At 38.8% G+C, this 72,089-nt stretch overlaps 2 protein-coding genes and 2 long non-coding RNA genes across 6 annotated transcripts; 1 reads left to right on the forward strand and 3 right to left on the reverse strand.

Moving 5' to 3' along the window:
• The first annotated feature begins 37,674 nt into the window (after positions 1-37,674).
• Positions 37,675-39,577, forward strand: LOC136244682 (uncharacterized). Its single transcript, XR_010695519.1, has 5 exons — positions 37,675-37,852; positions 37,981-38,657; positions 38,712-38,945; positions 39,061-39,299; positions 39,355-39,577. It is a non-coding gene; the product is annotated as an uncharacterized lncRNA (long non-coding RNA).
• LOC136244680 (uncharacterized) lies at positions 37,685-39,293 on the reverse strand. Of its 3 annotated transcripts, none has more exons than XR_010695517.1 (5): positions 39,067-39,293; positions 38,466-39,003; positions 38,230-38,416; positions 37,948-38,176; positions 37,685-37,885 (listed from the first exon to the last, which is right to left on the reverse strand). XR_010695517.1 is itself a non-coding variant. In XM_066036224.1 (3 exons), exons 1-3 carry the CDS (start codon positions 39,141-39,143, stop codon positions 38,369-38,371), a joined length of 663 nt encoding a protein of 220 aa, XP_065892296.1. In that variant the 5' UTR covers positions 39,144-39,293; the 3' UTR covers positions 38,226-38,368. The 3 variants fall into 3 exon arrangements, 1 of the variants encoding a protein (XP_065892296.1); XR_010695518.1 differs by having other exon boundaries at positions 37,686-37,845; XM_066036224.1 differs by lacking the exons at positions 37,685-37,885; positions 37,948-38,176 and having other exon boundaries at positions 38,226-38,416.
• Positions 39,578-40,338: 761 nt separating the features above from the next.
• LOC136243933 (E3 SUMO-protein ligase ZBED1-like) lies at positions 40,339-41,253 on the reverse strand. Its single transcript, XM_066035475.1, has one exon. It carries the CDS (start codon positions 41,251-41,253, stop codon positions 40,339-40,341), a length of 915 nt encoding a protein of 304 aa, XP_065891547.1.
• A 12,462-nt stretch (positions 41,254-53,715) lies between these two features.
• On the reverse strand, positions 53,716-54,702 carry LOC136244998 (uncharacterized). Its single transcript, XR_010695686.1, has 4 exons — positions 54,630-54,702; positions 54,520-54,575; positions 54,316-54,468; positions 53,716-54,255 (listed from the first exon to the last, which is right to left on the reverse strand). It is a non-coding gene; the product is annotated as an uncharacterized lncRNA (long non-coding RNA).
• Positions 54,703-72,089: the final 17,387 nt, after the last annotated feature.

Genomic DNA, 72,089 nt, shown 5'->3' on the forward strand with positions numbered 1-72,089 from the left:
ATGTGTTGTCAAAAAATGTATACACTCATAACTGAAATGGGTAATCCCATACCTCATATGAGTTCCATCTTCCTCTCACCTTGTAGCATGAGTACACTATAGAATAAAGTGCCTGGCTGCCTGCTGGTGAGCAAAACAATGTAAGAGCAAGATTGGTCAGACTTCTAGCCATGTAAAGTACTGTTGCCCCGAATTTACATTATTTTGTAGATATGAATGTCTAAAGTAACATTTCCAAATTTCAATAGGATAGCATATAAGAAGTCCATCCAGCAGGACACTAATGGATGAATGTCATAATAACAAAGTTGCTCCTAGCAACCTGAATGTCTATATATGGGACACTAATGGATGAATGTCATAATAACAAAGTTGCTCCTAGCAACCTGAATGTCTATAGTAATGTCTCCAAATTTTAAAAGGATAGCATATAGTTATAACTATAATATATGTAGGTCATGAGATATAATACATTTGTAGTTCTTTCATACATTTATCTATGGGAAGAGGCAACAGCTGCCCCCTTCTGGGCAACACATGGATAATTTGTGGGATTGAGATTTTGAAATCTGTGGTTTCCCCTTACATTGTCTATGTGATTGTCCAGAAGGGGCAACTGTTGACCCCCACATAGACAATGTATGGGGAAAACTGCAAACTTTAAAATGTCATATATTGTGTCTGACTGGTTGGATCCGTGTAGCAATTTTGTTTTCCTATGTGGCAGTGCTTAACTGCTAACTGCTGTCTCAAGTTCATTCCATACCACTACTTGTGGTAATATCTCACCTAAAGTGAAGAAACTTACTTCAACAACTTTCTGTATGTTGATATGGACAAATAATGCTAGGTGATGATGACAACTTTCCCTGTAGTTGTACTTTTTCATTGTATAAGTATTGTTTGATCGGGTATACTGGCTGTGCCTTTACCTGTATTTAATCATAATCATAATTGTAGCTGCAGTTATTCTTTCTGCAATACACATTATTATGTAATGCATCACGTTAGCTAGAACCAAGAAAGCATTTAATCAAACAGAGCAGTCACTTGTTTTAATGGTAGAATTTGTCATGAGATGTTATCAAAAACGACTAACGTCATATAACATGCTATATAAACACATATAGCTAAATTCAGATGTTTAAATAAAGTCTGTAAATTAACACACACAATAGCACATAGTGTAAAAGAACTATAGCTAGTTAAGAGTGTCAGCCTTGTTTGCAACTGTTATTGCATCCATTATCCAGCTATTTTTATTGGTCAAAACAGCCTTCATAAAATTGTAGGTAGTTACTGTATTCAGTTGAAATCTCAAGGTTAAATCCACATGTATGTGCAATAGGGCGACGAGCGTAACCAGAAAGGCTGTTAAATGTAATCTGGATCTTCCTTGTAGGACACACACTACTTCCAGTAACAAATCAAAGGAAATCACCAACATCTTCAGTGGATGCGTTTCCGATAAACTGCTGTAAACATTCAAAAACTTTTTTTTCTCGTGGATTCAACAGAACAGGCTCTTCAATAAGGCTCAGGACTTTGCTAGGTGAAGCAGTGAGGCATTGAAAAATGGTGTAGAGGTCATCAGCAGAATACTTGGACCAAAACTGTACTTCCTGTTTTGGTATACCAGCATTAACACAAGAAATTGCAGCCAGAGGCTTGTGTAGAAATTCATACTCAGCAGCGCCAATCAGTAACTGTCTCAAAGTGTCTGGTTTAGGAACCTTCCTTGACCCAAATCGGTCAAGTATAGCAATCAGCTGGGTTTGCAAGTCAATTGAAAATGCACTAGATTTTATACCTAAGCACCTCTTTACAGTGTTTTGCTCCACAGTTGTTAGATAATCAATAAATGAACCAAAAAGGATACCTCTAGGTAGTTTAACACTGACACCCACAAGGCTAGCATACAAAGTTGGAAAGGCAAGCCGTGTTGGTAATACACCACAAAATATATAGCCATGTGACAAAATAGTTCCAATGAGATGCAAAGCTGTCATGTCTGTTTGAGCATTCACCGAGGGCACTAACAAATTCGAGCCTTCAGGGTAGTGATGCAACACTTCTTCATTCCCAAACAAAGCAAAAACATCTTGTAAGATGGTACTTCTGTTGACATCATGTGGTTTAAAAAATAACTTGGTGTTCAGTGATTGAATAAATTCTTTCCGATCTTTCTCAGCTAATGGAGAAATATATAGATAACTAAAGTGTTACATCATTTTAAAAAGTAACCTTGCAATAGAATGGAGTTCAGGTCAACACCGCCGTCTTGTGTAGATATGTCAAGTATTGATCTGTACTCCTGCAGAAAAATGATGCATTAATATACCAGTTCTTAAAATGTAAACAGTACTAATTAAAAGCTGGATGCTGTGGATACCCATAAAAATGTATTTCATATATAGTTTTAAAATTCCTTACTATACCAGTGCAACAGTTTGTTACATACCTAATTTGGCTAGCTGTTTTTCTACAGATGGCATCACGTTTTCACGACTGACAGATAGGGGCAGAATGGAACCTTCGTACAATGCTTACATCTTAGAGAGGTACTCCAATCCATCACTGTATGCTGGTTATCCAAGTCGACGAGAGCGAAGTTATCTTAGCTTCCGCATTGCAGTAGCCAATCAGCTAATCGGACCTTATCGTTTCCGGCAACGAGCTGGTTGTCAGCAGAGTTGGGGAGCATAGTGAAACACGACTGAACTTGAATCTTGGTCACTGGCCTATACAACAGACAAAGAAACTTGAATGTGCAGTGTGCAACATGACAAGGAACAAGCAACATCTATCTAGAAGTGAACTGAGGCATGAAACTCGTTTTAAATGTTCTTACTGTAATGTACATTTATGTGTAAGTGACGATAGGGAATGTTTCAAACTTTATCACACAAAGGTAGAATACTGGAACACTAGCTAGCCCAACTGTAGTAACTAGTACGCAGCACTTTATTGTTTTGCATATAAGTTTTGTAACAAATGCTAATTACTTGTATACTAATCTATATTAGCCAGTAAACAATAACCAATACAAATACGTCCATTCACTCATGTAAACATCATGATACCATTGATCTGCTTCGATAGACTCGTTTGTTTCATACTTACCACTAAGAAATCGCTCCGTCATTGATCGTTCCTTTGCTGCTATGACCTCTATCATCACTGAATTTGTGAAACGTGGCGACGCCATTGTTATTGCATGAGTATTTACGTACAGCAATCGTATCAAAAATCTATGGCTGAATACGCTTACCTGAAACATCGCCTTCCGCTCTCAGGGAAATGAAGCGCTTCACCCGTCGGTGTATACAACGCAGTTGTGATGAAGTAAGGTTTGTTGTTAGCTGTCTAAAGTTAGAATAACTGTGTCAAGTATGGTTTTACCGTTTGCATATAAAAATACGAAGTTATAAAATATTGTAATATATATGTGGTTGCTGCCATGGCAACAAATTGCATATAGTTGTATTCCTTGGTCCATGGGGAACATAGTGATATATGGTTTCCAAGGGGTTTAACTGTTTGTTTGCTTAGAAAAGAGGCTTGTCTTGAGTGATGCTTTTTTTAAAATTCCCTCCAGGAATCCAGCTGTTAATGGGTTAAGAGCATGAAAATGCAAGAACAAAAGGGAGACGATTCTTGTGGGATGTTTTCTTTGGCAGTGGCAACTACACTATGCAATGAACAAAAGCCATCGACAATTTAATGGAATCAGCAATTGACGTGGCAACATTTGTTGCATTGCTTTGAAGAAGGAAAAATGACCTGATTTCCATTGGGTAGTGAATTTTATTTTCCAAACAATAAGGAAGTAGTTAAAACAACTGTCATCGAAAATATACACTGTATCTGTAGACAAACGTACAAGCAGAAGAACAAAATGAAACAGTGCAGTAAATGCTGCAGATGGTTTCACGTTGACTGTTTGCATATTCCTGTTAACATTTTGGTAAAAGAAAGAAGCAGGACTTGCTCAATTTGTCCTATCCAAGTAATTTAATATCTTTGCAGTTAAGTAACCAATTATTGTTAGCATTGTGATTTAATCAAATGCTAACAGTTTGTTCTAAATGTTGTGGATATGCATGTGCAGGTATGTAATTTATACTAATTTTTAACATTGATGGCAGAAACTAAGTTGTGGCTATACAATTACCAATTTATCCAAATTTTATATCACTCTGTTCCAGGGTTGAAGAGTTACAATTACATAGGAAGAACGATTATTAACTAATGAGAGGTGGATGTATATAGTGCTAAAGCAGATGGTTTGTGTTACTAACACACGTTGTGTAGCATGATACGTCACAAAATCAAACAATAATTGATGCAAAGATTGCAAAATCTATGACTATCAAACTTGATAGTGATGAGACAAGCCACCTACTGTAAAAGCAGAAATTAGAGCAATCTTTGGGATTCACATACAAGGTCAAATTGAAGGATGTCAGAGGTGGCAGAAGCTAAGTCTTTGCAACATGCTAGAGCTCATGACCTAAAGTGCCAACAAAAGTATAAGTCTGTCAGAAGACAGTGGAGAAATTAAAAGAAAAAAAAATTAAGTATATGGAGGAACTTACCTTATGATTTGATGTATTACAATACTGCACAGTATATACACTTGTTTTGTAAAATCTGTGTTGAACTGGTAAAACAAGTGCTCTATTTAGTTTGTAAACAGTATTATATGTACACCTCATTGTGTTTAATACATTCTACTGTAAAATCAGGCTTGCAAGAACATGTAGGATTCTTGCACAACCAGTCACAGAATTATGATGTACAGTTTTAATATCCTGAGCTGGATGAAAAAGTTGTGAAATCAAAGGTGCATTGTTGCCAATAAATGACTGCAATAATGTAATTCAATATAAATATCATTGCAGCTATTTCTTGGCTGCCTACCAGATGGGATTCCAAAGGAGGTGCTAGGGACACCTATAGCGGCCTATTAACGGGAGCTAAGAAAGTTTAATGGGTCTAGGAGTTGGCCTATAGTTTTAAATTATGGCAAAAGCGTACTGGTCTCATATGAAATGATTTGATCCAACTCTAACAAGTATCAATAAATAACACTTACTCTAGTTCACAACCAGTCATTTCTGGTGTACTGGAGGGCAGCATTCTTGGCCATTTGTTGTTCGTAATGTATAACAATATCACATCATTTATTCACCACAGTGACCTTCTAAAATTTTCCTAAGTACTTTAAATGTAATAATATGTTACCAGATTTTACAGAACTGATCCAAATTGCACATCAGACAAAATCAAACTAACACCACCAGTGGATAGCTACACTATCGTACTACAAGTTTTGACCCTCAGCACTACTCAAACTACACGAGGCTGGTTTAACAGACGTATTTTCTGGGTGGTGTGGAGTGCTCATATGGCGGTTTCAGGCCTTGTGAAGGACCTGGCTTGGCAAGAATCAGTGGTTTACTGGTGGACAGCCTTATAATGTTAGCCAGACATGTTCTCTGTTGATTTTGCTACATATCAGCCACTAAGGAGCCAGCACAGCCCTGTAATCTCATGTCTGGACTCCAATAGTGGTCTGCCTCCATTTTGAGGTCTATCTCTTGCCCTCCCCGCCACCCCCCAGCCTCCACCCCTTTGTGAGCACTCGTGATACTACTTCACACGTCCAACTGCTCAGATTTTCTATCTTATTTGGCGGGAAACTGTACAATCAGCTACAAGTACTGGAAGTGGCTTGAAAGGTAACAGATTGATGCATCTTTTGTGTAAATTTCATGCGTGTGCTTGCTATCCTTGGAGAGTTATGCTGGCTTCAATTCTTTAAAACCGTTCATCTCGAAACTTCTAATGTGCAATTTGGATCATTTTTCCAAAATCCAGTCACATATTATCTCTGAACTAGATCGGATTGCTTTACTAGAATTGATTACCTGATCTTATACCACTGATATAAGGTTTATCTTTAGGAAAACTGTACATTTATTTTTCAAATGTAAGACTGCCACCTCATACAGCATGTTTGACACTGTTCTTTCATCAAGATAGTCACAAAGACCTTGGCATAATAATATTTGAAGATTTGAGTTATGCTTCATACAATAAACACTATAGCTTTATTGTTGCTTACACCTATTATAAATTGGATTAATTTACCATACAATTAGTTTTCCCCATTGCCCATCTGTTATGGTTAAGCAGTTCATATCTCTAGCTTGATCACAACTATTGTACTGTATTGCATGCAAGTTTGGAGGCTTTAGATGCTAAAAGAAAAACTATACAATATGTATATTGATTTTGTAGCAATATGATTGTTTCAATGAACACACAAAAATATATCAGTCACATAGTGTGCATGAAACCAAAGCAATCATTTTTTTAAAGTTTGTAGTTCGACTCTAAAGGCATGTCCACACGAATTCGAATTAGGAACCGGATGCAAAACGAATTCAGGCAATGCGTATTGAATCCGAATTGAACGTGTCCACACGCATTATCGCGTAATGCGCATTATTGAATTTACTAGTGTGATAAATGGATAATTAAACGGTTGAAAAAACATTCATTTGCGCCAACCAAGAGAACAGTGAGTTTACGGACAGACAGAAAGGAATAGCTCGTAGTAACGCTTATACTTTTGTTTATAACGTACCGGAGGGATTTCTATGAATAGAACACGAAAAACTGCTGATGGTGCATGATGGGTATGAGACCGTTGTTCTTTCAAACTCTAAGAGCTAGATACGATGATAAAACACTGCTTCCATACGTCCCTGCGCTTTTATCACACCGAGCGCTTCTGTATTTCTATCCTGTGTTGTTTACAAAGGTCACGCGCAAAAGTGTCAAGCCCTCACGTGCTGCATTATTATGACGTAGCAAATCCAGATTCCAGGTGCTACATAAACTTTTAAATTTGGACGAAGTATGGCAAGGATAACGTCGCTGGAGCTGGCACGCATGTTAGAAGAAGGCAGCGACTGGAATTATTCGGATGACTAATGTCACCGTGGCGATAGATACGATTCTGATGATGATTTAGTCAACAACAATGGTGCTGAAGATTGTCCACTTGATTTCATCGAGCGATACGAGGTATTTCATTGTGTTTCAAGTTGTAACAGAGCTGGAAACTCTTATTTCTTTGCGCATGTTCTTTACCGTCTGGTCCCGAGGTGATTCAAAGTGAATACAATTTTTTGACAGCGTCGTACTTATCTATCCAGTGAAAGAAACATTTGTACTATGTTTTTATTAGTGTTATGGCAGCCCTTGTTAATCTTAAAATTAGTTTTACAGATGTATGAGGCTGATTTCTAAGACTGGGGACCACCTCCAAGTGATTTTGTGGACAAAACTGTAAAGCCCTTACAGTTAGAGGCTGGAATCATTGAAGGTGACAATGACAGGGAGGTGGAACAGATGGCTAATGTCGATGTATGTGAATAATATGTTCACCTGTATATAGCTACTACTTAATTCGTTAGGTTTGCCAAGAAACCCTACAGGCTGGCGTTATGAGTAGTGAAATACAGCAACTGGTATGTTCCAATTGTTTTGTAAGCACTTGTAAATAAGTTTACTCTTATAGGATGCTGATGTTGACATTGAGAGCATGGAAGTATGTTCCAGTTGTGCTTGTGAACAGTTTTTGATTCAGTTTTTCAATAGCATGCTGATGTTGATGTCCAGGACGTGGCAGGGACAGCCAATGTTGATGTCCAGGATGAGACAGGGACAGCCGATGGTAACAATAGTGCAAGTAATGATAATGGACCTAACGGGGGAACACCATCTATGGGCATTTCTATAGATCTTTCCAGTCTTTTTAGACCACCCACCAGGCCAGCTAATCCACCTTTGCCATCAACCTTTACTTTGGCTGGGAATCTTTACGCAACCTGTGGGAACAAAAAAAACCCTTACCTCCTGAAGCTAGGCTTAAGGCCTTTTTAGGGACATGCATTTTAATGGGATTAACGAGAATGCCTCGAGCTACCCAATACTGGCTCAAAAGTGACATCTTCGGTGTGTTTCCCGCCACCCGCTGCCAATTGAACAGCATCTGAATGGAATGAAACTGGACAGAATTTGGGGCACAGATCTGGAGATACATGCAGCTGTTTCTCTTTGGCAAGTACCAATTCTATGTGTGTACCCAAAACCCCAATGATCCCAAATACTTTTGTATACTTTTCAAGCCAACAGAACGTGCTAAGCTGGTGTGTCCAGATGAGTGTACACAATTGCCACTCCCACCAGGTGTATTTCACTTTGAATTGTTTCATGCTTGGCAGTGTCATTATGATGTTATCATTGAACCAGATGGCACCCTTCCCCTCCAATGCAAGACATACAGGATATTTATGTAGTTTTAAAAACATGAGTCTATATAATCATATCACATGATTCACCCCAATCACGAAAGTGTACTTTGAGGTTTCAATGCGTAAAACCAAACTATTTCCATAGTCACATACTACGTATGCCACTACGCAATTACAAAGAACAAACCTTTAAACCATCCAAACTTGTCCACTGAACGCCATACCATCTTGAACGGTTTCGATTGTGGTCCATACACCATAGGATACCGGAAATTCTAATTCGCGACGATATACGGAATGATGAATCTCTGCGCATAACGAGATTGGTAGTAAAAGCAGGATCGAGATACTCTAATAGAACAGTCGCCCTATTAGAACATTCAGGGTGTAGCTACACATGCATGCATGCAGTTCAAATTACATACAACTTTTTAGTTCATTGTGTAATAACAATGGAATTCATTTATTTGATGGTATTTTAATTTGTTCTTGTAGAAAAAAAGCACAGGAAGATATATTAGCTATCTATAATATTATGCATAAATATTGAAATTTATTTGTATGCATAAATATTGGAATTCATTTATTTGATGGTGTTTCTATTTGTTCTTGTAGAAAAAGCGAAGAAAAGATGTAATATTTATGCAATATTGGAATTCATTTATTTGATGGTGTTTCTATTTGTTCTTGTAGAAAAAGCAAAGAAAAGATGTAATATTTATGCAATATTGGAATTCATTTATTTGATGGTGTTTCTATTTGTTCTTGTAGAAAAAGTGAAGAAAAGATGTAATATCTATGCATTAACATTGGAATTCATTTACTTGATGGTGTTTCTATTTATTCTTGCAGAAAAAAGTACAGAAAAAGATGTGATACAGGTATAGTCAAATTCCAAAATCGGATGCTTTTTGACCTCACATTTTCATCCAAATATGGATGATGCTTCACTAAATCATCCATTTTGGATGATTATTACTCATCTCTCTTATAGTTACATAAGCAAACATCATCCAAAAGTGGATGATTATTGCTTGATTCTCTATATAGTGAGTGCTTATGTAAGCAAATATCATCCAAAAGTGGATGATATTTGCTTGATTCACTATATAGTGAGAGATGTATGCAAGAAGCATCCAAAATCGGATGTTTCTAACCATCCAATATTGGAATGTAAACTTAGCCTTCCAAAATCGGATGTTTCTAACCATCCAATATTGGAATGTAAACTTTGCCTTCCAAAATCGGATGTTTCTTGCCATCCAATATTGGAATGTAATTTCTGTCGTCCAAAATTGGATGTTTCTTGCCATCCAATATTGGAATGTAACTTCAGCCTTCCAAAATTGGATGTTTCTTGCCATCCAATATTGGAATGCAATTTCTGTCGTCCAAAATCGGATGTTTCTTGCCATCCTATATTGGAATGTAATTTCTGCCTTCCAAAATTGGATGTTTCTTGCCATCCAATATTGGAATGTAATTTCTGTCGTCCAAAATTGGATGTTTCTTGCAATCCAATATTGGAATGTAACTTCCGCCTTCCAAAATCGCATGGTTTTTGCCATCCAATATTGAAATATAAGTTTTGCTTTCCAAAAATGGATGTTTCTTACTATCCATTATTGGAATGTAAGTTTTGCTTTCCAAAATTAGATGGTTCTTGCCATCCAATATAGACTATTTCCGAAATGACGTCTTGCAAACTCTATTTAGGGGACTCTTACGTTTTCGAGTACAGCTTCCCACGAAGAATACTTCTAAGGACCTATCATGCGACTTCTAGAGATAATTTCGAAATGAAATCACCAGGTATTGTTAAAGAAATGCTAATTTACCTCTACTCGGAAAAACAGGCGAAAAATTTAAACCCGAGTAAAAAAAATTGTGTTATTGCCTTATAGCTGTACCTGTTAGTTTTAGCTCGATATCTTCTTCCTGTAGTACACTAACAAGTCGACCTCCATTTACGGCCCATAGAAACAGTACTCAAAAACATTGGAGTCCCCCAAATAGAGGTTATTGAAACCTCAATTATTTTAAGTGAGATTGGTAGCATACAGCTGCAGATGATCAGTTTCTGTGGAATTTTCAGTATGTGTAGGGATCACAATAATAAAAGCACTGAAACAAGAAGATAGCAACACAGTGCCACTGAGTGCATTCTACTTCAAAATGGCCCAAAAAGCATCCTATGAGTTTCTCCAACTTTTTGGATTAGAAATTTTTCACCATGAGTAGGGATCACAATAATGAAACAAGAAGATACTGGTAGTAGCACAATGCCACTGAGTGCATACATTTTAGTTCCCATTATAGCCACACACACATGTACACAAAATATGGGCGGAATCGTGCTTAACTTTAGTCATACAATGCTGCTGAATCTATTTATTTTAATGCTTTACAGCACTTAACAAGTGCTGAAGGTCTGTAAGACACCTGGCTCCACAGCCTGGTTAAAGATGTTTTGAAAAAGTACAGAAAGGTGAAAAAGTCCATGATTAGGCCTAGACAGGCAATCAAGATGTCTTTCTCCCTGCTAATTTCATGTATTTACATTCAGAAGAGTGACTTACTATCTTTTAGAACTACATAATGGAATGACGCAATGAGTTTGCAAGTCTGTTTTTGATGCGTATTTTTGGCAAGAATCATGAACCTTGACAATCACTGCCATGAACCTACCGCACTTAATAAACCTACATGAAAAAAGACAATTTTGTGTTTCATATCAAGCTGTTTCTTGCATTAACAAACAATAGAAAGCAACGAAAACAGCAAAATTACTATCCATGACCCTACCACACTTAATGATATTGCTTCTTATTCTACTAGTAGAATATAAACACTTGAGAAATGGTTTTGTGGTGACAAAAACTAAAACGCTCCTCTAAGGAAGGTGTCGATACAGAAAATTAGTGCATGAATATGGTTTCCTTGCTTGAAGAAGACAACCATGTGATTGAAGAGGAGAAGAGAAGCAAAGTGCAGAAGGTGGATATTCTTTGTAACCAGAAAAGGCACATGCTACCGGTGAGCTAACTGTTGTGAAATAAAATGTATTCCATTATTGGATGGCAAGAAACATCCAAATTTGGATGGCAAGGAATGTATTCCAATATTGGATGGCAAGAAACATCCAAATTTGGATGGCAACAAATGTATTCCAATATTGGATGGCAAGAAACATCCAAATTTGGATGGCAACAAATGTATTCCAATATTGGATGGCAAGAAACATCCAAATTCGGATGACCAGAAATGTATTCCAATATTGGATGGCAAGAAACATCCGAATTTGGATGACCAGAAATGTATTCCAATATTGGATGGCTAGAAACATCCAAATTTGGATGGCGACAAATGTATTCCAATATTGGAGGGCAAGAAACATCCAAATTTGGATAGCGACAAATGTATTCCAATATTGGATGGCAAGAAACATCCAAATTTGGATGATTGTTGCATAAATCTCTCACTATATAGAGATATGAGCAATAATCATCCACTTTTGGATGATTTTGTTCCTTTGCAATAATCATCCAATTGTGGATGAAAATGTGAGGTCAATAAACATCCAAAAATGGAAACGAACCATACCTCGATATCCATGCACAGCTACCAAACTGGATGCTGCCAAGCTGTATACATCATGGCTGCACCAAAAGGCTAAAAGCCTGTACAAGGGTGCTTCCTCAACATACACACAAATGTAAAAAAAAAAAGGAATTGACACACACCTACATAAACTACACATTGTACAGATAAAGTAGCATTGTTCGTTATATGATTATATCACCTGTATCGTGATAATGGAATTCAACAAACATCAAGCACAATATTATTTTCAATGTACATAACTAATACTCACTAATAGTGAGAACATGTAATGTAGTTGTAAGTAGGGCTCATCTTTCAAGTGCATTATTATTTTTATACAATATATGGGATACTCATATAATATGATATTCAGGATGCTGTTCAACATTCTACAACCAAATCATTTATAATCATTAAGTGAATGTGGTAGGACTAAACAGTATATCCATCTATGGGCTGCTCACTGGCAGCTCCACCTTAATCAAAGCTGGTGAGGCTTTGCTGAAAACATAAATGCTGTAAATATCATCTGTAGCAGTGTTTGTTTTAGTAAGGAATTTTGGTTTTAGTCATGGCCAGTTTCATCAATAATTTCAGTTTTAGTAATCTTTCCTAATTCCTTTTAGTGATTGATTTAGTTACAGTTTTAGTTTAAAATGTGAAACTTTTTTTGTGTTAATAAAATTATAAACAACTAGTATTATTATAGTTAACTGAAACAACACTAATCCATAGCTATCCAGTGGAAATCCTCAGTCTCCACCACATCTGAAGTTTTTATCAACTCCACGTTGCACTCTTACAGCAAAGTATATATAGTTAGCTCCATTATAATGTAATTTATAGTTAGCTCCATTATAATGTAATTGTCATGGATTTTTTGTCAATACATGTTTTCCTTAAGAACTCAGTATATTTCAGTAATACTGAGCTGTAATACATCTCTACCTTTGTTTCGCCCAGCTCTGACAAAGTGACAAAAAATAGACACAATGCATGATCTTTGCCTTAGCTACATGAGAGATCTCAATCACATTGATGACTCAAAATGTCAGACTACGGCTATAGCTACACAGCATGTTCTTGGTTATAGCTACTGAGGAAAACTGGCACACCATATATAGCTACATAAAATTGAATTCTTTATTATACTTTTGTTTGATTATGATTCTGGTTGAGGCTTAGAAGCCTGTACACCCATTCAATTACATGCTCTTCCAGCTGGGTGACTGCTCAACCTCTAACTGAACATGGTTTTTGTCTGCACAAAGGTGCTTTTCGTGTTGCTTTGTGTCTTTGATATGGCTGGCGACCACCACTGTTGCCTTCCAATTTTGTGTGTGGCAAGCAATTCTCTGTTGAGCATGCTCTTTGTTGCCCATGTGGTAGTCTCCCTACAATTCGTCACAAAGAGCTTCGAGACATCACTGCTTTTGGGAACATGGTCAGAAAGCTTTTGGTGTCAAGGTTTTTAATCCTTTTGCTCCCACACACTGTTCAGTATCTTTACCCCAGTGTTACAGGCATGCAAAATTAGAGAAGAGAAAATATGAAGAAAGGATCAGTGAAGTAGAGCATGGGGCATTTTCTCTTTTAGTGTTTTCATGCATGGGTCCTTTGGCCACAGTGGTGTACAAGAGAATAGCCACTCTGCTGTCAGAAAAAAGTGGGCAATCTTGCAGCAAGACCCTATACTGACTAAGAAGTAAACTGAGTTTTTCCCTACTCCAAGCAGCCATCATTTGTTTGAGAGTTTGTAGATCTTCCTACCACCACTATGACTTCAAAGAGTCTGCAGGTATTTACCTAGTGTGCACAGAGAGTGGATCAGTTCATTTACTTGAATCTTAAGTATTAGTCTCTTTGTATGTTGTTATTTGTAACATAAATGCTAGCTACGCACTGAAACAAAAAAAATTCAATTACATACATACACATACATAAATTAGATGCAATAATCACTATGATAGCTACGTAGAATAGCTAGCTATCATTGTGACCTTTGTAGCCACTATGATAGCTATTCAATAACACTAATTCCCGGCCGGACCGGGCGTACCTAGCTATACTTACCAGGTGGCCGGCCTGGTGAAACCCATTCAGACTTCGAATTAAATGCTTCACTCATTGAACAACACTGGCCAGGCCACTTCGTCAAGGTATCGGAATTCTGATCTAGAGTGGAACAATCTTTAATCGTGACGGATTTCTGCCTTAGTTATTAGTGCATTTTAGCCTTTAAGTTTAGGCGCTTAATCTACACAAGCGCCCTACAAAACCTGAATTTTCCTTCAGAAGTTTGCCAGTTGATAGGTCGATCGACAGTATACGCATCTGTGCACTGACGGTGAAGGTTATCAGCAGAATATCTGAGCAAGGTTATCGAATAAAGCTGAAAGGTTTTGCGTTCATTAAAGCAGTTGCTCGTAGAACTCAACAAGAGTGTTAGTATCGCCCCGCACTTAAGATTCAGTCAGGTAATGAATTTGCTCAACTATTTCCCATTGTGTTCATTAGTATTTTTGTATAGGAGTCGGATTTCACTTCGCGACTGCCCATTTGGCTTGATTACGAGTGCTACCGCCGTACTCAGTGGAGTTTTCTTTGGACCTGAGGATTTACTTTGGGAACTAGTTCAATAACATTGACGTAAGCGGTACTAAATAAGTGGATGGTCAACTTAATAATGCGAGTGGGTATTAAATAGAATGCATGCTCTGACACAGAAATTTAGAACACAGTTAATCTTAAAAGTGCCTGTCATGTTTTATAATTTCAGTCACATGATATGCAGGATTGTTGCTAGCAAATAAGGAGGACTTTGTCAATGGTGTGTTACATAGGTAGATCTACACCCATAGTTGAAATCTTTTCAACCAAAATTTTGTGACTATAAGCCTTTTTCAATCTGACCAGTGATTTAACGATGGTATTTCAACACTATTTGATTGTGGGCTGGAAATTTTTACCCTTGGCCTTTTGACTTGGCATGAAATTTGGTGATCTTGATCTTTGACTTACACTTGACTGTGGTTGTAGATCTACCTACATTAAGTGCCTGTGTGTCACCTCTTTGTTAGCAGTATCCTTGGTAGTAGTAATATAATTTGCAAATTTTCGGCAATTTTATTATGCAACTGATTCCTTAATCATGTATGAACTTCCAGTTTGACTATTTAACAGAGCAGTACTTTGTCTTTTAGTGCACCAAATTTAATTATCTTGCGTGAATAATCATCTTGTTATAAGGAAATTTGCAATGCCTATTGTGTACCAATTATTGGCAATTTAATTTCATGATGCCATGTTGGTTGTTTGTAAAAAAAATTATAAGAGGTGCAGTCCTAGGATAACTCCATTACACTGAAGTTTAACAAAGATGAGGCCAACCATTTGAGAGATATTCAGGCTACACGCAAAAGCATATTGGTTTCCAATATAAAATTATTTTTACAGAATTCCATGGTTAACAACCAGCAATAAGAAATGCTTTAGTATAACAGCCCATTGTGGTACTGAGCAGCCTCCATAGCCACATACTTTACAGATGTTGATAATTGGTACCTGCTGATAATTGGCGACTTATGCTAGCTGGTGTGGCAATGTTTGCCAAAAGTAGTAGCAATCTCTAAAGCTAAGGGATGCTGATTGATTGGTTTACTCTATTTAATGCATGTGTCTGTCGGTATCTGAGCATGTGTAGTTGAATGGTTTGCTCTATTTAATGCATGTGTCTGTTCATTTGTAGTTCAGTGTAGTGTGTGTGCGCGTGTGATTCCATGTACATGTGTCTGTGTGTTCTACTGTCTGTGTGTTCTACTGCGTGGGGTGTGCGTGCGCACGTGTGTGTGACTCTGTATGTGTACGTGTGTGTGCATGTGTGTGTGACTCTGTATGTGTGCTTGTGTGTGTGTGACTCTGTATGTGTGTGTGACTCTGTATGTGTGTGTGTGTGACTCTGTATGTGTGTGTGTGTGTGTGTGTGACTCTGTATGTGTGCGTGTGTATGCATTTGCGTGTGCATGGATGAGTAGGTATGTGTAACGTGTGGGTGTGTGCGTGAGTGTGGGTGTATGTGTGCGTGTGTGTGACTCTGTGTTTTGTGTGTGTTATGTCTGTGTGTGTGCGCGCATGGATCAGTAGGTGTGTGTGTGTGTGTGTCCCTGTGACTGTGTGTACCCGTGTCTGTGTGTGTGTGACTCTGTATGTGTGTGCGTGTGTGTGTGTGTGACTCTGTATGTGTGTGTATATGCTTTTGCGTGTGCATAGATGAGTAGGTGTGTGTAGCATGTGGGTGTGTGCATGAAAGAGTGTGTGTGCGTGTGTGTGTTTGTGACTCTATGTTTGTGATTCTGTGTTAGCAACTCTGTGTGTGTGTGTGTGTTATGTCTGTGTGTGTATGCGTGTGCGCGCATGGATCAGTATGTGTGTGTCCCTGTGACTGTGTGTATCCGTGACTGTGTGTGTCCGTTTGTGTGTGTGACTCTGTATGTGCGTGTGTGTATGTGTGACTCTGTATGTGTGCGTGCGTGTGTGTGTAACTCTGTATGTGTGTGTGTATGTGTGTAACTCTGTATGTGTGTGTGTGTGTGTGCATTTGCGTGTGCATTGATGAGTAGGTGTGTGTAGCGTGTGCGTGTGTATGTGTACGTGTGTGTGTGTTTGTGACTCTGTGTTTGTGACTCCATGTTTGTGACTCTGTGTTTGTGATTCTGTGTTAGCAACTCTGTGTTTGTGATTTTGTGTGTGTGTTATGTCTGTGTGAGTATGCGTGTGCGTGCATGGATCAGTAGATGTGTGTGTGTGTCCCTGTGACTGTGTGTATCCGTGACTGTGTGTATCCGTGACTGTGTGTATCCGTGACTGTGTGTCCATGACTGTATGTGTCCGTGACTGTGCGTGTGCGTGATGGGGTGTGTGTGTTACTATGTGTGCATGATGGGGTGTGCACGTGACCATGTGTGTAAGTGACAAGTGACCGCGTGCGTGCCTGACTCTGTTTGTGTGCGTGATTGTGCGTGTGTGTGATGGTGTGTGTGTGCATGACTGTGTGTGTATGCATTTGAGCGCACATGTATTAGTAAGTGTATGTAAGCGTTTGTATGCGCATGGATGAGTAGATGTGTGGGTGAGTGCGTGTGTGTGGGTGAGTGTGTGTCTGCGTTTGTGGGTGCATGTGTGTGTGGATAGATGCATGCGTGTGTAGATGTGTGGATGCAAGTTGCGTACATACGTGGATGTGTGTGCAATTGTATGCATACGTGGGTGGCACGTGTATGCAATGTGTGTGTGTGTTTATGCGTTTGTGACTCTGTGTGACGTGGGTGTGTGTGCATGCATTAGTGTGTGTTTGTGGGTGCATGCTTGTATGCATGCGTGTATGGATGGGTGCGTGTGACGTGCATGCATACGTGGATGTGTGTGCATGTGCAAGCAATGCGTGTGTGTGCATTTATGTGCATCCATATCTTTTTGTATATATATGTACATATGTACATGGATAATATCTACATGTATGCGTGTGTGCATATATACATGCATACATGCATTGATACCTATTTACCTACGTATAATCCCATTGTTGAGTGCATTATATCAGTATTTATATTTCATTTTATAAGAAATCAGAATGGTGAGTAAACTTCGAAAACTTAGACAGAATAGACAACAGCAGCATATCAAGAAAGAGGACAAAAAAAAAACATGAAGATATTGACAACCAATCAGAACAAAGTGAAGCAGACAATGCTGTAAAATCATTGGAGAAAAGGAAGCAAAAAGTTAATTTGCAAAGACGTTTAAGGTATCTGTGTTCTCCCAGCCAGCGAAGATCAAAGTCAGATGACTACCAGAGTGATAAGTCTCCTTTAAAGGAGCATATGCGACAATTTTATTCTGCCAACAGAGAATTAATAACCGAAAAGCGTAAAGAAGAGTACTCTAAAGATCCTATGTTAAAGTGTATAAAAGTACAGGAAGCATATGCATCTCAACCCTCTCCTAAACAGAGAAGAATGCATGAATATTACATTTTGAATCCCTCGCCTGTGAAGAAAAAGATGCGCAAAAGTTATAGTTAAATCCCTCACCTGTGAAGAAAAGGATGCGTAAAAGTTACAGTTCAAATCCCTCACCTGTGAAGAAAAGGATGCGCAAAGGTTACAGTTCAAACCCCTCACCTGTGAAGAAAAGGATGCGCAAAGGTTACACTTCAAATCCCCCACCTGTGAAGAAAAGGATGCGCAAAAGTTACAATTCAAATCCCTCACCTGTGAAGAAAAGGATGCGTAACAATTATGCCTTGCATCCTTCACCAGTGAAGCAAAGGCTATGCAATGCTTATAGTAGTAACCCATTTGCTAGAAGATGTAAAGTGCGTAGTGCGTATCAAAGGTACCCAAAGCCTGTTATCAAGAGAGTATTGGCAAAGTACCACCTTAATCCATTTGCAGTGAGACGTCAGGCATTATCAATGTATCATGCTAACATTGATCATAGTCGATGCATCAGACGTGAGAAATATGCTGAAGATCAACTGCCAGCTAAGAAGAGAGCATGAAAGGCACCGAAGTGAGATTTTGCACAAAGCAGCAGAGAGAAAATATGTTTCTTTTATTGCTCTAGGTGTGTGCAAAAAGTATAATCGTATTTTCAAGCGTAAAGGTAATCATCGTGGTACTGCTTCTGAGTATGTGGAAAAGCTAGTTCGAACAATGGGTATAAGGAACAGAGCAGTAAATGTGGTTAAGGCACAATTGCTAGTTAAATGTGGTATGCAGCAGCTTCCTACTAAAGCTCAAGGAAATCAATCCCCTGTATGCTTTAATTCAGCTTCGTGGAGTTCCAGAAGAACTAGATATCGGTAACCGAATTGATGAAGGTTCTTATAGGGAACCACTTTCAACATCTGGAGAGACTATGGTAGAAGAAATTGCTGAACATGAGGAGCAATCTTACTATGAGCAGTATACCATTAATCCATTGCATGCCCCAAGGGAAAACAAGAAGGCCACAGCGCTATACCAAATGCTTAAAGTAAATGAAGCCCCTATTGATAGTCGTATGAAAAACTTGGATATGTTGTGTTTTCCAGATTTATACCCATATGGAATTGGTAGACAGAGGTGTCAACGAGAGGTGCCATTAAGCGCAGCAGAGTATGTGAAGTGCATTTTACAATCACGTGATCCAAGATTCAGGATTAACCAACAGCTTATCTTTTACTTGAATAATCAAACAATACTGCGACAAATAGCAAGTGGTATTTACCATAAGCTAAAAGTGATTAGGCCAAGTGAAAGGCTGACAGTTGCCCACTGTCTAGAAATGTGGTCATCTGAAGAGCTGGAAGGAAACCTAATGACAATATTTGCACGCATACGCAATACTGAACAATTTTGGACCAGACATCATTATGGTCCTCCTACATGGTTCATTACTTTAAACCCTGGTGAATGGTTATGGGAAGATCTTTGTACTTACTTAAAAATTGTAAACCTTAGTTTTGCTGACATGTCTATAGCTGAGATGATTGCCACTGACCCAGTGTCCAGTTGTAGATTTATTGACAATAAATACAAGGCAATTTATGAATTCATTCTAAGTGACAGCCAGCCTTTGGGTCCTGTTTATGCTCTTGGTGCAAACCGTGAATACCAAGGGAGAGGATTGCAACACAGTCATGCTGAGGCATGGGTAGAAGGAGCACCAATAATTGGTGAAAGTACAGAAGAAGAAATATGTGAATTTGTAACCAAGTATGTCACCTGTCACATCCCTGACAGTACACTCAGTCCAACACTATATGAACGAGTGATTACATTTCAGCAACATAAGTGCAATGATTATTGTTTACGCAGTAAGAAGACTAATGCAGGAGTAAAAAAAGTGTGTAGGTTTGGCTATCCCAGGCCTCAGCGTGAAAATTTTGTACTTCGAAATGTGGTAGATGCTGTTGCTGGAAGAAAATCCTTAAAGACTAATTCTCGTCTTTATGATCTACCACGCACTGCCAATGAAATGCGTATCAATGATTATAATACCAGTCATTCTACTTGCATAGCAGGGAAACATGGATATTCAATTTATTGGTGAGAATTCATCTGTTCTTAACTGGTATTGTACCAAGTATTGCACTAAACCAGAAAAAGCCATGCCCTTCAAGAATTTGATGACATAAATAAATCTACCAAATCCATCACAAGTAAGTTATGGAATTTTGCAATGAAATTCACGAGAGTGTGGTATGCGACACACTTCTTGGAATACCACTTTTTGTTACCGCAAAATTATTTCTAGACAAAAGTAGATTACTAGCATGTTTTCTGGAATGCATTCCTGACAGTAGCGTTGCTTGAGCTATCTTCGGAATTTTGTAGACAGGTGTATGAACCCAATAGGGATGAGGAGCTTTGGTGCTCACTTATTAGGTGCAACAGATTAAAGTTAGTTGCTCAACTATTGTTTTCCTGACAATGAAACCTGCAGTTGGAAAGCTGACAATCAGGCACAGGCCCCAAGTATAACATAACTATATCACTGTCTGTCTGGTACCACAACTTGAAATTGTGGCCACAGTGCAATATTTTATTCCACAGTGTATTATTATAGAATAATTTATTTAAAAGTACTAAAAAGACTTCATTAAAATGTTCTTCGTGCTTGATCACTTCTGCAGAGACAAAAAAAAAGAGTGACATGGTACTATAATGTAAGTTAGCACACAACAATATCAAATTATGGACACATATTCAAAGTGGCTTGGTCTGACTTATCCTATACACAGATATGCAAGGCTTAAAGGCTAAAGACCTATAATGGTTCATGGTTTTGTTATACTTGGCATGTTGGTCAAAGATCCAAGTTGTAACTATACACAAACTTTACTATTATTTATAAGAGAAACTACTGTAATGTGTTGGAAAACTATTAAAACTTACAGTACATAAGAACATGCCATGCATACACTAATTACACACGATTTCTTTTTTCTAGGTCCACTCTGAACCCCAAGTGTTCCCACCATACCCTATATAGGGACTTGTAATGTAACAATACTCATGGAAATTGCAAATGCTGATTCTTGTACTCTAGATTCTCTGAAGGCTTAAATGTACTGAGTTTTAGTTTAGTCTTAGTGTCTTTACAACTTGCTAATAAATAAAGTTAGGAACTTCATACCAGTCTTGTAGTAATTTGAAATAGTAGGTTGGAAATGTACCTAATTCTGCCAGACACATAACTTAGACCTGACATACAGGAGACACAACATGAATGCTGTTTGGTAACTGCACCAAAAGTAAAATTTTAGTGTGATCTTGGAGTGCAACCCCTAAAACTAAACGGTAGGACATGATGTTACAATTATTAACTTGCATACTAGCTACTTGCATCAAAGTAAATAGCGTTAACAATAACAAGATTCCACAATTCTCCTAACAAGTAACAATAAAAACACAGGCACCTGAAATTAACATCAGCATTATTCCGAATAATGCACTATTGTAAAATTCACAGTAATAATCGCTGGGGCTTAGTGAATCACCATTTCCAAAAATAAACACAGCACTAAATCACTTGGTAAAAGCTGAAATCCAGTAAAATGCAATGTATGGACAGTTCATGAAATTATTGTTTTGCCCCTGCCAATAGCTGCAAAATTTTGCCAATGATTTTAAGGCCTTAAAGTTGGTGCTAAAAATATAAGCGATGCTATACCATTCTGCAACTTTTCCATTAAAAATGCTGAAAACTTTTTCACTGAACAGGGAGAGCCATCCCCGATAGAATTCCTAGGGTAACACAATGAATTAAAAATTCTAACTGCTTCAAGCATGAGTGACACTAAGACATGTCTTCCAAATTTGGGTCACAAATGTCTCCCCTCCGTGTTCAAGGGAAAATTTTTCCCATGTTTGTTTTGTCATAGATGGTGAACATTCCCTAGCCCTCCAGTGTCCGATTAAAACAAATATAGCACCTTCAGGTCCTTCGGCTGCTGCTGCTGCTACTGTTATGGTCAATGGATGACCTTGAGTAGTATCCTCTGCAGAATATAAACAGTTGTTCTTTTAAGCCTGAATAATTCATACCTGTAAGGGTGGCGCTGGCGTGGCTGAGTGTCACCACTCTGCTCACTACGACTCCCCACAACGGCTTCATCTAATTTGCCCAATAATTGAGCAAAGTGCTCAGGGGTGAGCGAGACAAATGATGCAGCCGTTGGTGGGGAGGTTGGTACATTAGCAGCCGGAGAATGTCCACTGTAAGTAGCGGTCGTCACAGTCCCTGTGGTGGCCGAAGGGATGACACCGCCGTCATTGTTGCTACAGAAGTTTTTAAGTTGCTTGCGAAAAACGCAACGTGTCATGTGAATTTTCGTAAAATATCACGTGCTAAATATATATCACAAATTGCGCACAATTATTTGAACAAGCTACTCCTAGCTAGATAAATAGATGCCACGATTGATGGATTATGTCATTTGCATTGTCTAATGATCTGAGGTGGAGGGTAGTGTGGTTACACCACTACAAGGAATTAAGCTGCAAAGAAATATCAGACTTGCTATATATTCATATTTCTACAGTTTACAGGATATTGGATCGTTTTCAAGAGAATGGTACTGTAGCGCCAGTATCTCATCAGAGTGGTCCTGCGCCGCTGCTGGGAAGCGTAGAAGAACATGCCATTACAGATGCTTTGATATCAAGGCCAGAAATGTATTTAAGGGAGCTACAGGATGAGCTATTTGAGAGGACAGGCACACAGGCAAGCATAAGTACCATATTTCGAACAATTCAAAGATTGGGATTTTCGAGGAAAAAAATTTGTCAAGTAGTGTTGCGAAGAAACGATTCACTTAGAACTGAGTTTATGGAAGAGATGAACTACCTAACAGCAGACATGATTGTTTGGCTGGATGAAACTGGCTCTGATAGGCGAAGTGAGAACAGAAAGTTTGGCTATCACCTAAGAGGAATCACTCCATGCAGTTACAAGCTATCAGTTCGAGGGAAAAGATTATCCTGTATTGCAACTATGTCTACCAGGGGAATAGAAGATGTGGATATATATATGAAGGCAACATCAATGGTGCAATATTCACCACTTTTATTGCTCGAAGTTTGGTTCCACTTTTGCAACCATTTGATGGTAAGAGCCCTAGATCAGTGGTAGTGATGGACAATGCATCTACACACCATGTTGACCAAGTTGCATCTTTAATTCAGAGTACTGGTGCAATTCTCCGCTATTTACCACCATATAGTCCAGACTATAATCCACTGGAAGAGTCCTTTGCCAAAGTGAAAGCATTTCTGAGGGAAAATGAAGTAGCTTATGATACGACAGATGATCCACGGGTACTGATCATGATGGCTTTCAACTCTGTGACTGAGAGAGACTGTGAGGGATACATAAGTCATGTTGGATACAGCTAGCATTAGTAGTAATTAATGACAGTAGTACTATTGTGAAACAAGATACATTGAGCACATACAGTTAGCTATCATGTACAACTAACTAATGTGAATGAAACTGCATACCTGCATGCATAGGTATGTTACGTAAATGCTGTTCACTGACACAAGGAATCTAACTGACCAAGTAGCATATCCCTTCGCTTCTCAAACTGGTCCATGGTTATTGCACCATGTTCAAACATCCGGTGTGCCAGGTCAATCTGACTCAATAACTTGGCTTGGTAATCAATTTTCTTTCCAGGTGAAATTCCTAAGCTACTAGCACTATCTTGGTTCTCTTTCATTGTTGACTCTGGTCTATCATTCTGTGATTTAACAGTAAAAGCTGATGCCACTGAATCGGCCATTTTAGTGAAAGCACTAGCCATGGTATCCACAGAAGAATCTTTAATTTTTACTGCCTTTGCCTTCTCATTGTTCCAAATTGATCTTGCTGTTGGGCTACTCTTGCTTTTGTGTTTACCTGAATCTATAGCTTCAGCCCACAGCTTATATTGTATCTTGTTATACTTGTCCTTGTGAGTTTCCCTTAGTTCAACAGCTATTTCTTCTACTCTCTTAGCTTTTACTTCACGAGCATTTAACTTCTCCTGTACCTTGACTTTCTTTGGTGTGGGCTCACAATCATCATCTCCATCAAGACAAATCACTGACTTGCTCTCGCACCGAGTCTCATTCCTCCTTCCTTCACACCACAAAGTCTTCCCACTGTCTAATCCGACATAATTCTTCCTTAATATTATCCCCATTCACATAATGTATCGGTGCAGAGGAGACATAGTATCCAACATCAAACTGCAAATCAAAAGATACTAAGTCTTTACCAAGCTGTTCCAGTATCTCTTCTTTAAGATGTCTCAAATCACGTGTTGCTTCAACACAGAGACTCAGCATATAAGTTTTGTAACCCCGCTTCTTTAGTGGGTTTATCACTCTTATTGATATTGTAGCATTACAGGTCGCCTTGGTTGCGGCTGTCACAAGAGGTACCCTTCTTGGAACTCCCGGGGCACTGACAGTCAGCACATTTGAATTTCCAGCCACAGAATTGAATGCACTGACGTTACTTACGCTAACAGCCGAGCTAACTGTAGGGAAAACCAGTTTAAACTGCTCAATGACTTGATTTCCACCAGAAATGCTCTTTAACATGGCTTCAAAAGCAGGCTCCATATTTGGTCATGTCAGTAAAATCACGAGAGTGGTCACGTGTGTACTCGCGTGTGCAAATGTTTTTTCGCAAGCAACCTGAAATCTATGGTACTGCCGTCCACTTCACGGGTGAATGCTGGCCTGTTTCTGCGGCAGCAAAAACACCAGACAGTAACGCCGCATACTAAGATGGCTGATAACACAGCCGCCACAACTAACTCCACCATATAAGTATGCATTATGGAAATGATAAATTTCGCCAAGCCTCATGCATTTATAGAGGCGCTTATTCGTGACCTAGGATGGTGCTACTGACAGGTACAATAATAAAGCGCTGTGCCTAGAGTCATGGCATGGCACCTGCGACCGCGGTCAAATTCTTGATTTCCCAAAATTTTGCTTTGACCTGTGACTAAGAGCCTTTTTCGACCTTTGACCGGTGACTTAGCCACGATATTTCAGCACTTTTCGATTGTGGGTTGGAAGCTTTTCCGTTGAATTGGCACGATTTTGGCGGCCTTGACCTTTGACCGCTGTGGCAAATCTACCTACAGTGAGTGCTTGTGCAATGGCTCAGCATTAATGCAATGTGACCTCAAGAGTAGTACAAAGGAGCAGGAGTGGGCAAGTAGCTACTGGAGAGCAGCAAGATTTGGTGTGATGTTTAATTTTAAGAATCATCCACCGCTATCAATATGCTGCATACTGCTATGCTTGTCGTCTTTTTAACACAGAACCTGGAAAGTACTCAGAAGCATTCACAAAAGGTGATTTAGGGACTGGAAACATGCTATGGGTAAGGATGGCATTGTTTCATGCCATGACAATTGCAAGACCTACAAAGAAGCCGTAGTTTCCTGGCATGAGTATGTGAAAAATACAGAAAGTGGTACTACTGTTGATAAGAGGATGGATGCTTCTAGAGCTAAGACGATTTCCAACAATCGCCATTACCTGAAAACAATACTTGAAGTTCTTTTGGTATGCAGCCAACAGGAAATTGCATTACGAGGTCACAGAGAGTCTGTGAATTCACTAAATAGGGGTAATTTTCTAGAAATCTTTAAATTTGTGGCCAGTCATGATGAAGTTGTTAGTGAAAGAATTACATATGGACCCAAGAATGCGCTTTAGCATGAGAAGTTATCATCAGTCAATCTTGGAACTTTAGAGACTCTACATTTATAAACTCCTTTTCACAGATCTGGTCACATCAATGGATATCAGTTTTCAGTTTACACAGTGTAGCCAGGGGGATATGTATGGTTTAGATGAACCCCTCTTTCAGAGGCATAGTAGGATGGAGGAATACAGGGGATTTTACCAAGCCAAGTGTCAATCCCCCCAGTACTGGGGCTAAGAAGCTTATCAAAACTCTGCCATGTCTCAACCGCGATAGAGAGGTCTCTATAAGGGATTTGATTAACCTATTGAAATAAGTTTTGGTTCAGCAAACTGCCACTGTCAAAAGCCCCAGGGGTGGGGCAAGTGTTGATGTCAAATCCCTAGTAGGTTCATGGGGACCACAGGGGTGGGAGTTGACATTGATAGATTTGTACCACTCCGAACAAAAACTGCGGTGTTTATTTCCTTTCAGTGTAGCAAGAAAATTCAATTTTGGTTGCACTGGAGCTTGTTCAGGTCCGGTTGCAATGTCTTTTGGAATGTCACTTGCTCTATTGATACTAGAGGTCATGGCAGTTGTATCATAAAATGAATTCAGGTGCTGCTGACAGACGGAATTACTGTCTTGTGACTCTTGTCCACTTGCTTCGGTATGATTTTGTTGAGCACAGTCGGTTTCATTCACACTTTTCTGGCATTTCTGTTGTCCACTTGTGCTTTCTCTTGTTCTTGGGGTAGCGAATGAATACTTAAACAAAGTCAGTTGCTTCGCCATGTGTCAACACGTGTCCTAACACGTGACAGTCGGTTAGTAAATTTATTGCAGCACACATGACTCAAAGGCAGAGGACCATAAAGAAGACGATGTGAAAGCTAGACACTAATAAAAGTAAGTACAGTTGCATGGTTGTATATAGTATTATAGATAGCTTTAAGAATTGTGCTAACTGTAATATAAAATGCAGGTCACAGTACATTCTAACATAGAATTTTACCCGGGCACAGGCCCTGGTAGGCACAGGCCCGTGTAGGTACGCCACTGACATAGCAAATGTCATCATACTAATTTTAAAATCTTGGTGTTAATCAGCCCCATATATAGGTCTTTTATATACACAGATTTACAAAAGTAAACTCAATCTGCTTGGCACAAAATTCACCTGAATTGTCATTATTAAAATTTTTACCATTAACCTACCATCACAGCCATTTCTTGGCCGCAACCTTGGATTTCACATCTTTTTTCACCATAGCCTTTCTGAGGGCCGCACTGTTTTTTACAGCTTGGCTGTTTTGGATTAGATTTCACTTCTTTTTGTATTTGTATACCCCAAAGCTGGCCATAGGGCTTTTATCATTTATTCTTTACCACAGGAGAAGAAAAGATGAAGCAGGGTGATTTCTTTGTAGCTGAACTCTCTACAAGGTGATCCTTCTAGCTGATCTCTCTACCGGATGGCTTGTTTGTAGCTGAACTCTCTACAGGGTGATTTGTTTGTAGCTGAACTCTTTACAGGGTGATTTGTTTGTAGCTGAATGCTCTACAGGGAGATTTGTTTGCAGCTGAACTCTCTACATGGTAGTTTCTTTGTAGCTGAACTCTCTACAATGTAACTTCTTCTAGCTGAACTCTCTACAGGGTGACTTGTTTCTAGCTGATCTCTCTACAGGGTGACTTGTTCCTAGCTGAACTCTCTACAGGTGATTTGTTTGCAGCTGAACTCTTTTACATGGTGGTTTCTTTGTAGCTGAACTCTCTAGGTGACTTCTTCTAGCTGATCTCTCTACAGGATGACTTGTTTCTAACTGAACTCTCTACAGTGTGATCTGTTCATAGCGGAACTTTCTAATGGGTGATTTGTTTGCAGCTGGACTCTCTGCATGATTGTTTCTCTGTAACTGAACTCTCTACAAAGTAACTTCTTCTAGCTGATCTCTCTACAGGGCAATTTGTTTTAGCTGAATTCTCTACAGGGTGGTTTGTTTGAGCTGATCATGAACTCTCTATATGTGACCCAATTTTGGAAAACCGTCGATATACGCACAACCTTACTTTTGTAATAAAACGCATTTAAAAACCATGGGTAAAAAATGCAAGCTCCAGAAAAAAAATTACGCAAGTTTTTATTGCCTCGCTGGTGGGCGGATTAAGCCAACAATGTATAAATCCTGGGAATGATCGTGTTCGCCTGTCCATAGGGAGTACAAAAATCTTTGTTTCATCTCCCTACATGAAAAGATTCCAAAGTTACAGACGTCTGTTTATGTTGCGGTGACGAAAGAATTTACCGACGATCGTTTTCTGTGAATTTGCCTTCCTTCTCGAACAAACAAGCCTGCCTGAGGAAAAATAAACTATACTTTGGTGCATGCACAAATTCATGGCGAACACAATGAGCCAAGATTCAATTCCGTACGTCGTTGTATCAGCAAGTTATGATGGTTTATGTAAGCGCCTGTAGATTCTTTTCTCGATAGCTTCTGTAAATATCTAATTATTTGCTCATACGGCTGTCTAGTGCTGTATTTCCAAAGCTGCTTAACTTAGGAAGCTGAAACTTGGCTAGTCCATTCCTCTGTCCCTATAGAAAACAAAGAATAATTAAAATGCATTTTGAAAATTGTGCGGATATCGACGGTTTTCTAAATTTAGGTCACAAATGATGGTTTCTTTGTAGCTGAAATCTCTATTAGGTACCTTCTTCTAGCTGATCTGACTACAGGGTGACTTGTTTGTAGCTGAATTCCCTACAGAATAACTTGCAATGTAATATAATCGAGTAAATTATAAATGCAGCTGAATGCTTTATTAGGGTGACTGTTCTATTAGAGTATCTTGATCTCGCATTTGCTAAAAGTAGTTGCCTTTCAAGTCATACCTCAGTGGTTTGTGATCCGATTGTTCTGTACTACTGCAAGGACTTTCTATGATGATTATCCCAGCTACATACTGATTTTCAGCTCATTCCTTAAAGTGGTTTGCCTGGTAGACACGAAAACTAATAGTTTTTTTATTCATAAAAATTGATGGCATAATTTTGACACAGGTTGGGTTTTGTGTCATATCTCCATGGTCTTTATCCCGATTCCTTTCAAACAACAAAAAGGCACTCCTACGATGGTTGCTCCATCTACTTATTAATTTTCAACTGATTCCTCCAAAAGGGTTTACCCTGTAGGCATGACAGACCTTCGACCTTATTTTACGCAAATAATCGGTGATAACTCCGTGAATGTTCATTGGATTCCTACCAAAGTTGGTACGGAGATCCGCCGTAATGAGCCCTTCAAGTGTGCCAAATTTCAGTCCGATCCGAGCATGCATTCGTGTTTTATGGCGGATTTTGCCAAAGTGTGTGAAATGAAGAAGAAAAAATAACAAAGAAATTAAAATGAAATTTTGTTCACTCATATCTCGGATATGGCTGGAACAATTTTCTTCAAATTTGGTGTGTAGACTCCCCTAACTGGCCAGCACTTCTCTAGCAAATTTGGTTCTAATCGGATAAAGGATCACAGAGCTACATAAGTGTGAAAGTTGCATTTTCTTTCTTCTTGTTAATATACTCATGGGTGGCGCGCCGGCTTCTTGGGCCGCATGACACACTACCATGTGTCTTGATAACTTATTGATAAAGACATGCACACATGATGGAATCTTTCTTTATAAACACAAAAGTTATTGGCAATCGCAATGTGTAGCTATATTTACTTAAATATGGCTACTATGGTATATTGTATCAAATTGACTGAATGCTTCAGCTATAACTGGCAGATTAGTACATCATCATCTCAGCTGGAGAGCTATTGCATGGAGTGAATGGTGCATCCAGTACCCAGCTGCAATCCCCCGACGTGATCAGCAGTAAACAGCTATAGATAAGAATAGCCAGTTATATATGCACCATAATACTGACACCATGTAAAGGATAAGCAGCCATAAAGTGCAAATTATCACATACAGCAATGAATTCATTAAGATCGTGGTCAACTGACGTGATTAAAATTAGCACATTTTATGGCTGCTAATTACATGCCAGCTGCACGAGTGGCCTATGCTAGCGACACCAGACCCTTTCCAGCGGGCGCTTATAATCTCTAATCGATAAGCCCCAGCGGATAGGGTCTGCGACTTACCACACTAGCTGGCATGCTGAGCACTACATGATGAGAGTCGAACAGCAAATGCAGGTTAGTGATACAACCCATAGCATACTAGCTTTCAATATCTCAGGTGGCTGCAGTACCGTAGAGGGAACGTCATCGCAATGTTCGGCTTGGTTACCCACAATTGATGTTAGAAACCTGGCCTTTATAAGTGTTACAGCTGTCTTGTGAGACTCCCCACCTATTAGGTGAGTGGTACATAACAGTTATACAACAGGCACAAGTGCTCTGCGTGATATAAATGCACTTGCCTTCAGGCCTGATGCAAGTGCATTTATATCAGGCAGAACACTCATGCCCGTTGTATAACTATATAACAAATTTTTAATATTTAACAAAATCAAAATCTTTAAAAAAGCAAGGACAATCAACTAAAGGAAATCAAGTCAGATACATGATGCACAATACTATAGTAACTGTTCTTAGTATTTTCTACTCAATTTTGCATTATGAATTTTCTCTTTGTCTTCACAACCTTTGCACTGGGGATAGTATATCTCGGTGTCACTCCATAGATCGACAGGACCAGAACAATATACATATACGTCAGTATGTCTTCATACTTCGCTGAATAGTACAACTTTTCCACTGGATCTTCACAAGCTAGTAAACACAATCTCCTTCTGGCAAATCAGTATCTTGAAGCTGTGCACCACATGAGAATGGCAATCCATTGAGTCCACGCTCTACTTCATATCTCTCTGCATACAGTAATTGCCACATCTCACATGCATCACACATTAACATCATGTCAATATTTTTGACCTGTTGAATGCTGGCTGAGAAAGGAAGTGATTTGTCCCTTTGTGCTTTCTTTTTACTAGAAGGATGGTGTTCCTCAGTTGTTTTAGTTCCAAAGACATCAGAAAACTTCTTATAGTTGTCATCTGGTCCAGGAACTGGATGTGGAAGGTGCTTGGGAGTTGAAAACATGTCAGGTGCAAGAGGCAGATGTCACAATATTCTTCACCACACTTGATGATGCAAAAAAGTAATTTTTCTGGGCACAACAGTGGTCAATGAACTTTACCAACCTCTCAGTTAATTCCTTTGTGCTGAACTTGTTACTTACTCCATGTGGGAACTCCTCATTGATCAATACCATAAGTCATCCAACTCCTTAGAACTTGCTGCTGTGAAAACACTGAACTTCCTTTCCTTCAGTTCCAACCTTTGAGCAATATCGGAGAGTACAATCTTTACTGGTGCAATGGAGTCCAAGGCTGCTTCTCTAAATTCTGGGTTTCTTTGTGCTACTGCTTGAAGTGCTTTCATTGAGTTGCATTTCTCTGCTTCTGCCACCATTTCTTGTGGCATTTCTCTTCTAGCCAAAGCTATGGCTTGCAAACCAATGTTGATGATCGCCATAATCCTCTCCACAGGATTTCTGTAGGAATGATAGGGGGGCTGTTCTCACAGCACACAAGATCAAGTTTCCGGAATAATGCAATTAGAGCTATCTTCACAGACACATAGTTTACCCTATGATCAGGACCACCATCTGAATAGACGAACAGTACAGGTTTGGTTTCCACTTGGTTGCTAATAGCATTTGCTAGTTCCGCAGAATGCCTTAAAGGTGAAGATGGTTCAAATGCTCCTTCCTTTAACATCACTTTGACATTACCATGGTACCACGACCCGGAAAGAATTTCACACAAGAGGACAATAGAAGGGATTATACTGAATGTGGTAAATCATGGTCGGAACTTTGTAAGGATGTACCTGATTATACAATTACTTGTCATCCATGTTCAGCTGATGAAACAAGATTACCTGGTTCCCCAACTTTTATTCGGTGTTTGTCATCAATGCAAGCAAAATTCACATGATCTTTAACCAGTAGTGCATACTCTCTTTCATAGCAAGACAAACAAGGAGCATAATGGGAATCTTCATGTTTGCTTTCGCCATTGTCTCTGCTGGACCATGTACTTTTACTTTCAAGCATCCAGTGTATCTTAATCACATGTGTGATGACTGGCAAGAAGGAGGAAATTGCAAACGAATCCATTCATCACTTGCACAGCATAATTCATACACAAATACTGACTGTATTTATTCCATCTATGCTTTGGTGTTGGAACTAATAGTCCAAAAATTCTACTTTGGCTCAAACAAAAACAGACCACAGCCCCCAATAGTGAATAACATTAGAGTCATTTATAGATTTAAGGTTCGTTTTTTCTCGTTATAGGGAGTTATTTTTAAAATAGTTGTTCCAATACTGAATAAAGACGGGGTTAAAATAGGTAGTATTGGAACACTATTTTGCTGTGTTGGTACTTTGACGGCAATTTTCAATGTATGAAATAGATAAGTTTTCAGCAATAGTTCTGGTCACCTCTCTTGAAGAGTGAATAGATTGGATCTGTGCTCTCTTATCAAGTAAAAGGTCAGCATATGAAGCACAATTGTTCAACATCTTTCTTTAGCATAACCCATGTTTCTCTTGACCAAAAAGGATTGGAAAGGCATGTAAAATGAGCTCTGGAGTGGGATAGCAGCTGCTCCTTTGACATAGAGTGACATGCATGTTTCCTGTGTTTGTGGATTTCTGGCTTGTTGTACCCTGTAAACTGGTTGAAAACTGCTGGAACTGTACAGGATCTTTAATTTAGTGTATCACACAGTCCATCTATGTACCGTAAGGCATCCCTTAGTATAGACAGGCACCTAGCTGCAGTTCTACTAATTTCACTACTGTTCCACTTCAGTGACTAGGCTTTAACAAATGAAAGCAGGTCATTGTACATCTTGTCTTTACTGTTTCGCAGTCATCGATGGCTGCTCAGCACTAGCTTTAGAAGCAGCTCTTGATGCGGCCATCATAACTGCAAAGGTATTCACTAGAGTCTTAGACAGTTCCTGCTGCATGATTGTCACACTAGCTGTCACATAGTACTTGACGTACTTCCAATGAGTTCAGCTGCACTACACAGATTAAGGTTAATATCACCCACAGTGACAAATTTTGACTCTTGAGATTGTGTTATACATATTTCAACAACAGCAGTGTGATCACTCTTTTCTTGGGGAAGCTTCTGGGAAGCTATCAAAAACACAGTGTATTTTATACATTTTGTATGTTTTTAAATCACGCATACATTTAATTGGGTATAAAATGGACCACCGACTTACTTCATGATAAAACTCCTGGATTTTCCACTTGTTATCAGCTTCCAGCAGCGTCCAGTCTAGCAATGTTATTCTACAGCAGTTGTCATACACGGAGGCAACTACTAAAACCATTATTACAGCAAGAATTAAAGCTGTCATGAAGTTCTCAATACATGTGACATCATTCGGAAAAACATTCGTTTGAGTAATTACAGAATAATGGCATCTACATGCAGCAACTCAAACCCAATGCGGGTGCAGGATGGGAAACTACACTCTCATTTGGAGTGTCATACAGTACTTATTAACTGCATAATGAGTCATACAGAACAATTATGCAGCTAATTGGGCAAATACAGTACAGTTCTGCGCTTAATTGGACAAATACAGCACACTTGGGCAAATACAGTCAGTATGCGGAGAATTTATTGACGGAATGTTATGAAAACAACACACTGTAAATCACTAAAACCAGCCAAATTTATCCTACCAGTTTGTTCTAAGACTAGAACACGAAGCTATTTAAACACAACTCTACTGGATGTCTGGATTCAATGGAATGGATTGGTGGACTGGAACAGTGGTATGGACTGGAATGGAATGGTGGAATGGACTGGAGTGGAATGTGGAATGGTGGAATACCGGTAGACTGGCCATGGACTCTGGCACTGCCGGGATTATATCAGCACCATAGATATTATAGACTACATAGGTATACGTATGGCAGCACCAGCAGAAATCAGCGTAATGCAAATACGGATAGTCATAGGGGTGGATCTAGACTTATGGAAAGGGGGGGTCAAAATGAACTTAGGCACTACACTGTCTCTGGTTTGGTAAGGTAAAACCAAAAAAAAGGTCACCTACTACGGATTCATAACTGATAAAGTACATTAAAATCTTTAAATAGCTCACTACACACTGCTCTAATACTGTAACTGCTCTATTAGAGTATCTCAATCTTGGCATACTAAAAATTTTTGGAGGGGGTCAAGAGCCCCCCTGTATCCGCCCTTGAGTCTGGATAGCTGGCTAGCAGCTATGCACATGGTACAGAAAGCCTGCAATATAATAAATGGAGTAATCTACCCCAGAACATAGTTAACACTCCCACATAGCTACACTGAGTTTTGTAATGATTTGGACACTATTATAATTACACCTGTACATTATAATCATACCTGCACAGTACACAATATAATTATAATAATACATGCCCCGCTACAACCTCAATTATAAATGATAAATGCACTGCGCTAAGATAGTCTGAGAGATAAGTGCCACCTAATGGACTGGAGTCATAGGTAATTATCTATGCTGGGACTTTCGTACATCAGTTCAGTTGTAATACATCAACAGTCGATTCAACAAATCAAATGTAATCGACATTTTCAGCTGCACGTGATCTAGCTAGCTCTTTATTAATTGATTATAACTATTACAAGTCGACATCCGTATAGATACGTACAGTGATAATGTAGAAAGTAACTAGCTATGTCGGAGCATGGTTCAGAAGAGGATGAACAGACGCTTGGAACTTTCCAACAACCAATCATTATTGATGATACTGTAGACTCTTCCAAGAGTTCTCCTTCAACGGATGGACCAAGCAGCCTTCTGTGGCGATGTTTTGTAAAGGTTGAAAAATATTCTGCAGGAGATCTGGTGCAGACCATTGATAAGTCTCCAGTTAAAGTGGTGTCAGGGAATCAGTTTCGGTATGTGCAGCATAACTAGCATACTGCCGATGCCTTGCTGACCTCCCTTTACTTGATTAGCTATATGATGCCGCATAATGTAGACCTATGTATAGTCTACACATGCATACACACAGTTATTTTAGCTAGTACTCATGCAACTCAGTATAGAGCAGTTTCACGCACGTGAGATAATTACGTATTGCGCCAACCATCGCCATGTTGGTGAACCAGCTACACTGAACATGTTATTTTGTAAAGTTGTAGTGAGTCTTGTAAAGTGGTTGTAACAAATTATTAAACCCGCTTTATGGTCCAGTGTGCGGTTGTCGGTTGTAAGAAGGATTCTAGTCACGACTGCGATGTGTCATACTACAGGTTTCCTGCCATTTCAAGTAGATACGGATGGGCAGCGTACGAGCTGAGAAAGAAAAGGCTTTGTAGCGGCTGTTCAAAGGAAACATGCCAGCGATGAAGCAATTGACAATTTTAGGATTTGTTCGCAGCATTTCATCAGTGGTAAACCAGCAGGACTGTATGATGTGACAAACCCCGACTGGCTACCAACACTCTATCTTGGCCGCCGTGAAGGAAGAAATGGCGATGAAACGGTTTGCAAAGCTATAGAGAATGTTGCAATATACATGAGAGCCAAGCAAAGAGAGAAAGAGAAACGTAGGGTGCAGGCGTTAGCCCAGGATTTGCAGGAGTTGTTGCTACAAGTGCCATTTATTGTTGAACAGCTAATTGAAGAGGTCGTTATAGAAGAGAGCAATGCACTAGGATCAGAAGAGATAGAGACTGGAAAGCGGTATATCAAAACTGGGACACGACAATGCCATAGAGAGTGTGTGGCATGTGCTGCCAAGATCAAAGCTCTTGAAGAAAAGCTGTGCCACAGTAAGCTTACTGTGCTATATTTAACGGAGCAATTGCGAATAAGCACAGTTCCATTCTGTGAAGAAAGTTTTAAAAGTGATGATTTTACTAAATTTTATACTGGGTTGCCAAACATTGGTATTGTAAGGTCTGTTTTTACACATTGCTCGAAAGGGATGAGTCAGGATGGAAATGCAAGATTAACACTTTTTCAGGAGTTCATTTGCACTTTAATCAAGCTGAGAACCAATGCAGTAATTGATGACTTAGGTTATCGCTTCAATGTTTCAAATGCCACTGTCTCCAGGATTTTTCTGAAATGGATGAAACAGTTAGACATGAAATTGAAAGGTTTGATAATCTGGCCTGATCGAGAAGCATTACAAAAGTCAATGCCTGGATGTTTTCGAGAGTCATTGGGACCAAAGTTGTGGTCATAATAGACTGTTTTGAATTGTTCATTGAAAGGCCATCAAATTTGAAGGCAAGATGTTGCACCTGGTCTAGTTATAAGCACCACAACACTGCAAAGGTGTTACTTGGAATCACACCACAAGGTGTAATATCATTTGTTTCGGAATGTTGGGGAGGCCGTGTGAGTGATGTACACCTTACTGAACACTGTGGTATCCTCAAGAATCTTCTCCCAGGTGATGTTGTGTTGGCAGATCGTGGGTTTACCATAGCTGAATCAGTTGCAGCCATGCATGCTAAGCTACACATCCCTGCTTTTACTAAGGGAAAGTCCCAACTTTCTGCTTTTGAAGTTGAAGACACAAGGAAAATTGCTAATGTAAGGATACATGTAGAACGGGTCATTGGCTGTGTCAGACAGCGGTTTTCCATACTTCACTGCACCTTACCAATACACTTTGTTATAAAACGAAAAGATGAAGAGATTCCTCTCATAGATCGTATTGTCCGTGTGTGCTGTGCACTAAATAATGTGTGTGACTCTGTGGTACCTTTTGACTAAATCGTTTAAACAGCAGCATGCAGGTCAGCAAATTATACATTGTATATATATATATGTACATATTAATACATGATAATGATTATTAACATAGTAATCTGTCAGTTTGTGCAGTCAGGGCAGTACCAATTACCTTTTGGGACAATTTTTAACTTTAAGCATTTTATATGAAACCACTGGATAGAACAATCTGGGTTGTCACATCCTATCATCCTGCCCTTCTCTGGGCCATGACAATAACAGTAGACATCATTGCTGGTAGGAGTGGTAATGGTAGCAGATAGCTCAGCATGTTGACTTTTGTTTCCCATGATTCTAGGTTGTGTATACCAGTGTCCAATCAGCTCTGGAAGTAGGCAGGCATTAAAAACGTTCTTAGCTTTTTTAACACAATCATCCCAAAATACTTGATTTTTGTGTATCCGTTCAATGTATATGTCACTTTTGTCCCCAAACGTACATACACAAAAGTCACAGAAGTCGACATCACACACAAAGAGTTGAGTCTGTACCTGATAATAGTACGCATGTCCATGGTTAAGAAGTAGAGACCCATCATCCTGTTTTGCAAGCATAACCCACTATCCTTGATCTCCAGGTTATGGTGGTTTTCTAACTCTTTCTTCATGTACAGCTCCTTGGCAGCCTTCTCGTGCTTGCATCCCCAACTAGTTTGCTTGCTAGTGAAAGAAAATGCTTCTGGGTAGCATATGCACTTAATCAGACTCTTGGACTTATTAGTATGGCAAACTTCCTGCATATGAGATGCTGTTACTCTCCCTGCTCTATATCGGAACCACATCTTTGAACCTGACTGTGCCTTGGTGGTAGCCTCAATAGATTTTGCCATTGGAGCTGTAATATTTATAGAGATTGTTTGGCAGACATCCAATAATTCATCATATTCTGGTTGGAATAGGGAATTTAGTGGCTTAGGAAAGCCAGCAACAATTGATTTTGGAACGTAGTTATCAGAATATGGGATAACCAGGGATAAAATGGCTGGATTTGTACCTTGTTTACTAATGTCCAGGAAGAACAAATCTAGTTCTTCACTGGTTATTTCTACTTGACCAGTGGCAGATAGACTGCACTCTCGTTCAAGACAGATTCAGGGTTATTAATGGTACCACCTAATTACAATACTTATGTAATACTGATATCAGCTATGTAATACTAACAACCTAGAGTGCAATCCATGATAGGAGAAAGACAGCAACTTGGGAGCAAAATGGTTCACCACACTGTGATAAGCCTCCAAGCTGCTTGTTTGATGCTGTGATGATAGTTTCTTGATGTCTGGCAACAACGTCTTACTGCAGAGTATGTCATATAATTTTTCATGTGCTTTGCTGCCTATGTGTTGTATAATAAACTATAGAATTTCAAAACAGTATATAGGGTATTGATAATGTTACCTGGTGCAAACCACTTTTTCCGTCTATCTTCAGGTGACAGTGTTGTGTGGTAGCATTCATCATGTTCATCACAGATGTGATCCATCAATGACTTCCATCGCTTCAAGATGTCATCACCATTAATTCCATTCGCTGCACACCAATAAAGATGATTGGTAATGCTTTTTGTCCACTCCCTGACGAGGTCACAGTCTGCTTGTTTTGATAACTTGCAAGCTTTTTTTAATACCTACAAATCCAAGATATTTCAATGGTGGATTATTAAAAATAATGTATACATACCTTTGGAAACATGCCAAACATCATAGCAATGGTCAATATGTGGATGTTGCTGCCTAACAAACTTACTGACTTGCTTGTGCCTATCCGTTACCAGAGTCCCAACTTCTAAAGACCTACTGGCTAGAAAATTGAGAGCCTTTTACAGTCCCTCCTTTTCCATGTTATTGCTTGACATGACCTGATTACACTGTAAATTAGTCAGTCAGTATCATCATATCTTGTAGCAATGTGGTTACCTGAACAAGTTCAAGATGGATAATTTTTTTGGAGTCCATATCAACTATTCCATATGAACCAAACTTCGCACTGTGACCAGGACTATCACATCTTCCATCTCCACCTATGGAAAGAGGGCTACCTCGTGCTATACACTGCTGTAGCAGTACAGTCTGACTCTCCTTCCATGTTGCTTTTATTGAAGGCAGAAGGTAAAATTTTTGATGGTCAAAAAAAGTTCTGTCTTTAATGCATGCCATTTTTAGGTGATCAAGAAGATGAAGCACTTTGGCAGGAGTGGCACCACTAAATAAGATGGATGCTGACAACAACAAATTTCCAGCAGGTGTGTCACGGATAAATGGCTGGCTTCTCCAAGTCCACTGGTAGCCACAGTGGGAACACTCCTGAGTAACAGCAATATAAGTTCCCTGCTTGTCTGAAATCCTACCAATGCATGATAAATGGCATGATCTACATTGGGTGAATAGGCTTAACAGGTGAGAATGAAATACTAAGTATTTGATTTCATTCTGTGGAGACATTTCAGTGTCATCTCTAGAGTGTTAATAAGTACAACATGTAATAACATGTTGAAATCATGTCATTATACAGGCTTACTCTGTGGTGTAATCCTCTTGGCTAAGGCAGAATGAAGTGTCCAGGTCAACATCAGTAAAAGAATCATCTGGACACATTGTAGTGGACTGGAGATCTGGTTCGATTCCTGTGTGTTGTACTGGTGATGGCTCATGCGGAATAAATTGTAAAGGCGGAGCATCAATCAGGTTACATTGTATTTCTACTGATTTCTGTTTTGGGTGGGCTGATGTTCCTGTTTAAATGGCACAATGGTATAGTCACACTCGGATGTGCACATACCTTTATTTTTTGTTTTTATTTTTATAGACGCTTGTGTTTCAACAGACTTCATCTCGGGATGTGCTTGAACATGTGTTCCCCCGCCTGTAATTAAGGGGACAGGTATATCCATTTCTTCAGGTAAAAGGAGTGGTGGTTCTGATGAAAGAACTTCATCTGCGATGGCACTAGTGGAGAGGGAATCTTCATCCATGGCAGAAATTGTAGAGGGCACATCTTCATCCGTTGGAGCACTTGTAGAGAGGACATCTGCTATGTAAAATTAATGTTATTGAAATTTTATTACATCAAGTTGTTATAGCTTACAGACTTCTGTTGACGCTTTTCAAAAGCTGGTCTTGGTGCCTTGCTTGTACTTCCAGGTGACTCAAACCTATCAGTTGACCTTGGAAATATAGTGGGAATAGCATCTGGCTTCAGGCGCTTGGCAATCCCATTTGATCTCTATAACGACTACCTTCAGTATCAAAGCAGCTGGCTTCGAAGTGCTTAGAGCATAACACTGAAGTCGAAGTTGGGCCTTCCCAGTCACTCCTTTGCTTCTTCACTGCACTGGTCCACTTTCTTCGTAATCCTTCATCTTTTGGAAACGCATGAAAACTGCAGCCTTTCCCACTCTCGAATCCGCTAGCAGCATTACAACCAGCTACTATACAACGGGTGGGCATATTTCTTCGTCGAAAAATTAATTATAAACAGCTGCAAACCACTTCTACAAGCACAATACTGTTAGCTGTAGTTGTGTACTTATACTTGTAGCAATGTAGCTACTCACGCACTCTCGTGTGTTTCAGCTTGTACGGGTGTACACCGGATCTGTTGATGACGGTGTATGATGCGGTTTCCGAAATGAAACCACAATGTAGCCACTAGTGCTCTCAGTTTCGATTAATTTAGTAATCGATTAGTCATCGATTACTAAATCGATTAATCTAAAAATAATACAGTACCACTAACACATATAATAAGATTTCATAGATTCAGTTATGTTACAACTATTGTAATAAGATATTAAAGTTTATTTGCATGTAGAAAACTTAACATATTCACATGTTCTGGCAACAAAGAGGATCGTTTACGGTCAGATATATTCCCAGCCGCAGAAAACAGCCTTTCAGCTGGAGTAGATGTTGCAGGTATACATAAATATTTCCTGGCCACTTTGGCTAAGAATGGAAAGCGTTCTTTGTTATTCTTCCACCACTGCAGTGGTTTGGTTTTTTTGTCAACTGGTGTCTCCTTGAAATACTTTTGATTTTCATTGTGTACCATTTGTTCTAGGGAAAGATCTTCAGATGATGTGTCATCACTTTCAGTACTTATCTGCAGTAATTTATCTAAGCTACTACATGGCTGTGACCTATGAGAGTCTGCATTTGTTACAGGTAAGGGTTCAAGATCACTGGAAAGTTCAAGTGCTACCTTGGAAACAAGATCCTGATTGAAAAGTGTTTCTCCAGAAGAAAAAGTTTTTAACCCACGAAAACGAGGATCTATGGCTGTGGCAATGCACATTGTACGGGCAGGCTCATTCATCAGTGAACTAAGATCCCAACGATTTTGTAACTGTGTTGTTGCATTCCTCTTAAATCTCTTTATTACAGGAATGTCATCTTCATTGGGTCTTAAACTGTGTATTAGTCCTTTTATAAGAGGTATAACGACTGAAAGTGAAACATACTGTTCAGCACTTAAAAACGTTGTAGCAGTCTTGAAAGGCTCTAAAACTTCCTCTAGCTTTTGTAATATCTCCCACTGATCTGATGTTAAATCAAGGTATCTTTTATCTCTGGCTGTAATGGTATCATCTCCCAGTACAGCAGTAACAGCCCATCGCTGCTCAAGTAATCTTGAAATCATGTCATATGTACTATTCCACCTCGTTGCCACATCCTGGATTAAAGTATGCTCAGGAAGTGACATCATCTTTTGCTTAGCCTTTAATCCATCTAGTGCTTTTGTACTTTTTCGAAAATGTTTTACTAATGCACGTGCAGCAGCAATGGTACGATGTATGACATCATCATCTAAAGGACCAATCTAGCACAGCTGCAGAGTATGCCCAGCACATCTCACAGAAGTAACATTTGGCAGCAATTCTTCAAGGTCTCTTACTGCTGCCACCATGTTAGATCCATTGTCATGAACTATAGCATACACCTTTGATTCTGCAATAGAGAAATCACAGAGGACATCAATGTTCCATTGAGCAATGTTCTCTGCTGTATGACTACCCTCAAGAGGTTTGACAACTACAACATAAGTTTGCATGTCCCACTCAGCATTAATTAGATGTGCAGTTATGCCCAGGTAAGCTTCCATTCTACTGCTGGTCCACACATCTTCAGTGAGACAGACCTGATCACAAGTTAGAAATTTCACACACAGCTTGCTCACAGCATCACTATATTTGATTTCGATTGCTTTCATAAAAGTAGAAGGTGAAGGAAGGCAATATCCGGGCTCTAAAAATTTCATCATCTCTGTGAATCCTTCCCCCTTAACTGTATAAATTGGTCTCATGTCTTTTATTATAAAGGTAGTAATCCGTTCAGTAATTTCTGCTGCTCGCTCAACACTACAAGTTGATCTTGTACAGAAAGGATCCAAAGTTCTTTGCCTACAGAAGGAAGTTATGTTAATAGCTTTACTAGCCCATAACAGACAAGGCCACAAACCAAGCCTTTTGACTTTGAGGGTTTAATTACATGGGCTGAGCTTACTTGTGTACCACAGACTAATTAGCTAAATTGTTTTGCCAAATACCTTTAGTGCCATTAACAGCTAGGCTACAGCGCTGCACAGTGTAAACAGCTAGGCTATAGCGCTGTACACATTATAAAGGGCTAGGCTACAACGTATAAACAGCTAGGATACAGTGCTGTTTCATATTCTTTACTGCCGTAGTTGTTGAAAAACAAAAAGCTACAGCGCTGTACACAGTATAAATAGCTAGGCTATAGCACGATAAACCTATGTGTGGATAACACTAGTACTACAACTGTAAGTGAGTCGTAACAGTTAATATTATTGTTACTTACAATTACTATTTTACCTGCTGGAATCGGGATCCTTAGCACTTGTACGGCTTAATACACTGCCCACGTGGCGTCGTTTTAGGTGCTCTGTCATCGCTGTTGTGGAGGAGTGGTACGCTAGTTCCTGATGACATAAATCACACTTCACTCGCTTGCTGTCAATAATGCTGAAGTAATCCCAGCACGCAGCTTTCTTCCTTTTACAATTTGTAGCCATTCTCACGTGACTAATCGATTACACAATAATAATTCGATGAATAACTTTAATCGATTCGTCATTTTAATCGATTAATCGTGAGAGCCCTAGTAGCCACAAGTGACTTAGCTAAACTAGGACTGTGATTATTAGCCAAACCATGTCAGAAACTTAAAAACTAATAGTACCACATGTTTTTAGCAACAATATACTACAATGTAATAGTAAGAAAAGTTTTCACTGCAGTTGACCTTAAAGTTTTCATGCTACACTGTGTGTAGTTACTGTAGCCATCTCAGTAAAACAGGATGAAGATCTGTTGTGGTTAGGAGTCTGCAAATGGTCTGCAAAATTACTCCTGATTTGTAAGGTGAACTCATGCACTCACATGATTATTCACAAAAGGAGGTCAACAGAAAAGTTTTTGACACGATGTGGTAAAAATGAAAAAGTTGTGTGCAGTTTTGCTAAGAAGTTGAAAGATACATGCTCTATAACAAGTGATTGTCTGGAGTTTCCAAGTTAAAATAACTGGTGAGATTTGTATACGTATTCAGAATAAAGATGTGTAGCTAATCACAGATAGTATATTAAAAGCTCATTTTGTTGACGAATTGTATCTGCCAACTTTGAACAGCCCTCGTGAATTAATTGTGAAAGAATCCTTACCTCTGAGAGCTGGGTTTCACAAAAGCATGGAACATGATAGAGAAATTCAATTTTCAGCAGTCCATATCAAGGCTTACTTCCATGACTAATACATACAACAATGTAATTATCAGTGATGTATATTGTAGTCCACAAATATAATAAAAACATAGTTGCTGTTGTGATTCTATATATATATAATTTTTTTTAAATTTATTTATTAATGCTTTACAGCACAAGTGCTGAAGGTCTGTAGGTCACCTGGTCCTACAGCCTGCTCAAAGACTTTAGCTACTTAAGGTGTGTTTGAAAAGTTGGAGTAAGGAGAAGAAATCCATGACTGGACCTAGGTAGCCTCGAACCTGCAGCCATCCGATTTACGCTCGAACGCTTACAGGAGTTTATCAGGCGGTCAGGATGTTTTCTCCTTGTTATTTTCATGTAATTATATCCATAGCAATTCTAGAGAGTAACTCATTGTCTCTAAGTACCCCAAGTAGAACCAAATGGACTACTTTATTTATTAATGCTTGTCTTGAATAAAGCAATGACGGAAAGAAAGTAGGCTGAGGTAATAACATCATCTTTAGGAACTCGGGAATAGACACAATTAAGGTTACGGGATACTGTAAACCCCACATGTTCACTATCAATCATTTTTCATGATTAGGGGTTTGATTTTTCTTAATGCATTGTTATCAAATATTTATGCATTCTTAACTTCTCATTAATCGACATGAAATTCAAATGTTGTTATGGAAACATGAGTAGTCCCCATGCCGATTAGTGAAAGCTATGAACCAAAAATCAGACCAATGAAGAGTCATGAGAACTTACTAACAATTCTAAGATTTGAAGAACATCACTTGTGAGGGACTGACAAGAGGATTTGTGAATAATGCCTATAGTTTCTGAAATATGACTACAATATGACCTAAAGCAAGACACCCCATGGTCACAAAATTAATTTTTAATTGATATCACAAGCACTAGAAACATTATTTCTAACAAATGGCTCCGTCAGGACCTAGACAAGAAGCCAAACTAGTAGTCTGTTTATACAAAATGTTAACAACTAGTTTGACAGTCCTGATTTTTGGTTCAGGAAAATATTGCCATTAGTCAGCAAAACTACGCATGCGCTTACAGGTGCGCCAGTTGTTAAGTGTGTTGTTTCTATGTTTTCTTGTACTGTTACGTGTGTTTTCTTGTACCTTGTACCTGTCCAGTCAGCAGGCTATGATTCTCCCAACAATTTAAGCCTGTTACCAGCTGACACACAACACAACAACACCAAGCCCGCCTTAATTACGTAATAAAATTTTTGTTTGACAGTCGCTCAGTATCCCTTAACCTTAAGAAGCATCTTTGGATATTTTCTTCTTTCTTAGTTCTTGGAATGAAGCTTTCTGTGCCCTCTTCTTTCTTTCATTACTGACTACCTGAAAAGGTCAGCATAATGAACAAGTAATTACAACTATCACAGCATAATTCACACATAAATACTGACTGTATTTATTCCGTCTATGTTTAGGTGTTGGAACTAATAGACCAAATATTCTATCCTGGCTCAAACAAAAACAGACCACAGCCCCCAATAATGAATAACATTAGAGTCATTTATAGATTTGAGGTTCATTTTGTCTCGTTATAAGGAGTAACCCAAGAATTTCACACTGCATGTTCTCAGCCTTGAACAGCCTGCTAATACCGAGTCATGAGTGAATCATAGACTCAGTTATGCCAAACACATAAAAATGAATAGATATAAGTACATGAGCTTGGTTATCTTCCCACAACTAAGCCAATAGTACAAACACAACTTCTACATTCATTCCGTAGATATCTCATACATATGTCTATCCTAGGTTATTTTAGTTCCCATACCTGTCACCATAGGGCAAAAAATAGCGTGATGACGATTTAAACCAAGCACAGCATCACGCTAGCTAGTCTCGCCCGTGGGGTCCACCACTTCAGGTTTTGGTGAACATGACTCCGAATCAGCCTGTATTTACAGGCGATTCCTCGATTCTGCCTGTGATTCCCTTGATTCCACTAGATTCCATTAAGATTTCCTGGATTCCTGCGATTACAAGCAAGATTCTAAGTGATTTTAATGACTCCAATTGATTCCTCGATTCCGTAATTGATTCCTCGATTCTTTCAATGATTCCAGGTGATTCTAATGATTCCTCGAATGATTTACTGACACTAGGCCTCACACTAGGCACAGATCTGTTTAGTTAGCAAGCCGGAACTGATTATTTAGCTATCTTGGTCCATGAAAAGACTGATCAGCAAAGACGGGGCATTGTGCAGAAATAAAGTCAGGTACATCTCTGCCTTCTGTGTTCAACCTCCATGCAGTCCCTAGCTGGTAAAGTGGATAATAAATAAATATGTGGGATGTATCTCTGGCCTCCTTTTAGGCACCTCTCTGAATAGTAGACAGATTTACCTATTTGGGGTCAACTTGTTAAATTGCTGAAAAGTTTTCACTGGCTAGATGAACTTCCCTTTCCACCACCCCGAGCATGAGCATCCATGCAGTGCTAGACAGCTGGATAACACCAGCAACTGAACAAATTTAATCGATAGCTAGCTGTACCTGCAGCTGGCTGATAAAAATCAAGTTTCTGGTGTTCATGACCTAGCTAATTTATACCCCAGCATGCAAGCCCCAGTAGGGGGCAAGGTATGTTAATGTCAAGCCCTACATATGTATGCCTGTAGAATTCAGGTACACGACACTATGTGCTATCAGTACAACTGACTACATAATGACCTTGCCATAGGCTCTCGCATAGCTATTTATTGTGTTTGCCTTCGATTCACATAGCTATCTGGTTTGGGATCTGCTGCTCCATATAGTTGCTAATGTAACGCCATATTATATGTATGATATAGCTACTGTTAATACCAAATTACCATTAATTTTATGTATACTTATCATAAAAGAGGTGTTAAGAACCCTAAACAGTTGATAATCTCAACAAATTTATAATCATAAGTCTCACGAACATAATATTCACAGCAAAAAAATATGAATTTCCTTTTATATGCTACCCTATCAAAAGTGAAGGTAACAGCGTGATATCATTCAGGCCTACACCAGAGAGCTATTCCCTTTTATAGTTATATTATACATAGCTAGGTGTTTATTATTAGAGTCTTTATATATTAGCACTAACTTTTGGAAGGCTGCAACACATAGAGCTTCTGTGCTGGCCACTTGTAAAGCTTTAATAATAATACTTGAATGAAAACACCTTGTACAAATGTACAGTTGTCTTACATTGCAACGGTGTGACCATGCAATAGTTATAGCCTCCCATATGGCAGCCATTGAAAATCTTCCATCGTCATTTTGGCCATCATGGACATAATTCACCCTATCTCTTATGGAATCACGACTGTGACTTACACACTAAACTGAAGGATGGCTTATCAAACACACAGAACACTAGCTAGCTACTCAGTAGCTATAGTAGCTGTACCATGATACGTACATGCACCATGTAGCTGACTGACTTACCTTCCAGAATTCCACAGTCAGTAGAATCCTTTCACTGCCAACTTGAAACCTTTGATTTCGTGAAGAAATTTGTATCACTGAACTGTCAAACGCTCAAGCTATATCACGTACTGAGCACTACCCACCAACTATAAAGCACTTGTAAGGCTCATATAATTACAACACGTGCTAACTATTTAGTGTTAATTTTACAGCAGTCTAAGCTGTCACTAATTTACACATAATGCAAAAAGAAATAAATAAAACTTCTTCATATATATTTAGCAATATTACAGACATTTGCTGCAGATCCAGTCATCACTGTTTATTGCAGCCTCACTGTCAATACACCCTTCGTGGTACCACTCTTTGCATTTCTCACACATTATCATCTTGGAGTTGTCTTCAAAATCAGGCAATCGGCATGTGCAATATATCATACACATGATTGTAGATTTGAAGTATCTATGCTGTTTCCATCTAAAAATCCAATCTTTCTTGCATGTGCTAAAACTCTTGGGTAAAAAATTCCAGTTTCTTCGGCCTCTGATTCCAGCTGTGTTTGTATATGCAGGTGATGCAACCGCTGCAATAAGCCATACATGCTGAAGTTGATAATAGTGGAAAACGTACTTGTCATGCTTCTCGCTGCTCTAAATGTTCGTTCGCATGGTTGTGACCCCATGGATTAAATAAATAGCTCACTTCCAAGAAAACATTCAATGTAAAAGAGAATTTTATTAATGGCAATGCTCATACGGGAATTGAGTTGAATGGCTATGCTTTGATTCTGCTCTTACTGCTTTTAAGAGATATGATATTCTTGTGTTCTGGGGCCTCGATGCCGGAAACTTTTCAAGTAAACCCCTTTCAAAACATTGAATTAGATGAATTCGTAGCTCTTGCTGATTATACACCAACTTTGCAGGATCATCATTGTGTGCAATGCTCGTCATCATTGCAATGGCATACAGCCCACAATCAGTGCAGCAACATTGACTTGCTTTATCTTGATGGAGCTGGCGTGAGACCAAAGATACTTAGCAATTATTATTTGCGTTTCTATGCTTGGTGTAGGTTATAGAGAATCATACAGCTCAACTTCACTTTGACTACATCCAACCATTGACATAATAATCCAGTGGTCTGTGTGTCCTAACTTGGCTTGTAAAATGCATTATTCTTTTTAATGGTGAAAGCTGCATGTTTAAAAATGCATCAATGAAATTTTTTTAAATATAAAGGTATTGATGTGTTCCTTTAGCATCTGGGATCTGTTCAAGCAGAGATAGTAGGGAGGAACTAGCAACATGAGTCACTGCTTCAAAATTTTGACGATCTTTGTGATCTAAACCTTTTTGTCTGATCCCATGCTGGTCCTTACAATATGTGTCAACCACAATTTGCAAGTGTTGGGAACTAGCAAGGTTTTTACCCATGGGAATGACCACAGAGGGTTTAAGCTAGTGTGCTTTCAGCTTTACGGCAATGTGTTGGAGAACCACATTGCCGTACACTATACAATTAACACAGTGGCACCTTACTTCATCTAAAAGATTGCAGTCTGATGGTTATTACTGTGATGATCAGCAGAAATATAGCTACGTACATCAACTTGTGCACTCTGTGGATGATATAGAAAGGCAGTTTAATAATCATGCTGAGAAGAGATGATTGCATATTGGATAACAGTGAAAATTCTAACACCTTGTTTTGAGAGCTCTCTTTTATTCTATTATGTCACAAAGAATGTGATAACAGGAGTACAGCCAATAAGCATTTTGCAATCTCAAATTGAAAACCTTTTGATATTTTCACCTTTAATTAGTTGTTAAGAATGAGGTCTACAAGTGTGATTAAGCAATCAGTGTTGCTGCACTCTGGTGGGAATGATTCACCTTGCTGACAATGCTCTATCCTCCACTTTTCCTTCAATATGCAGTGTATAACTGTAATGATGCGCAACTTAATAGTAAATCAATGTCTCCTTGGCCATGACAGTATCAAATCGATTTCGTCATTTATCAGTCTTTATCCAACTGCAGCAGGTAAAACAGTAAATATAATCTAATCAAAAACAGCCAAGCTGTAAAAAAAAGGTGCGGCCCCCATAAAGGCCATGGTGAAAAAAGATGTGAAATCCAAGGTGGCGGCCAAGAAATGGCTGTGATGGTAGGTTAATGGTTACATTTTAATAACAACAATTCAGGTGAATTTGGTGCCAAGACCAAGCGGCACAAAATTCACCTGAATTGCCGTTATTAAAATGTAACCATTAACCTACCATCACAGCCATTTCTTGGCCGCCACCTTGGATTTCACATCTTTTTTCACCATGGCCTTTATGGGGGCCGCACCTTTTTTTACAGCTTGGCTGTTTTTGATTAGATATCACTTCTTTTTGTATTTGTATACTGCAAAGCCGGCCTATGGCTGGCTTTGGGGCTTTTTTAACCCATGTGTTTTTTTCTTTACCACAGGAAGAAGAAAAGAACTTAAAGAAGAATTTTAGTACTTCAATTATTTTTGATTTTATTAGTAATTATACAAATTATATACATATATTTATTACATGCTCATTATTCCCCACAGGATTTTTTTTGCAGCTGATCTCTCTACTGGGTGACTTGAAATGTAGCTGAACTATATACAGGATGGTTTCTTTGTAGCTGAACTCTCTGTAACAGGTGATTTGTTTGCAGCTAAACTCTCTACATGGTGGTGTCTTTATAGCCGAACTCTCTACATGATGGTTTCTTTGTAGCTGAACTCTCTATAAGGTGACTTCGTCTAGCTGAACTCTCTACAGGGTGATTTTTTTGCAGCTGAACTCTCTGCAGGGTGATTTGTTTGCAGCTGAACTCTCTACATGATGGTTTCTTTGTAGCTGAGCTCTCTAAAAGGTGACTTCGTCCAGTTGATCTCTCTACGGGGTGATTTGTTTCTAGCTGAACTCTCTACAGGTGAATTGTTTGCAGCTAAACTCTCTACATGGTGGTTTCTTTGTAGCTGAACTCTCTACAAGGTAACTTCTTCTCTACAGGGTGATTTGATGTAGTTGAATTCTCTACTAGGTGGTTTGTATGAGGCTGAACTCTCTACATGGCGGTTTCTTTGTAGCTGAACTCTGTACATGATGGTTTCTTTGTAGCTAAACTCTTTACAAGGTGACTTCTTCTAGCTGAACTCTCTACGGGGTAATTTCTTTGTAGCTGAACTCTCTATATGATGGTTTCTTTGTAAATGAACTCTCTACAAGGTGAATTCTTCTACCTGATCTCTCTACAGGGTGATTTGTTTGTAACTGAACTCTGTACAAGTGCGTTTTTGTGGGTGATCTCACTGCAGGTTGATTTGTTTGTAGCTGAACTCACTAAAGGGTGATTTTGCTTGTAGCTGAACTTCTTGCATTGTATCTAATTTCTAGCTGATCTCTCTACAGGGTGATTTGTTTGTAGCTGATCTCTCTACAAGTTGATTTGTGTGTAGCTGATCTCTCTGCAGGTTGATTAATTTGCAGCCGATCTCTCTACAAGGTAATTTGTTTGTAGCTGAACTGTCTATAAAGTGATTTATTTGTAGCTGATCTCTCTGCAGGTTGATTTGTTTTAGCTGAACTCTCTAAAGGGTGATTTACTTGTAGCTGAACTCCTTACATTGTGACTAGTTTCTAGCTGATCTCTCTACAGGGTGATTTGTTTGTAGCTGATCTCTCTACAAGTTGATTTGTGTGTAGCTGATCTTTCTACTGGTTGATTTGTTTGTAGCCGATCTCTCTACAGGGTAATTTGTTTGTAGCTGAACTCTGTACAAGGTGCTTTTTTGTAGGTGATCTCACTGCAGGTTGATTTGTTTGTAGCTGAACTCACTAAAGGGTGATTTGCTTGTAGCTGAACTCCTTACATTGTGTCCAGTTTCTAGCTGATCTCTCTACAGAGTGATTTGTTTGTAGCTGAACTCTCTATAAGGTGATTTATTTGTAGTTGAACTCCTTACATTGTGTGTAGTTTTTAGCTGATCTCTCTACAGAGTGATTTGTTTGTAATTGATCTCTCTACAAGTTGATTTGTGTGTAGCTGATCTCTCTGCAGGTTGATTTGTTTGTAGCCGATCTCTCTATAGGGTAATTTGTTTGTAGCTGAACTCTCTATAAAGTGATTTGTTTGTAGTTGATCTCTCTGCAGGTTGATTTGTTTTAGCTGAACTCTCTACAGGCTGATTTGTTTGTAGCCGATCTCTCTACAGGGTAATTTGTTTACAGCTGAACTCTCTACAAGTTGATTTGTGTGGGGAGCTGATCTCTCTCTTCAGGTTGATTTGTTTGTAGCCGATCTCTCTACAGGGCAATTTGTTTGTAGCTGATCTCTCTACAGGGTGATTTTTTTGTAGCTGACCTCTCTTCAAGGTGATTTGTTTCTAGCTGATCTCTCTACAGGGTGATTTTTTGTAGCTGACCTCTCTTCAGGGTGATTTGTTTCTAGCTGATTGCTCTACAGGTTGATTTGTTTGTAGATGAACTCTCTACAGGGTAATTTGCTTGTAGCTGAACTCCTTACTTTGTGTCTAGTTTGTAGCTGATCTCTCTACAGGGTGATTTGTTTGTAGCTGATCTCTCTACAAGTTGATTTGTGTGTATATAGCTGATCTCTCTGCAGGTTGATTTGTTTGTAGCCGATCTCTCTACAGGTAATCTGTTTGTAGCTGAACTCTCTATAAGGTGATTTGTTTGTAGCTGATCTCTCTGCAGGTTGATTTGTTTTAGCTGAACTCTCTACAGGGTGATTGCTTGTAGCTGAACTCCTTACATTGTGTCTAGTTTCTAGCTGATGTCTCTACAGGGTGATTTTTTGTAGCTGAACTCTCTTCAGGGTGGTTTGTTTCTAGCTGATCTCTCTACAGGTAGATTTGTGTTGATTTGTTCATTGCTGATCGCTCTAAAGGTAATTGATTTGTTGCAGTTGAACACCCTGCAAAGTGTTTTGTTTGTAGCTGATCACTCTAAAGGGTAATTTGTTTGTAGCTGAACTCTCTCCACGGTGACTTGTGTGTAGCAGAATTCTGTGTAACTGAATTCTCTAGAGAGTGACTTAATTGTAGCTGAATTCTCTACACAGTGCATGACTTGTTTATAGCTGAACTTTCTTCAGTGTGACTTGTAATGTTCTGAATCTCTATAGTGGTATATTTGCTTAACTCTCCACATGGTGACTGTCTTCTTGCTGAACTGTCTATAAGATTAACTGTTTGCAGCTGAACTCCCTACAGAATAACTTGTGATGTAATAAAATTCTATAATGGAGTAAATAAATTAGCCGAATGCTCTATTAGGGTGACTGTTCTATTAGAGTATCTCGATCTCGCATTTGCTACACGGAGTTGGCTTTCGAATCATAACTCAGTGGTTTGTAATCCGATTCTTCTGTACTACTGCAAGGATTTTCTATGAAGATTATTCCAGCTATACACCGATTTTCAGCTCATTCCTCTAAGCGGTTTGCCTGGTAGGCGTGAAAACTAATACTTTTTTATTCATAAAAATCGATCGCGTAATTGTGACACAGGTTGGGTTTTGTGTCATATCTCCGTGGTCTTTATCTCGATTCCTTTCAAACTACCAAAAGGCACTCCTACGATGGTTACTCCATCTACATAGCAATTTTCAACTCATTCCATGAAGCGGTTTACCCTGTAGGCGTGACAACAAATCGATCTTGTTTTACGCGAATAATCGGTCATAACTCCTGAACCATTCATCGGATTTGTACCAAATTTGATGCTAGGATTCGCCTTTCGACTCCCTTTCTGTGTGCCAAATTTCAAGGCGATCGGAGTACGCGTTTGCTTGTTATAACAATTTTTGCAAGTGTGCGAAAAGACGAAGAAGAAAAAAAAACGAAACTTTGGCAGCTCGTATCTCGGAAATGACTGGAGCAATTTCCTTCAAATTTGGAATGTACACTCCCTTGGCTGGCGGGCAACTGTGTAGCAAATTTGGTTCCAATCAGATAAGTGATCACCGAGATACAAAGGTGTGAAAATGACGTTTTCGTTCTTCCTGTCAATATACTCACGGTGTGGCGCGCCGGCTTCTTGGGCCGCACGACACACTACCGTGTGTCTTGATTCACAAGTTCCATTACTAATTACCTGCACGATGTAGAACTCTGTGACAATCTGTTAGTCGTCTGGTAGAACTGTCCCACAGCTCTAATACAAATATAATGTGTATTCTGGACAATCGCTGGACTTACAGTTTGTAACAATAAGCATCTCATAAAACCGAGACCTTGTCTGGAAACCTAGTATTACCATGTAGAACGGCAGCTAGGTCCCACAAATCTATTAAAGATGGTAAATACAATGCCGGAAGAGACGGTCCGGTTGGTCAGGCCTGAGCGGGACCAATAATCTTGAGTTGAAACAACTAACTGACCAGCTAGAACAGTATTACTCTCATGCAATATTTGGACGATCATATCTACATAATTTTACAGATGTTATTGAAACTGCATGACACGAGTAGTTGCCTAGTCTCTCAGCCTAACAACTACACGTAAAGTACTTCCAATTACCTTACAGTACAGCATATCATTCGTATCGTTTTGTACAGAAATGATTGTGGGAACTCAATTTTCCCTCCTCCGGCCCTGAAATATAATGCATATATTGAACAATCATTGTACTTACAGTTTGTAACAATTTTGTAAAACTGAGACCGAGTCTGAGACTGACAATCCATCAAGTCTGATAAGACCAGGTCTCACAACCCTAAATGGAGGCAAACAATTCATATTCTGGATTGCTTGTTGTACTTACAGTTGTTATCAGTGAGTCTAACCAGACATAAAACGGCCACTTAGTATGTGACTTTGTTTGGCTAATATCAGACTAAGACTTTTGAATGGAGATATGATGACTCATATCTCAGTCAAGAACAATGATATCAAGCTGTAACTAGCAGGTATGGTTATAAATAAGTACATTCAAGCAGTGATTTATGTTACACCCTTTTCATATGGCCACCCAAAAGTGGGTTCAACCCGGGTTGAATAACCCACATTCAACCCAGGTTCAACCAGTTTCTGTTCACAAGCAATCATCACATGATGGTATTCATTGAGTGATAATTGTCTTGTATGCATTTTATGTATTCATTAAAAACCACATCTCACTTTTGAATCCATAAACTGAGTTCAACCCTACTGCTTTGTAGTTGGTTATGACTTTGAGGTTCAACCTGGGCTCAACCTGGTTAAGGTGATTATATGAACGCATTAACCCAGGTTGAATGTGGATTCAACTGGTTTAAAGTGACCATTATTAAATCCCTATCCTTTTGGCTAATATATAAGCATACCTGCTAGTTAGAGTTTGATATATTCGCTCTTGGCTATGATATAACCATTCAAAAACGACATTCGCCCTTACCCAAAACTCACAAAAACACTCCTACCACGTGGCCATTTTTATGCCTGTTATGTAAGCTCACAAGAAGCATCTGATAACCAAGTCCAAGAATCTTGTAATCACTAAGTACAATTGAAACAAGACTAAATATAATATAATTTGCATACTCTCAGTGGACTTACAATATGAGCATGGTCAGTGAAATAAGGACAAACAAGATGGAACAGGTTTTTGAAAGCACTCAACTCATTTACAGTGGTAGCCATCAGCTGTTGATAAAAAACATGAAGAAATGAGACCGATTCCCAGAAGAAATGAGAACAGTTTCCACAAACCTAAACAAAGGTAAATATAAATTGTATACTGGACACTCTCAGTGTACTTACTTACAGATGTTAGCAATAAGAAGAATCTCCTAGAACTGAGACTAAGTCTGTAATTCCTACCCTATTGAAAAGAAAATGAATAAAAACACAATCAGGCTTAATGCACTTACAGCTGTAAGAAATTAGAAGATGAGGTTGAACAACTCCATGAAAAAATAACAAAACTGTCCACATATGGTCGCTACTAGATTCTTTAAAGGAAGCAACTGCCATTGAAGGAAACTAACACTGCAGATGTTGTACACTGACAACCTGTAGAACAAAGAGGTCCGACAAGAAACTGTACCTGAAGAGATAATATTCAAAATCATAAGAGCAGACCATGTATACTCTTACCGTTGATGGCTGATAAACTGTGTCCACTTGTAATCTGCCATAAGTTGAGATAACAGGTTATAAAATATGTAATACGTACACAGCAATACCAAAGTTGAATCATTTGCAGGCCATTGTCATACAGTACAAAATTATGGCTAAACCTATTGTACAAGCTATCATTTTAGTCTAATACTTACTCATCTAGAGCTGTTTTTTATCACTGCCGTCGTAGGACTGAATTGTCCAACACGTCAGTTGTGGTCCATAACTATCATCGTGCGGACTCGCGGCATGGCTCATTGAACGATGGCACCAATTGCGCACACTCTCCACAAGATACACCATCATGATCACTCACATTTACAACCTCCGATACAACAACAGCAACAAAGATGGCAACTTAATTGCATCTGATATGCATGCGCACACCAGTGACCCCTTCAATTTTAAACAAGCATTACTACGGAATTTTGCAAGTGTGCTAACTGCAAGAAAATCTGGATTTGTATGACTTAGAAAGAATTGATTGAATAATTAATTTTTCTGGTATCATAGGCTTTGCTGTATGAAAATGTGTGCTGTAGGAACTATGTAATTAGAACATGAACAATGATAATCATAGATGCACACACAGTTGTACACATGTCCATATTGTATGTACTGTCACGTGATTTAATGATATGCCTCGTGTAAATCCTACATGGCGCCGCGAGCAGCTACGACTCTATTGTAACCAGCTGATTGATTCCCTGGTGCCGGTTAGAGGCACCCGCTAAGGTGAACCCATTGTATTAGACTGTGTTTCGGGCATTTCCTCTCCGCTGCATTCCACTGAGATGCCATACACCTTCAGACTTAGGGATCTCCCGAAGCTCGACCTCCAAGTGGACAGAGGCGCCGACTTCGTTGCTTGGAAGACCCAATGGAGTTCATATGTTAGTCTATCCGGACTAGGTGAGGAGTCAGCTGAAACACAAGTGCCAAGGCGTCACTCACCAAGCCACCAGTCTTGTCATTCTTCAATCTCAATCATCCCACCCGTCTCAGCACTGATGCCAGTAGACAGGGTCTTGGATTCATCCTCCAACAGCAATCCAATAACAAGTGGACCCTCATCCAGGCTGGGTCCCGGTTCCTCACCGACACAGAATCTAGATATGCTGTTATTGAACTGGAGATGCTAGCTGTCGCATGGGCCATCCAAAAGTGCAAACTATTTCTTTCCGGCCTCCAGCATTTTTACCTCTTGACTGATCACAACCCTCTAGTCCCTATTCTCAACAGCCGCCGCTTAGATGAAATTGAGAACCCACGTCTTCAACGATTGAAGTCTCGCCTGATGTCTTATAACTTTACGGCAAAGTGGATTAAGGGAAGTGTTAATGATGGCCCTGATGCTCTATCCCGCAATCCTGTATCTAATCCTCACAATAGTGATGCCCTTGCAGAGCATGACTCGCCTAATGAACCAGCCTTATCTATTACAGAGTTGAGAGCTATCACCACTGACACCCACGAAAGCTTGAAATTGCAAGACGTCCGCTACCATGCTTCTCAGGATCCAGAATACCAACAGCTGTACAATATAATACTCAACGGCTTCCCAGATCACCGCGGCCAGCTTCCACAGTCATGTAGACCCTACTGGAATGCACGTGAGCACCTTTCCATTGATGACAATTTGATAGTTTACGGATGCCGTCTACTGATACCACCTTCTAAGCATCACACCACACTGTCACATCTTCATGAATCGCACCAGGGCACTGTACGCACTAAACAACGGGCGCGCCTTACGGTTTATTGGCCAGGAATGGACAATGACATCGACAACATGCTCACTTCATGTAAAAAGTGTCAAGATCTCCTTCCCTCCAATCCTCGAGAACCTCTTGTGTGCAAAGACAAGCCAAGTAGACCATTCCAAGAGATCTGTGCAGACTTTTGTTGCTATGGTGGTCAGGACTACCTCATCGTTGCTGATTGCTGTACAGATTGGCCTGACATAATCCCAATGGGCCACAACACTACCAGCTCCCACATTGTTAGAGTACTGAGACAATGCTTTTGTCGCACTGCCGTGCCAGATATACTGTGGTCAGATGGCGGGCCACAATTCACTTCAAAATGCTTTCACGACTTCTCCAGACAGTGGGGCTTTATCCATAAAGTGTCGTCACCATATTACCCACAAAGCAACGGCAAAGTCGAAGCCATGGTAAAATCTATGAAAAAACTCATTGCCACTTCCTGGAACAAACGTTCTCTCAATGAAGATGCGCTTTGCCGTGCACTCTTACAGTACCGAAACACCCCATCTCGCAAGGATGGATTATCACCTGCTCAAAAACTATTTGGTACACCAGTGCAAGACTCACTCCCAGCTCACCACCGCTCTTTTCTACCATGTTGGCAAAAAGCAGTCACGGAAGCAGAAACACAGGCTACAAATTCATTGGAGCAAACACAAGCATATTACAATCTCCATGCCCACGCACTACCAGACATTGGAATAGGCTCACGCGTTGTACTGCAGCATCCACAAACGAAAATGTGGGACATTTACGGAACTGTTGTTGACATTGGTCCTCACCGCCGCTATTTTATCAAGACTCAAAATGGCAGAATCCTGACAAGAAACCGCCGGTTCCTACGATGCAGAACTGCAACATACTTGCCCCCATCAACAACACCAGCACCCCCTGAACAACCACAGCAAATTTTTCCACAACAAAGTACCTCAGCAGAAGTCTGTTCAAGTCCACAACATTCAACTCGCACCCACCAGGCACCCAAAAGACTTATAGAAGATCCAAACTGGCCTTCATTATCGTCAGCATTGTGCCCCTCACAAATGCTTGGGGGGAGGTGTAGGAACTATGTAATTAGAACATGAACAATGATAATCATAGATGCACACACAGTTGTACACATGTCCATATTGTATGTACTGTCACGTGATTTAATGATATGCCTCGTGTCAATCCTACATGTGCGTATGAATTTATCACAACAAAGCTAGCTATATGTGATTAACAGAAGTATATACTAATTGTAAAATCATCATGACCTTGTTTGATACCAAAAAAAATCGTAAGTCACATGCTGTCTGTATAAACAAAAGTCCATGGATAATGAGATGGTAAAGCTAAAAAGTAGAGTTGGGAAATAAATCAATCATACAGTATGATAGTAACTGTATAGTAGGGACCACAAAGGAGTAGGCGTGGCCCACAAAATAATATCACCCAAAACCAGCTTCGATTTTCCCTTACGACGATGAGGCAGTATTGGTGAGGTAAAACTAAGTCCAAACAAGCTTTCAGATTGACCAGTAACGTTTTCAACAAGTTGCTACGGAATTTTAAAAAAAACATTATTCAACGGAATTTTCTACTGACTGACTGACTGAGTAACTGACTGACTGACTGATGCCTTCAGACAAGTGTAACTCGATAACGGCTAAGGCTATGGGCTTGATTTTTTCACTGTTCGACTTCGCTTCGGCCCGACAGGTGCCTTTTTGGCATACCGCAGTACGTGCAATGAATTCTTCATGGACTTACCAGTGTCCTCCTTTGTGTCCCATTCATCTTTGCTGACAGGGAAAGGTGTCGATTTGGCACGAGCACATGATGACTTCCCTTCGAAACGGAAATCGTCCATATTTTTCATCGTGGCTATTTCGATTGCAGAGGTGCTTTTCAAACAGTTCTTGGTTTGTACTGCTGTGTAACGGGTTGAACATAGCCTACAGTGAAGCGTAATGGATACTTTACTTTTCAGACGATAATTAATATGATTGGGGCGCACAGCACGATTTCTTTCTTTTGAAATGCGTGGATTGTAGAGGTGCTTTTTGAACAGTTCTTGATTCGAAATGCTGTGTAACGGGTTGAACATAGATGACAAAGAAGCATAACGGATACGTCACTTTTCAGACGATAATTGATATAGCTGGGGCGCACGGCGCCTCTTCAGATGCGGTATGCATGGGTTCACCAGTCATAATAAAATTATTTACAAAAAAAGTTAACAAACAAGTACACGAAAAAAATTGGAATTTTCAACTAGAGTAGGGACCATAGCACACCGATAAAAAGTATTGAAACAAGTTGGAGTAGTCCATGATATTCAATCACTGTAAAACAATAAAAAGTGTTATATCCCTACTGTGCATTTCCGTTATGGTATCTTGAGCACAGTAGGGATATAACACTTCTTATTGTTTTACAGTGATTGAATATCATGGACTACTCTAACTTGTTTCAGTACTTTTTATCAGTGTGCTATGGTCCCTACTCTAGTTGAAAATTCCAAATTTTTTCGTGTACTTGTATTTCATATGATTAAGGTATCAATACACACCGAATGGTCTTTTTGGTATTGTGATAATTGAAATACTGCAATATATTGCAAATACCAAGAGTAATAGCAGGATACCGTTGGGATAAACATTACATGTGAGCCATTCCAAAGCATTTTATTAATGTCAGACTGATTTGTAACTTCAAAATACTATAGTTTTTCATTGAATATTGATATCCTAGTTTTTACATACCTCCTTGCTTCAGTATGTTCATTTAGATGTACATAATCAAAAATGCCAATTGCAAAAAATATTGAACAACTTCAATTATTTCATCAATACCGTATTGATTCTTAGAATTCTTGATACCGCCCATCACTACTAAAAAGTTATCACATTTAGTTAAGTAAACAAAGCCATTCAAAGAATGTGTATTAAACTAACTATAATCTGTTTCCCATAATATAAGATGGGGTTTATAAGATAGTTAGTATAATGCAAGTCTTTGCTGAGATTTATTTGTATAGTTTAAGCCATTAGATATACCATCTTATATTCCTCTTTTTTCACAGTGGCTGTCAGCAATAATATGTGACCCAATTTTGGAAAACCATCCTTTTGGGCACCTGTATAATTTGCAGGAAACTACTTTCAGCAATCTTTTTTTGCACATTTGGATAAAGCAACCATTAAACCTTCTTGCTGTGAAGTTTCACACCCAAAGCTTCTTTCTGCTAGGAGATATGGGCGATTTTATCAGACCATGTAGTGATTTCACAATGCATGGGACAACAATTAGCTTGCAAATGGGGTGATTTGTTCAGGTGATAGAATGGTTAAAACTTAGTATTTAGACAGTATTTAATTGAAGAAAAGGACCAGGTACACTTGATTTAACTAACAGAAGTCTCTTTACACATATTTTATACAGTAGGAATGGAATTATTTGTAAACAAAGTGTGATTTGTCACCATTTGTCACACTTAATCACTCACAGAATTCAATGCATTACTATGAAAAGTTACTTTGTAATGTAGGCAGTAATTGACCATATATCTGGAACCCTTCAAGATATCAAGCTGAAGTTTTGACACAAGATAGATAAACACCTAGTGCCTCATTTTAGCTATAAAAGAGAAAAGTGACCCAAAAAGGATGGTTTTCCAAAATTGGGTCACATATATATAGTGTCAATCATAAATTATGTTTTAAAATACATTCTTCATTCAACTGTGTAACTGAGCCGTGATAACAACTTTATGGTACTTTATTTGCTATGAATAATAGTGGTATAGCTATAGCTAGTGGAGGACTGCGGTTACTACGGCTCAGTTACACAACAGAAAACTGTATTTTAAATCATCATGTAGCAATCAAATACGTAGCTACAAGCCTTTTGTATGCACCGAGTCCGAGGTAGCTGTTAATCTATGGCTGTGCACATGGCCTAGCATAATAAGATCAACTTACCAGAATAACCTGGACGCGGACTTGAAGAAGTCGAGTCCCTGGACTGGAAGCTTCTTACTTTCAAATCTACACAACTCACACTGCCGGACTCTCGCACTGGTCGTCTCGCACTGACTTAGCTCTTGACTTAGCTAGCTACTTGAATCCCTATTCCACACAGTCAACGAGCCAAGCCGCCACAAGGTAGTAGTGGTAGCTGCTCACAATCAGTTAACTAGGAAGTGAAGTAGACGCTAGTACGCAGAATTATGCTTCAAACCGCATGTGTTATTTTCATTGTTATAAGTTCGCCCAGGCTCTTTGACCTGTTCCACCTCATATGCTTTCACTACTGGCCATTTCACCAATGAAATTTCAATGAAATTTTTTTGTAAGAATGTTTTATATTTAATTATGAATTGATTGAAAATTAATGGACAGGACCCAAGAAAATTTGCGATTTCTTGGGTCAAGAATGCTATGAAAATTGAATTTACCTTAAATTGTACATGAATTTCATTGATAAAATTATCCTGAAATTTCCATTAAAACACACTGAAAATTCAAAATCATATCAATATTCCTCTGTCAATTATTTTCCATTAATTGTCAATGAATATGTTAAATACTTTTCATAGATTATTCTTAGCTTGATTGTCAATGAAATTTCAATGAAAATACAATGAAATGCTTGATAATTATTTAGTGGATAAATTTGAATGATTTTCAATGAAAGCATATTTAAACTAATAGTTGAATTGGTTTATACTCAATAAAATTAATGTGAAAATTATGGAAATTTACATGAAATCACAATGAATGTGAGCAACCTTAGAGACCTTTGATCATCGTAATCATCATGAGCTAAAAATAAAAGCTATTCAGGGGCGGATATAGGATTTATAAAAGGGGGGGCTAACTCAAGGTACTAATCTGTTGGGTAGAGGTGTGCAAAGCACACTTCCCAGCATGCTTTGCATGCTGGAACTAGGGGGGTCTGGGGGCATGCCCCCCCAGGAAATTTTTGAAAAATAGATGCTAAAATACTGCAATTTGGAAACATTTCCACATAAAATTCATAATATTTTCTGCCTGTAGATATTTCATATACTGCCTTTAGATTATAGGTATGGCTTTCTAAAGCATTTTGCTAATCAAAATGTTTGGGTAGGTACAGACAACCAAGTACACAATGCACCCCTCTCACAATTGCACAAACACTGAATACGTGCATGTTAGAATAATATAATGTTGAACGTGGAAAATTTTGAAATTTGAACAATACAAGATTGAATCTGAGAGCATTTTCAATGAAAATTGTGTACCTGAATTAAGTATTGCCATATATATTAACTACACAAGTGGATGAATGAAGCTCTTTAAACAAGCCAATGCACTTCATTGTATTATGTATAGGTGCAGGCAGATTTGGAAAAATTCCATAACAGAACCAACTACATGTTTCCAGTGAATGTTCTATTAGAGTAGTTAGCTGACTGCTCTATTAGAGTATCTCGATCTTGTACACCTCCAATGCTGATCCGGGTCCTTGTTACATAAACTTTAGCATAAATCCACTGATAATACCTTGGAAAGATGTTTATAAGGTGGTTTTATGAGTATTTGTATTATTAGTGATCATATAATTATGCTAAGACAAAATTTCATTATAATACTCAGCATATTGATCAAGTAAAGCCTAAATATGAAGGGGGGGGGCGCTTCAGCCCCCAAAGCCCCCCCCCCCTGGATCCGCCCCTGCTATTTCAGTATATAGAAGCTATATGTTGACACAATGGGTTACATTTGTTGAGCATGGTATTTAGCAAAAATGACACACTTGGCTGCATGGTTGTCAAGTTATTAACTTCCCTACTTGCATTATACAAAAGGATGCGAGTGGGGATGCTTGCCGCTGCGTGACAATCCAACAGTAGTGGGGCACTTACAGTGTACCCTCTCAAGGATATGCAGTTTGCTTTCATTTCATGGTGGCACAAATAATACATAATTATCGAGTTACAGGGCAGAAGACACGAAAAATTGAAAACACACAAGATAAAATACTGTAAGTGTGAATTTAATTACCGCCGCTAGCCACTGTTCGCGAAAATAAAATCTTCATGGTATAAACCCGCTATACAGTGTCCTGCCAGAAGCAACATTCATAAACACCACCATTTTAACTTTTTTTCTGTTTGTCCTTTAAATATCAGAAATCTTGGCTCATCACTGATATCATGTTGCCAAGTATCTGTAGCAAGATGTTATTACAAAGGAGGTAATTGTTAAGAATAAGTATCTTTAGTTCTTTATTACTTTACAGGACTATACAGATCAGCATACAAAAAAAACTTAAACAATTAAATTACAGACCTATAAAAGTCTACCATGGCCAGTATCTTGCACTGGTAGCCATAACCGTTCTGATGCATTAAAGAGTTTATACAACCTGCAGTATTTGCTAGTTGTGCATATACAGGATTTTTTGAGGGGGAAAATTTTCATGGATTGGCAGCTGGAAATTCATAGCTTGGCATTGTTTAAGCACTAATGCTTCCTGTAGTCCACCCTCAAAATTTCAGATGGCAGCAATTCCCAAAATATCTCCCCCCTCATAAAATACCCACTATACAGTATATATATGGTACGCAGTGTTACATGCAGTACAATACAATAATAAACATAAGACATTAGTTTTAAAAGCTTTTCTAACATAATATATAGCATTTTAGAATTTATTTTTGCATACAAAAATTGGACTATCCTTCAAGTGTTATTCCCTTTATGTTATATATTTGAACTCAATTGCATGCAAGATACATGCTTATGTATATATCCTTTTACCATTATATACGGTATATGTGCAGCATACAGTTAAGTCATGTAAACAGGAGCTTATTATAAACTGATATGTAATCTGAGACACATCTATTCAATTACAGTATGTTAAATGTACAGAAAGTTTAAAAATTGTTATCAAGAACTTCACATGGAGTTGTTCTGTGGTTAGACAGTGGGTAGCTATAATTGTTATATTTCTTGAGCAAAAAATGTGGTAAAAAACAACTTGCAAAGTACCTGTAAGGTCCAATTGTTGCCCACTTTTAAGAGCAAAGCATCAAGAATGAAGCTTTCGTATTTTCAGTTCAAAAGTATGAAAATTTACTCCACTTGAAGAGAACACGCAGTAATGTAAAATCTGTGTGAAAATGATTGCATGCATGATTTACAATCATGTATACTGTAGCTATGATACTACATCTGTATATCCTCTTATACACTGTATACCTTGAGGTATGAATTTTAAACATGATTATACTGTAGGTTACATTCAGTAGCTGTACATGTATCACTGTACATGTATAAATAGTTGAAGGATTACAGTTTTGTGTTATACACATATACATGTATACACTATACAGTTGAGACAATATATTTACACTTAGTATACATTTACGTGTATAATGGTATATTAATATTTGTACAATCCAGGCTTACACTGTAATATACAAGTTAGTTCAAACTTTGGTTTTTTTACGTCTCTTTCCCCACCCAAGCTCCTCCTAATTTTCCTTATCAGAGTTTTTTTACTGTGAGGATACGTACGTCCAATACTTTGATTCCTAGAAATAACAGATGCATTTGTATACAAGCTTGAGCTCTGTTCAAATATTCTAATAGAACATACACCTTTAGACAAAATACTCTAACACAACAGTTATTACCAGCGTTTAGATAACAAAATGTTTGTATAATTGATGGCAAAATATTGGAGGGACCACTGTACTAGTTCTCTTGTCAAATTTAAATGTCAAAATGCTTGATAGAAATTTGACAAAAGAATTTTTTTGCACTATAAATGCAATATGAGATTTATTACCTATACAAATAATTTAAGTAGAGTCTAAGAACAAAAATTTACTTATGAAATATATGCCCTTGTGCATACATACCATATTTATCGATATTAAAGTTGGCCTCAAATATATGCTAGGTCTTAAATGAAGGCCACTATTGGGTGCTACCCTTACAAGAGGTAGTACGAGATTTACAGTTGTAGAACAAGGTTTACTACGTACAACTAACAAAATCTGTGACTTGTGTCAACAGCAGCTGCTACAAAGAGAAACAAGAGTTTTCAGCAGGTTCATGAGTAGTCTCATGCCCAGCCAGGCTCATGCTAATGTGCAAACACCGTCTGATGACAATGCTCGGATTTCTTGGGCTCAGAAGTGCAATCCAGCCAAAATATTGGTACAGAACCCTTTGTCACCATTTACTAACAAGTCATTACTGTCATTTCCACTATCAAAGTATGGTTCACCAAGTACACCATACACATTTTCAAATTTAGTTGTACAGTCAGCAGATGTGTTATTAACACCTCTACCACCACTGTCAACATATTTACCAATGATTTGTAAGAACTTTTGATAGATTTTTGACATGATAAACACAAGGTGCTTGGAAGAAGAGATTCAGAAGAAAAAAGCCAGACTTAAAACCCTTTGAAAAAGATGATCCTCGTTTTGAGGTGCACATAATTATATTTGTTGACTTTTTGAACTACTTGAAGGAATGGAAATGTAGTGTAGATGAAAGGTGTGACCACAAGTTTACAGCTGCAGAGAAAACATGATGGTGCTTAGTTTAGAGACCAGGGAAGGGCTACACATAACAGGTAAATACAGTGCCGCTCAACGTAGATTATACTATATCAGGCCATAAATTAACGTGCGGTCAACGGACAAAATCCGCACAAATAGCACAATGTCTGCACATAATTAGTTTTGGGCGGACACCCAAGTCCTTTCAAAATCAATAGTGGTACCATAAAAGCTGATGTGTGCATGTTTGTTTGTAGTGTTAACAATAACTGTCACTTGGTTGCTAGGAGATACTACATTTTCCCAACCCAAGGATTTACCAATGCCACCTCCCCTTTGTGTACTGCTATCACCAGCAGCTGTTATGACCACAGTCTGGTGATTATGTTGCAACTATGTGGTTGTGTTTAACCTCAAAACTTTCAATGGAAACTCCCTATTCCAATTCCAGCAGTCTATACAAAGTGCTCCTCTAGCTCATGTCTGTACAATTTGACGCTATGTCTGTACATTTGTGAATATGTAAGGACATTTATCCTCAGCACCTTAAAATTAAATTAAGGCCTGCTATATGCAGTGAAGTCATTTGTGGAGATGGCTAAAATTTTACTTAACCAACCAGGTGTTGAATATATTTTATCAGAGAAGTTTTGCCAGGATCCCCTAGAGGTATTCTTTGGTAAACAGCGTGCTCAGGGAGGATGCAATGACAATCCAACAAGCCATCAATTTTTAAAGAATACTGTGTCAATACGAATTCAGGCAACTGTGGCAACAGACCCTGCACGTGGAAACTGCAGAAAGAGACCATTACTTCAAGATACCGAAATCGATGAAACGCCACTACCACGAAGAAAGCGTGGTAAACCATAGAAGCAATGTTATTATTATTGCTATAATAATCATACTGTATTATAATATCACAAAGTATATAACAGGATATTGTTTCATAATTTCTTTAATTCTTTACGAAGTCCTTTCTTTTTCTTGCTATTGACACACAGCAAGTGTTTGTACTGTTCCATCCATTGTGATGTTATGCTATATCCATGGATAGTTAGCCATATGCTTATTATGGCAGTTAATAATTCGACCTTCCACTCATCATTTTGTATGCTATCGCTTACAACATTCCAGTAAAACCAAACGTTAACATCATTCTTTACAACTCCCAGCATTTCTCTCCTGGATGACTGTACAGTGGCATTTACTCCTTGTTCAAGTTGAGTTCTTAATCTCACTTGCGTAGCTTTCTCAATTTCTTTAAATAACAAATAAGATTCATCATTCACTTCATATAATCCACCTCTGTTAATAATCTTAACCCACTGGGATGTGTACTCCATAAAAGATGTCACTGGATGCATGGAGTCTTCGATATGTGGTTTCATTCTAGTCAAGCATTCCGCAAATGTTGTGTACTTCTCCCCATGCTGCTTCAAAAATTTTTGGTACAGTTCCTTTGCCACATATCCACAAGCATACCTCAATACATTGTCTTCATCCACTGTTAACTCGGTTGGTGTTACAGCTGGTTGTTCCACATGTGTTTTGAACGTAGATGTCAGCATTTCTTCAAAATTTGCTGGTTTGTTAGTTGCATCACTAATGGTTCTCTCGTGATATGAGGACAGCTTAATGCCTCGCACAATTCCTTCCAATATTTTGGCAATTTGTTGGCGTGTACATCTGCAAATTTCATCTATATAATTTCTCTAAGTTGTACTGGTGTTGTTGACTTACTTACGTGTAGCACTGACTGCATTGTAGATATTAGGGCTTCGGAGAAACATTCCTGACTGTCTTCTTTCTTTAAGACATGAAGCAACTCCAGGGAGTATTCCTTAATTCTTCCAGTCCGCTGTCTCCACAGCTAATTTGCCCCTAGCACAGACCTTCTCGAGTGAACTGTACACCTGACTGGCTTCATTCATTAGCTCCCTCTACAGTACTTGCAATGTCTCTTCTACGTTCATGGTACTCGAGAGCTCTTTACAGTTACTATCGTTACATCATGTTTACACTAGCGCACTATGTAATACTTTCACGTGACCGTAACGAGGATTGTCAAACGGTTGTTAACTGCGTCACTAATCCCTGTTAGGGTATATTAGCTATGATAGTACAAACACAGTGCAACTTTGAAGCCAGTTTGCCTTAAATTTTCAGACATCTCATTCTGAACAATGAATTATTTTTATAGTCTGCTCACTTCATACCATACATTTTAGTGTCCAGTAAAATCACGCATACATCAATACCTTGGACTTCCTAAAATATTATAATCCTACTGTGATATGCAAAGGTACTGTATACGTACAAATATTGTCATATTTCACATTCAGTATATGCATACCCAGGTTTAATTTCAAATGTGCTGTCTTTTTACTTGCAGTCTTCACAGGTTTGACCCTAAATAGTGCATACAACACAATACTTTAAAGGATATAATAATAAACTATACCATTTAACTGCTGGTGGTATTAAGCCCCTGCTACGTAGATATTGTCTCCTGTTCATCAGACACAACCCTAGTGCTCGACGAAGACTTACAAACTGTACTGATGGTTCTATTTTCAGTGCCTGGATGTGTACACATGAAAAATGCAGTAAGATTTAATGTGATATATGAATTGTTTATACAGTGGAACCTCAGTTATCCGAACCCCTTGGGACCAGGGGTAGTCCATAAGTCTGAAAAGTCCATATCTCTGAAACTGTGTAAATAACCATAAAGAACAATTATGTATAATCAACTACCCTAATAGAACAGTCAATACTCTAATAGAGCAGTTGTTTCCGTAATTCGGTTAACTGAGAATCCAGATAAGTAGGGTCCGAATAACTGAGGTTCCACTGTATGTTGCAATGATATATACATTGGTGTGCAGAACTTTATTCTTATACACTTGTGTGTGCATCTACACTTAACACTTATAATAATGTACCACATCTTGAAACTTCTGCATGACAATAGGAGTTATTTCATCATGAAGAGGTGCAGAATTCCACAAACCTGCTGCTTTTGAAGCTTGACGTACTACATACTGCATTGGGATATAGATGTGAATATCAATGGAAACACAGGGGAGAGATAATTAACAAGAATCATGAAGGGTATTTATGTAACTGAAAGTACATAACAGACATTAATAGTTCTGTTAAATTACCAATAGAGCATATAGTTGTTGACATAACTGACACAGCTGCCTACCTACCCACACAATGTCTTATGCATATACATGCATACATAATAATTATTATCATATTTAGCAGATAACAAAGCATCCTGTAGCGATATTTAATTATCTATATTTGCAACTTATTAACATTAAAACACAAAAAAATTGCTACACCAAAGTACATGGGATTAACTGCTGATCAAAAGTGATCTCAAAATCATCAGAGCCTATGGTAAATACTAGGCTTTCACAGTTAACTTTTAAGTACCCCAGTACAGCCTCATATAGATTAAAAAGTGCATTTTCAATAAGCTTAAGTACACAGTAAACTTTTGGCTTCTTGTATGAGTAACGCTTGAGTAGGGTGTGTATGGGTAATCTATATGAGCCGTACAACACAAAAGAGCCAATCCACCATGTACCAGGCAGGCAGGATATACACCTGGAAATTGGCCTTCACAGGCATAAACCAACTGATTTCAGGAAACCAAGCGTTACCCACGCTGGACTACCTACACTGTATCACATTGCTTGGACTCAATCCTCCTGAGGGAAGGATGGATCAAAAATATTAATGTGGATACAACTGTTTTGGTACATCTGTATAACACAGCATAAGACTAAAAGACCAATCTACACAGGTATACATTCAATTCCAAGTAAGCATAGCTACTTGATATCATATATATCTATATGCCATTGTGATTAAAATCAGTTTTTCTTCAAAAATTAGGCATGTTTAATCTTCCGTTTTTACTGTATGCAGTCACATATAATAATTCCACTGCTCATCTTCAGCATTTAAAAGTGGGCTGCAGGTGCCCTAAGGGCAAGACTCCATAAATTCAACCATAGGAACAGTCAAGGTCACTGAATAGTAACACCTGAGATTTGAACTTGGTTTTAGGAAATGGTTGTATACATGCATTCACTGGACTGGACTGGTGCACTAGACTACTGGACTCAGGTTTTTATTTTGTTTTTTTTTAGTATATATTTGCACAACCGACTATAGCTAGCTATTGCTGCACTGAATGTAAAATATGTAAGTGTACCTGTCTACTTGGTCCTGCCTGTTCATCTTAGAATTGCGTGCAATTAGTATAACAACTCTCTCTTGGCACAATCTCCTTTTATGACTATACCATTCGTCTTAACACGAAGTAGTAACCATGCATCCTAAGTAATGGTCATCAAGTCAGCTAACAGTTGACTGTCTTGCTACAACATATTCCATCACTGATACATAATAGTGGGGTTGCTTAGTTGCAAAAATTTAGGGTTAGGGGACGGAGCAGACAAAAGCATCATTTTTTAGGAGAAGGTTCCTTACACATTTAGTTATTGTTTTAAGATAGGAGCCACGCCCAAATGTGAACAGAATTAGAATAATCTTATTTGTACTATAGGTATTAGAAATGCGTCATTGGTAAACAATAGTATCACAGTTAAAAGACATTAGGAACCACTGTTGGACAAATACCCATGAGTTATGCGTAGTTGTCCAAAGTCATTGGTCTACAAGTCTATATCAACTTGGCTACAGCTCTAAAAAGTGCACCCTAGCAATATACTGCAGTATGTTAAGACAGGTTTATGAGGTATTCAGCTGATGATTAACTTGTCTGGTGTTTACATTGGTGTTAACATGTTTGCATTGGTGTTAACATGCTTTCAAACTAAAATGTGCTGACTATAAAGTGCACTCTATTTGGAACTGAGCATGTGGATAGTCTACTATGAATAAAATTGTTGATACCATGGACTGGACACAGTGCATAATATGTCAGCAGATAACTCAAGATGCTCAGGTGCCCTTTGAATACAAGAGGTGATGGTGATCAATCAAAAGTGTACAATTCCTTCCTGGATAATGTATGTGAGTTCAATAAGTTAAATCAACTTCCAGTTCCACTCAAATTTGGGGAAGATATAGATGTGGACAAGCTGGTAGCACATGAAGCCAAGTGGCACAAGTCCTGTTATCTGAAGTTCAATGACAGCAAGCTACAGAGAGCAAGAAAAAGAGAAGCTGACAGAAATATTGACAGTGGTAGTTCTTCACAAAAACGATCTCGTGTACAGCGCCAATCTCTGGACAAGGATAAGTGTATTTTTTGCTCAAGGAATGATGGACCCCTTCATGAGTTTCGGACTTTTGATGCAGATGACAATGTACGAAGAATGGCTATAGAGTTACAAGACACAGCACTTCTAACCAGAATTGAGGGTGGAGATCTTACTGCACTGGAAGCAAAATATCATTTGTCTTGTCTTACTGCACTCAGGAATAGGTATCGTTCTTTGCTCAGACAGAGACAATGTTTTAGCAGTGATAGAGAAGAGGAAAAGGTTGAAGCAAGAGCCTTTGTTGAGCTCATCAATCATGTAGAAAACTCAATTGAAAATGGGACCTTCTGCTTCAAATTCTCTGTATTACGCCAAATGTTTGAGAGCCGCCTACATGATCTTGGCATCACAAAAGAGATCAATAAGGTTCGTTTTAAGGAAAGAGTTCTAAATTATTTTCCGAATGCCCAAGAACAAAATGATGGGAAAAATGTGATACTAGTTTTTAAAGAAGGAATGCAACAAATGCTTAAGACATCTATGGAGTGCAATAACTACCAAGAAGATGCGAAATGAGGTCTTTTCATCTAGTGGATTTGTCTTTAATGCCTCCTTCCCTGTGGGTTGTCAACAGCAGTCAGTACCTTATAGCCTTAACTTACTTGTCACTTTGTTGTTACAAGGTGGTGACATTGTGGATCAATGCTCTTCAGACTCACAGCCATGTTTAACCATAGCTCAGCTCGTTCTTTTTAATTGTAAGAAATCTGTAAAGAAGGATGCATCTTTGAAAAGTCGGCACTCCCTAAGCTATGAGCCACCTATGCCACTTTATCTAGGCTTGAATCTTCACACACAAACAAGGTCGAAAAAAGTGATCACAGAGCTTTATGAGCTTGGTCTCAGTGTGAGCTACAATCGAGTTCTTCAAATAGAAAAGCAATTAGCATTTGCAGTTTGTGAAGATTTCAGAAAGAAAGGGGTTGTTTGTCCAGCTCAACTACACAAAGGGCTATTCACTGTTGCAGCTCTTGATAATTTGTATCATAACCCATCAAGTACTACTGCTAATAGTGGGGTCACTTAGGTACAATAAGGGGACGAAGCGGACAAAAGTGCAAAAATTTTTTTTGTGATATCCTTTGATAGAAAGTACTTACTTAAGGATAGGAGCCACCTCAAATATTTATCGCATCCTGTTCTATGATACTTTTAACAATTACATGAATTTCGTTATATCAGTACTGCATACAATATGACTAGTATCACTTTTCGCAGTTGCAGGTACATAGTTGGGTGCATTTCCACTGTGCCTTCTTGCATGAACATCTTCCTCCACACCCATTCGAGCTCTTACAATTGCATTTAACTAGTTCGGTACAAGCCTTTGAGGTCACTGGAAGTGTTATCCACACAGGACACCACTTTGTTTCTTGGCTCAATTTCCAGCCATATTCTTCTGGACTTGGTAAGTCTGGATTAGTTATGTTGCTATTGCTCCAAATGCCAGCTTGGTAGATAACTCTGTTGCAGTGCTGTAACAATGCATTCTGTGTCGGTGGAATCAATTCCATTGTTCTATTTTTTTGGCAGAAGAGCTCCTTTCGGACTTCATCAACTGATTGTAGACTG

The sequence above is a fragment of the Dysidea avara genome, chromosome 14 (genome assembly GCF_963678975.1).
Source record: "Dysidea avara chromosome 14, odDysAvar1.4, whole genome shotgun sequence".
In the NCBI taxonomy this organism is placed as follows: Eukaryota; Metazoa; Porifera; class Demospongiae; order Dictyoceratida; family Dysideidae; genus Dysidea; species Dysidea avara.

Coding starts and splice junctions, on each gene's coding strand:
- LOC136243933 (XM_066035475.1), bottom strand. CDS start 41,253: ATGATGTCACTTCCTGAGCATACTTTAATCCAGGATGTGGCAACGAGG.
- LOC136244680 (XM_066036224.1), bottom strand. CDS start 39,143: ATGTGTCCAGATGATTCTTTTACTGATGTTGACCTGGACACTTCATTC. Junction 39,004..39,066: donor CAAGAGGATTACACCACAGA/GTAAGCCTGTAT, acceptor TTAACACTCTAG/AGATGACACTGAAATGTCTC. Junction 38,417..38,465: donor TCCATCTTGAACTTGTTCAG/GTAACCACATTG, acceptor ACTAATTTACAG/TGTAATCAGGTCATGTCAAG.